Raw genomic sequence first — 61,211 nt, 5'->3', positions numbered from 1 at the left:
ATGTTTTATCATACATATGGCATTCAAACTCACCATACTATACTGATTTGTGAATAAGGATTTTAAAACGGGTAAAAAGAAATAAACAAAAGCAGCATGAGAGAAGCAACTAGTTATATACAAAGTAAAACCCCACAAAGCCATCGGCTGATTTTTCAGCAGAAAGTTTGCAGCCAGAAGGCAGCAGCATGATAAATTCAAAGTGCTGAAAGAAAAACAAAACAAAACAAAAAAAACCCTACAACCAAGAATACCTGGCAATTCTCCTCAGAATTGGAGGAGAGGTAAAGAGTTGCCCACACCAAGGAAGGCTGGGAGGGAGGAAAAAAATAAAGGAGTTCATCACCACTGAATTGGCCTTACAAGAAATGTTAAAGCACTTCTTAAATGGAAAAGAAAAGGCCATAATTACAAGAAAATTATGAAAGGAAAAAATTTCATGACTAAAATCAAATATATAGGAAAGGTAGCAATCATTTACGAAGCTAGTATGAAGGTTAAAAGACAAAAGTAGTAAAAATCAACTCTATCTAAAAAATTAGATAAGAGGACCCACTACCTAAAAAGATGTAAAATGTGACCATATATACATAAAACATGGACGGGGGAATAAAAGTGAAGTTCTTTTAGGATATGTTCAAACTTAAGTGACCATCAACTTAACACAGACTGCTATATATTTATATATATTTTTAAATATGAATACAGACCGCTATGTATTTAATATGTGTACATTTAAAATTTTTTTAATGTTTATTTTTGAGAGAGAGAGAGAGACAGAGCACGAGCAGGGAGGGGCAGAGAGACACATACACAATCTAAGCAGGGTCCAGGCTCTAAGCTGTCAGCACAGAGCCCAAGGCGGGGCTTGAACCCACGAACCATGAGATCATGACCTGAGCCGAAGTCGGACGCTTAACCAAGTGAGCCACACAGGCACCCCTATATGTATATTTTATATGTGAATTTTATGGCAACCACAAGCCAAAAACCTATAATAGATGCCCAAATATTATAGGAAAGATAGCCAAGCATAACCTAAAGAAACTCATCAATCACGAGGAAAGAGCAAAAAGAAGGAGGAACAGAGAAGAACTACAAAAACAACCAGAAAACAACTAACAAAGTCGTAAGACATGCATCCCTACCAATACTTAGGTAGGATGTAAATGGTCTAAATGCTCCAGTAAAAGACATGAGGTGTCTAAATGATAAAAAGGAAGGCCCCACCTATAGGCTACTTAGAAGAGACTCACTCAGACCATACAGACTGGACGTACAGAGGGAAAAAGATATTCCACGCAAATGGGGGAAAAAGTATGGGGTAGCAATACACATTTGGCAAAAAAAAGAGTTCAAAACAAAGAATGTAACAAGAAAGTAGGGGCATTAAGATAAAAGGATAATCCAACTAGAAGGATATAACAATATCCATGCACCTAACACTGGAGCACTTCAACAAACAAACAAAAATATTAACAGACAAAAAGGGTGACACTGACAATAATACAATAATAACTTAGGACTTTAACATCCCACTGACATCAATGCACAGGTCATCCAGGCAGAAAGTCAATAAGGAAAACAGTGTCCTTAAATGGCACATTAAACCAGGTTATACTGAACAGATATATAATACACGTCCCATCCAAAACAACCAGAATACATCTTCTATTCAAGTGCCATGGAAACTTCTCCAGGATATCTCATGTTGGCCACAAAACAAGTCTCAATAAATTTAAGCTTTAAATCCTATTAAACATCTTTTCTGACACACATTGGATGAAACTAGAAATCAATTACAAGAAAAAACTTGAAAACATGTGGAGCTATAACAACATGCTGCTGAACAACCAGAGGAAAAATGAAAAAACCAAACAGAAAACTTAAAAAGTACATGGAGACATAAATGAAAATGAAAACACAACCCAAATCTTTGGGACACAGCAAAAGGTTCTAAGAGGGAAATATATACCAATACAGGTCTGCCTGAAGAAAAAAAGAAAAATCTCAATCTAAACTTACACGTACAGAAACTAGAAAAAGAATAGAGCCCAAAGTTAGAAGGAAGAAATAATAAAGATCAGAGCAAAAATTAAATGAAAGAGACTAAAAAACAACAAACAAAACAAAAAAAAAAAACAAACAAAAAACAATAGAAACATTCAGCAGACCCAAGAGCTGGTTCTTTGGAAGATAAATAAAACTGATAGTCAGACTCATCAAGGAAAAAAAAAAGGATGACACAAACTCTGGAAAGAAGTAAACAACCACTCAACACCGCTAGAAACACAAAGAACTATGAAAGACCCACTATGAAAATTACCTAGCAACAACTGCACAACCGAGAAGAAATGGATACATTCCTAGAAACATATAATCTTCCAACAACAGAACGAGGGAAAAATAGAAAATCTGAACAGAATGATTACCAGTTATGAAATGGAATCAGTAAAACAAATCCCAACAAATGAAAGCATTCACAGGTGAATTCTACCAGAATTTAAAGAAGAGTTAATACCTATTCCTGTCAAACTATTCCAAAATTAGAAGAGGAAAGAAGCTTCAATACATTCTATAAGGCCAGCATTATCCTCATACCAAAACCAGACTACAAAAAAAAAACAAAAAAAAAAAAAAAAAAAGGAAATGACAGGCCAATATCCCTGATAAACATCAACTCAAAAATCCTTAAGAAATACAGCAATTCACCAATACGTTAAAAAGATCATTCGCCACAATCAGCGCAATTTATTTTGAGGATGCAAGGATGATTCAATGTCCACAAATCAACGTGATACACGTTAACAACTGAAAGATAAAAAATTATGTGACCGTCTCATTAGATGCAGAAAAGCATTTGACAAAATTCAATATCCATTCATGATAAAAACTCTCAAAAAGTAGATTTAGTGGGAACATACCTTAATATAATAAAGGCAAAAACGTGACAACCCCTAGGTAACTCTATGAAGAAAAAACAGAGCTTTCCCTCTAAGATCAGGAAACAAGACAACAATGTCCACTCTTGCCACTTTTATTCAAATAGCACTGGAAGTCCTAGCCACAGGCCATCAGACAAGGAGGAAGTAAAACAAAAGGTATCCAAGTTGGTAAGGAAGAAGTAAAACTATCACATGATTCATATGCAGAAAACCCTAAAGACTCCACCAAGAAACTATAGAATATGTGAATTGAGTAAATTTGCAGTATGCAGAATTAACATACAAAAATCTGCTGTGTTTTTATATAAAAACAACAAAGTAGCAGAAAGAGATACAATTCCCTTTATAGCTACACCAAAAAGAATAAATTACCTAGGAATACACTTAACCAAGGAGGTGAAAGACCTTTACTTTGAGACTATAAACACTGATGAGATAAACTAAAGACAACACAAATGGAAAGATATTCCATGTTCATGGATTGGGAGAGTATTATTTTTTTAAGTTTATTTATTTTGAGTGAGTGAGGCGGGGGTGGGGGGCGACACAGGGAGAAGCAGAAAGAGGGAATGAGAGAGAATCCCAAACAGGCTCCACAACGTCAGTGTGAACCCCAATGTGGGGCTCGAACTCACAAACTGTGAGATCATGATCTGAGCTGAATCAAGAGTCAGACACACAACCAAATGAGCCACCCAGGTGCCCTGGATTGGAAGACTATTATTAAAATGTCCACACTACCCAAAGCTCATTGCAATCCCTATCAAAACACTAATAGGCATTTTTCACAGAACTAGAACAAATAATTCAAAATTTTGTGCGGAACCACAGAAGACCTCGAATAGCCAAAGTAATCTTAAAAACAAGCTGGAGGTATCACAATCCCAATTTCAAGATCTACCACAATAGTCAAAACAGTATGGTGCTGGCACATAAATGAACATTTCAATGGAATACAGCGAGAGCCCAGAAATAAACCCACGGTTGTATGGTCAATTCAGGTAGACAAAGGAGGCAAAATAGCGGGTGGGAAAAGACCTCTCTTCAACAAACAGTGCTGGGAAACAGGACAAGCGACATGCAAAGTGTATCACCTTCTTCCACCAGACACACACAAGAAAATGGATTAAAGACTTAATGTGAGGCCTGAAACCAGAAAACTCATGGCAGAAAACTAAACGTAATCTCATGGACTTCAGCCTTAGCAACGTTCTGGATCGGTGTCCTCAGACAAGGGAAGCAAAAGCAAAAATAACCTGTTGAGACTACACCACCAGTAAAAAGCCGTGCACAGTGAGAGAAACCATCAAAAACAAAAAGGCAACATACTGAATGTAAGAAAATATTTGCAGATGAAATATCTGATAAGGGATCAATGTCCAAAAAATATAAAAACGTATACACACTAAAAAAAAAAAAATAAATCTAACTAGAAAATGGGCAGAGGACCTGAATAGACATTTCTCCAGAGAAGACATGCCGATGCCCCAGAGGCACAGGAAAGACTCTCAACCTCACTAACCATCAGGATATGCAGATCGAAACCACAATTAGGTATCACCTTCCCACAGTCAAAATGGCTGGTATCAAAAAGACAAGAAATAGGCGTTGGTGAGGATGTGGAGGAAGAGCAAGCCCTCGTGTAGTGTTGCTGGGAATGTAAGCTGATGCAGCAACTGCGGAAAATAGTACGGAGGTTCCTCAAAAACTTAAAATAGCAATAATACACGATCCAGTAAAATTCTAGCACTGGCTATTTACCCAAAGAAAAATGAAACCACGAATTCAAAAAGATATATGCACCCCCGTTTTTATTGCAGCATTTTTATAACAGCCCAAGTTATGAAAACAACTTAAGTGTTGATTAATAGATGAATGGCTAAAGATGTATACACACACACACACACACACACACACACACACCAGAGAGAGGAATATTACTCAGGCATAAAAAGAATGAGATCTCACCCATTGCTGACAACATGGGTGGACACAGAGGGCATGATGCTAAGAGAAAGAAGTCAGAGAAAGATAAAATACCATATGATTTCACTTCTATGTGGAACTTAACAAACAAAACAAATGAAGAAACAAACAAAAAAGCAGGAACACGGCCACAAATGCAGAGAACTGGCAGTTTCCAGAGGCAACTGGAGTGGGCGTGGGAAAACGGGGAAAGGGAGTGAGAAGCATAGGCTTCCTTCCGGTTGTCAAATGAAGGTGACAGGGATGAGAGGTCCAGCGTGGGGACTACAGGGTATTCTAATAGCGCTGTGTGGTGACAGATGGCAGCTGCACTCGTGGGGGGCACAGCATAACACGGAGCCATCAAATCGCCATGTTGCACACCTGAAACCGACGTAATACGGTGCCTCAGCTAGGCTTCAAGAATGTAAGGATACTGCATTCTTTCATCGGAAATATCATTACCACGACACCATAAAAGACGACTAAACCTTGCCGGTTAAGAACTGGCGTTCATGGTTTTTAAGAAAAAGGTAATACGTGCTCATTCACAGAACATTTTAGACACGCAGTAGAATCCCACAACTTAGAAACAGCATTGTTAAAATTTGAGTCTATTTTCATTTAAGATTTTCTCTCCATGTGGGCACATATTTTTTTAATGCTTATTTTTTGACAGAGAGAGCAGGGGAGGGGCAGAGAGAGGAGGGAGACAGAGGATCCAAAGCGGGCTCCCACCGAGAGCAGAGAGCCCGAGGCGGGGCTCGAACTCACAGACTGTGAGATCATGGCCTGAGCCGAAGCCAGCCGCTCACGCGCCCCGAGCCCTCCACCGTTTTGCACCCTCCTGGGCTGTGGAGCAAGAAAGGCACCGGTTCAGGCCGACGGCCCCCGCTGGTGCGCAGCTCCAGACCCCCTAGGCCTTGCTGCGTCCCTGGCAGCACTGATCTTAGACCTTCCTCACGACCCTAAGTGCCTCAGTTCCCGGCAGGTCACCCACGGTCGGCCAATCTCAGGCCTCTTCCTTCTCTGCTCCCGCCTCCGGGCCCCTCTGCCGCCCCCACCCTGCTGCTGCTGCAAGTTCAGGGTCCTCTTCTCGGGCTCTGCCCTGGCACTGCCTCCCTCCCCCGGAAGCGCGCGCAGCCTCTCCCATCGAGCAACGTGAAAATGGAACGATCGTCCCATGTTCCTGCTTCCGCGGTCCGCTCTCCTCTCTCCTTCCCCTACGTCCTGCCTGCCGTCCCTCCCCGTGGCCTGGAGGCTGCTCAGCAGGGTCGCCGCTGGCCTTGGGTCTGGCTTCCGGACAGTGGCGTGTTACAGCCGCCAGTGGCACTGCTGCCACCAGCTGACCATTCCTCGGATCAACCGTCCCGTCCCCCACCGCTCTCGCTCTGGCCTTTGGCCGGGCTTCAGACGGTTGCCGCTCCCCCGTTACGCGGGACGCCCCTGCGTGACCAAGGATTCGCGCCCTCGCTGGTCCCTTCCCCTCTTGCTCGCACTGCGATCTGGCCCTGAGCACTCGCCTCGCGTCCCCGTGGTCTGCCTCTCCTCTCTGCCTCGGGGACGCCTGCTCCCGGGACTCAGGCACCACGCGCCCACCTGCCCAGAGCGCACCTCCTGTAAGCCGACCGGAGTGGAAACCTGTCACAGGTCACCAATTCCTGTCGATGCTTCTCCTAAACCCACCTGAAAAGACCGATATTGGATACATTTTTTTTAATGAGACAATTACTTCATATTAACAAAAGGAACGCAAAGGAAATAGAAGAGGGTAAAAGGGTAAAGAATATTTGACCCAAGACTGGATTAAAGGGAGACAAGGGGTTCTGATCCAACGGCGACCCGGAAGGCCCCGACCTGCCCTCCCCTGCAGACACAGCCTACCCGCCGCCGCTGTTTGCAGGGCGACTCCCCCTGGAGAGCGGGAGGCTAGCAGGTTCCGCGAGCGAACGAAACAGACCGTGTACAGTACGGGGGTGGGACCCAAGACACCCTAATGGAGGGAACCTCTGCCTCCTATTCTGTGAGCTGCAGCGGGGGGGGGGGGGGACACCACTGAGGGTCTGAGGGCACACTCGCCTGCTGTGGGGCACAGAAAAGAGTGCGCATTTTAAATTTTTTTTTTCAACGTTTTTATTTATTTTTGGGACAGAGAGAGACAGAGCATGAACGGGGAGGGGCAGAGAGAGAGGGAGACACAGAATCGGAAACAGGCTCCCAGGCTCTGAGCCGTCAGCCCAGAGCCGACGCGGGGCTCGAACTCACGGACGCGAGAGATCGTGACCTGGCTGAAGTCGGACGCTTAACGACTGCGCTCACCCAGGCGCCCCGAGGCGCATTTTAAAAGCACGTGCCCATAACCCGCCAAAACACTGGGGGGTTACTGGACCCCTCTCCCGGTCAGAAAAGCTGGCAAGCAGCAATTGCGACCGCCCTGACAGCACAGACAAGAGCGGGTCTGGGGCCACATGTAGCCCACGCCCCTGGGAGCCCCCCGCCCCTAACCCACGCCCCGCATTCCCCGGGGCACAGAGAAGCACGTGTGGTTCAAAAGAGCAACTAAAAGGTACAAGACGCAGTACTGCAACTCCGCCAAATGGCAGGGGAGCCGCTGGGACTCTCTCGGGTCCCAGGGGCTGGCAAGTGACACGGTTTACACCCCCCCCTCTACCTTGATAGGGCAGACAGGAGGCGAGGGTTTGTGCACCGGCTGGGGCCGGTCTAGCAAGTCAGTAAACCCTGAGATCTAGCCACACCAGCCACGGCTGTTCAGCCGGGCAACCCCAGCACGGCTCACATAGGAACACCACCGGTCAGCAAGCGCTACGGCACCAGTGGTCTTGCGAAGTGACACAGGTTCAGAGAACCCCAGAACATTCCAGGCCTGCATCGCTTTGACTCCAGGTCGCCAAGGCAGCCCTTGGCTTGCACCCCACTTCAGCCTCAGCTGTCTGACCAGGGCGCCCTTGAGAGGAGAGCACAGGAACACCACCGCCCGTGTCCCACACCAGCTCTTCCCATCCCACTCTTGCAGCCCCCGCATGGAGTGCCCGAGGACACGTATCCCATGACAGCCACAGCTCCAGCCAGCCAAAGTCGCCAAGCACACCGTCCACACAGGGGACACTGATATACAAGTCTTCCTTCAAGCTTAGAAATAGCTATGCTGCCTAATTCAAGAAAAATACATAGTTAACAAAATGAGAGACAGAGGAACGTGCTCAATTGAGACCCGAGACAAACCTCAGGGAAAGGGGAAAAAAAAAAAAAGCTAACTGAAACGGGGCATCAGCAATCTACTTGGCAAAGGATTCAATTAAGTTGGTGTGAGGATGCTCACAGGATGGAGGGAAAAGTGCAGGAACTCAGTGCGAACGCAACAAGAAGATGGAAACTATTTAAAAAAAAATAGCCAGACTTAAAGAACAAAACAACTAAAGTGAAAAATACGCTACAGGGAATCAACATTTTAGAGGATACAGAAGAACGGATCAGTGGTCTGGAAGACACGGTGATGGAAAGCATCCAAGCTGAATAACAACAACAACAAAAAGAATGTCAAAAGGAGACTAGGTTCAGAGATCCCTTGAAAAACATCAAGCAAACAGACGTTTGCATTATAGGGGCCCCAGAAGAAGAGTGAGAAAGGGACAGGAAATTCTTTGCAGACATAAGAGCCTGAAAATTTCGCTAACCTGGGGAAAGAAACAGACATCAGTTCAGGAAACAGACTTCCAACAAGATGAACCAAGGGGGTCCAAACCCCCAACATATAAAAATAAAAACGTTAAGATCAAAGATAAAGAGAATTTTTAAAGCAGCAAGAGAGAAACAACTAGTACATACAAGGAAAAATCCCATGAGGTTTTATCAGCTGATTTTTTCAGCAGAAACTTTGACTAGATCATGCTTGTCCTTCTGGCTGTAAAGTGCTGAGAGAAAAAAAACTACGCCAAAATGCTCTACTCGGCAAGTTATTCATTAGACTTGAAGGAGAGAGAAAAGAGTTTCCCAGACAAACACATGTTAAAAGAATTGCATCAACCACTAAACCAGCTTACAGGAATGTAAAGACAGTTCTTTAAGTGGAAAAGAAAAGGCCATAATTAGAAACATTATAAGAAGAAAACATTTCATGAGTGAAATCAGACCAACATTAAGGAGTAGTGCAATCACTTATGAAGATTAAAGACAAAAGTAGTAAAAGCCACTATCTAAAAAAAAGTAAGGAAATCACTAAAAATATGGAAATATGAAAACATACTTAAAACAGGAGGGTGGGAGCAAACATAAAGTCTCAAGACTTAAGCGACTATCAGCTTGATATAGACTGCTATATATTTAGAATATTACACATAACCCTCAAGGCAACCACAAACCAAAAACATAATAACTTCAAGAAAAATAAAGGAAAAAAAAGCCCAGTATACCACTACAGGAAGTCATCAATCATAAGGAGAGCAAGAGAAAAACAAAACAGAGAACTACAGAAACAACCAAAAAAACAATGAACAAATGGCAAAAAAAAAAAAAAAAAAAAAGTACATACCTCTTAATAACGAGGTTAGGGACACCTAGGTGGCCCAGCTGATTGACTCTTTTTTTTTTTTTTTAATTTTTTTTAACTTTTATTTATTTTTGAGAGACAGAGTGCGAGCAGGGGAGGAACAGAGGGAGACACAGAATCCGAAGCAGGCTCCAGTCTCTAAGCTGTCAGCAGTCCTGACTCAGGACTCGAACTCACAAACCACAAGTTCATGACCTGAGCCAAAGTCAGACGCTCAACCGACCTGAGCCACCTCAGCGCCCCGAGTGTTTGACTTTTGATGTCGGCTCACGTTATGATCCTCGGGTCATGTGATTGAGCCAGTGAGCATGGAGCCTGCTTAAGATTCTCTCTCCCCTCTCTTCCCCCTCCCCTACTCATATGCAAGTTCTCTCTCTCTCTCTTCTCTCCCCCCTCTGTCACCTCTGCCCTACTCATATGCAAGTTCTCTCTCTCTCTCCCCCCCCTCTGCCCTACTCATATGCAAGTTCTCTCTCTCTCTCTCTCCCCCTCTGCCCTACTCATATGCAAGTTCTCTCTCTCTCTCCCCCCACCTGCTCCTCTCCCCTATTCGTATGCAAGTTCTGGCTCGCTCTCTCTCTCCTCCATCTCCTCTCTCTCTCCTCTCTCTCTCTCCCTCTCAAATAAAAAAAAAAAGTTTTAAAATTATGATTAGGGTTAGATTTAAAGGTCTTAAATCTCCAATAAAAGACATGAGGAATCTGAATGGAAAAAAAGGAAGACCCATCTATAGGCTGTCTAGAAAAGACTCACTTCAAACCTAAAGACACATAGAGACTGTAAGTGAAGAGATGAAAAAGATACTCCATGTATTCGGAATCAAAGATGACCAGGCGAGCAATACTTAGATCAGAGAAAATGACAGGCTTAAAAAAGCAAAACAAACTGTAACAAGAGGACAAAGAAGGGAATTACATAATGATAAAGGAGTCAATCCACAAGGGGGACTGAGGATTTAATAACTGTAATATCTATGCACACAACACTGGAGCACCTAACGTAAAACGAACATTAACAGACATAAAGGGAGAAATTGACAGTAATACAATGATTAGGGGACTTTAATACCACCCCTCTATCTGTGGCTAGATCATTCAGGCAGAAAACCAATGAGGAAACAGTGTCCTTGAAGGACATATTAGACCAGATGGACTAACAGATATAAAAATTCTACCCGAGAACAGAATACACATTCCTTTCAAGGGCACAAGGAGCATTTTCCAGGATGTACCACATGTTAGGCCACAAAACAAATTCTAATAATTTAGGAAGATTAAAACCATATCAAGCATGTTTTCTAACCACAACCAGTATAAAACCGGAAATCAATTACAAGAAAAAAACTGGAAAAGCACAAACACACGGAAGCTAAACAACAATGATACTAAAAAACCAGAGGGTCAGGAGCGCCTGGGGGCTCCATCAGTTACATGTCCAGCTTCAGCCCAGGTCATGATCTTGCAGTTTGTGGGTTCAAGCCCCATGTTGGGCTCTCTTCTGTCCGTGCAGAGCCCACTTCAGATCCTCTGTCCCCTCCCTTCTCTCAAAACAAACAAACAATTAAAAAAACCCACAGTGGGTCAAAGAAGAAACCTAAGAGGAAATTTTAAAAAAGGAAAACCATGGAAACAAATGAAAACACAAAACCCAAAATGTTTGGGAAACAGCAAAGCAGTCCTGAGAGGAAAATTTATAGCAATACAGGCTACCTTAAGAAATAAGAAAGTCTCAAAGAATCTCACCTTATACCTAAAGGACTAGAAAAAGAAGAGCAAAGCCTAAGTTTAGTGTAAGGAAGGCTATAATGAATATCAGAGCAGAGAGATTAAAAACAAACAAACAAAAACAATAGAAAAGAGAGAGGAAATAACAAGGACCACAGAAGTGCAAGGAAATATGAGAGACTCCTATGAAAAATGATATGCCAACAAACTGACAACCTAGAAGAAATGGATACATTCCTAGAAACATACAATTCTTACAAACTGAAGCAAGAAGAAAATCGAAGCAGGAATCTGAACAGAACAATAACTAGTCACAAAAATGAATTGGTAACTGAAAAACTCCCAACAAACTAAAGTCCAGGACCAGATAGATTCACAAGTGAATTTAAGAAGAGTTAATTTGATAGTCTCATCAGACGATTCCAAAAATTAGAAGAGGAAGGAAAGCTTCCATATATATTCTACGAGACAAGCATTACCCTAATACCAAAATCAGGCAAAGGCATGGAGGAGGAGGAGGAGGAGGAGGATGAGGAGGAGGATGAGGATGAGGACGAGGAGGAGGAGGAGGGGAGGACGGATGAGAAGGAGATGGATGGACGACGAGGAGGACGAGGAGATGGACGGACGATGAGGAGGACGAGGAGGCGGATGAGATGGGGGGAGGACAAGGAGGAGGACGGTGAGGAGGACGAGGAGGACAGGGAGGAGGACGGGGAGGATGGAGAGGATGAGGAGGATGAGGACAAGGAGGACAAGGAGTAGGAGGACGAGGAGGAGGACAAGAAGGAGGATGAGGAGGACGACGAGGGAGGAGGAGGATGACGAGCAGGAGAAGGACGACAACGGGGAGGAGGACGAGGAGGAGGAGGAGGATGCCGAGGAAGAGACGGATGACGACGAGGAGGAGGACGAGGTGGATAAGGGATGAGGAGGAGGAGGAGGATTGAAGAGGACGAGGAAGATGAGGACAAGGAGATAAGGAGGAGGACGAGGAGGACGACGAGGAGGAAGAGGAGGATGAGGAGGAAGACGAGGAGGAGGAGGACGAGGAGGAGGAGGACGAGGAGGAGGAGGACGAGGAGGAGGAGGACGAGGAGGAGGAGGACGAGGAGGAGGAGGACGAGGAGGAGGAGGGACAGGAGGAGGAGGAGGAGGAGGAGGCGGAGGAGGACGAGGAGGAGGAGGACGAGGAGGAGGAGGACGAGGAGGAGGAGGACGAGGGAGGAGGATGAGGATGAAGAAGAAAGGAAATGACAGACCATGAACACATGAATCAAAATCCTCAACCAAAACATTAGCAAAGTGTATCATAATGCATTAAAGGACTCATTCACCATAATCAAATGGGGTTTACTTGGGGGGATCATGGAGGTCAATATCCACAAATCAATGTGATACACCACATTATTAAATTGAAAGATAAACATATATGCTCATCTCAATACATGCAGAAAAAAGTATCTGACAAACATTCAATATCCATTCATGATCAAAACTCTCAACAAAGTAGGTTTAGAGGAACATACCTTAACATAATAAAAGGCCCTATGTAACAAACACAAAGCTAACATCATATTAATAAGGAAAATCTGAGGGCTTTTCCTTTAAGATCGGAACAGGACAAAGATGTCTGCTCTCACCAGCTTTTATTCAAATAATTCTGAAAATCCTAGCCACAGCAATCAGACAAGAAACAAAAGGCATCCAAATTGGTAAGGAAGAAGTAAAACTGTCACTATTTGTAGACACATACTATACAAAAAAAAAAAAAAAATTCTATGGGGCGCCTGGGTGGCTCAGATGGTTAAGCATCCAACTTCAGCTCAGGTCATGATCTCATGGTCCGTGAGTTCGAGCCCCACGTCCAGCTCTGTGCTGACCGCTCAGAGCCTGGAGCCTGTTTCAGATTCTGTGTCTCCCCTCTCTCTGACCCTCCCTTGTTCATGCTCTGCCTCTGTCTCAAAAATAAATAAACATTAAAAAAAATTTTCTTAATCCTAAAAGCTTTACCAAAAAAAATATTAGAGGTAAAAAATGAATTCAGTAAACTTGTAGGATGTAAAATTAATATGCAAAAATCTGTTGCATTCCTATAAGCTAATAACAAAGTAGCAGGAATAAAAATGAAGAAACAATTCCATTTACAATTTACAAGTCCTTTACAATTGCACCAAAAAGAATAAAAACACCTCAGTATCAACTTAACCAAGGAGGTGAAAGACCTGTACTCGGAAACTATAAACATTGACGAGAAAAACTGATGACAGCACAAACAAATGGAAAGATATTCCATGTTCATAGGCTGGAAGCATATTGTTGAAATGTCCACACTACCCAAAGCTATCTATGGATTCAGTGCAATCCCTGTAATATCCAATAACATTTTCCACAGAACTAGAACAAATAATTCTGAAATTTGTTTAGAACCATGGAAGACTTCAAAAAGCCAAGAAATCTTGAGAAAGAATAAGGCTGGAGATATCACCATTCCAGATTTCAAGATCTACTACAAAGCGGTAATAACCAAACCAGAATGGTACTGCACAAAAACAGACATAAGAAACATGGAACAGAGTAGAGAGTCCAGAAATAACCCACGCTTCTGTGCTAATTCATCTATGACAAAGGAGGTAAGGATATACAAGGAGGAAAAGACAAGTCTCTTCAATAGATGCTGCTGGGAAAACTGGACAGCTACATGCAAAAGAATGAAACCGGACCACTTTCTCTTACCATGCACAGAAATAACTCGAAACGGATTTAAAACCTAAATCTCGCGTGAAACCATAAAACATTGTAAAGAAAACATAGGCAATAATCTCTTTGACATCAGCCTTAGTGACATTTTTCTAGATACGTTAGGGTTAGGGTTAAGCAAAACAAAAACAAAACAAAAAACAAAAGGAAAAATAAACTAATTGGATTAACCAAAATATAAAGCTTTTTCACATCAAAGGAAACCATCAACAAAACAAAAAGGGCAACCTACAGAATGGAAGATTTTCAAATGACATATTTGTTAAGGGATTAATATCCAAATATATATATATATATATATATATATATATATATATATATAACCTTTTATAACTGAACACCCCAAACCCTAAATTAATCCAATTAAACATGGGCAAAGGACCTGAGTAGACTTTTCCCAAAGACAACATACAAATGACCCACAGACACATGAAAAGATGCTCAACACCATTAATTATCAGGGAAATGCAAATCTAAACTACAATGAGATACCACCTAACACTTGTCAAGATGGCTAGTATCAAAAAGACAAGAATATATTTTGGCAAGGCTGCGGAGAAAGGGAACCCTCCTGCACTGCTGGTGGAAACGTAAACGGCGCAGCCACTATGGAAAACACTATGGAGGTTCCCGCCCAGATTAAAGTAGCAATACTACAAGTCCAGTAATTCCACTACTATTACCCTTAGAAATGAAAACACTAATTTGAAAAGATATATGCATCTCTAGGTTTACTGCAGCATTATTATAAACCAAGATATGGAAGCTACCTAAGTGTTGGTGATAGATGCATGGATAAAGAAGATGTGGTATACACAATGGAATATTACTCAGCCATAATAAAGAATGAGATCTTGCCATGTGACAACGTGGATGGATCCAAAGAGTATAACGTTAAGTGAAATAACTCAGAGAAAGACAACTTCCATATGAGCCTCACTTATACGTGAATCTAAAAATTAAAGAAACAGACACAAGAAAAAGTAACAACAGACCTACACTACGGAGAACTGGTGGTTGCCAGATGGGAGAGCGTTGGGCAAAATGAGGGAAGGGGAGTTAGAGACACAGGCTTCCAGTTTGGAATGCATGTAGGGATGAAAGGTACAGCATAGCAAATATAGTTAATGGTATCGTTTTAGCATTGTAAAGCGATACGTGGGGTGAGCACAGCATATCTAGTGTTTGAATCACTGCTGTACTCCTGAAACAAATGTAACACTGGTTTCAACTACACTTCAATGAAAATAAAAATGAAGACAAGTTAGTCTTCTCTTCTCCAGAAGAAGAGAATTTCAAGGACAGGAAACTGCACAAGCAAAGACCTGAAGGGAGGGGCACAGGTGGGATATTCGGTGAGTGGGCATCAATAGCATCCCTCTTCTTTGCCTCCCTCCCCGTTCTGTCTGAACCAATGGTGAAATAAGACAAAAGACGCAGAAAAGGAAAAAGGATCATTTTTACTAAAGCAGGTAAAGGAGAATGTGGTTTAGTTCACTGTGGCTTCTGATGATTGAGCCCCATCATCAGCCAGATGACTGCCCCCCAGTAGCGCTTGATGGAGGTAGACCTCCTCTGGTGCAGAGAGCGCCCTCTGCAGGGCACAGCTGAGGTAGATCTCCTCCTTACTCTAGCGCAGAGGGCGCCCCCTGGTGGGCACAGCTGAACTAGACCTTCTCCTTGCTCTGACGCAGAGGTGCCCCCTGGTGGACGCAGCTGAGAACTGGGGCTCCCCAGGGGAAGGGGAGAGCTCAGTACAAGGGGACAGAGTGCCACAGCTGGAAGAAGGTTCCTACTGGCTTCAAGCCAGGGAGATAGAGTTCAATGGTTAGAGCTCAGGGACCCAGGGCAAGAGGGTGTGACGTGAGCCCACAGATGTAGGCAAGGTCAGGGGGTGTCAGAGAAGGTCAGCTCTTTTCCAGGTGGCTGGCAGAGAGATGGGCATGAGGCAGGTGCTTTAAAGTTTTCTCCTGCCGTTGGGACCTCAGCACTGGTACAGGTATCAGGTTGAACCATTTTCGGTTGTTGTTTTGGTAGAGTAAAAATTGGTTGCATATCCACCATTTCCAATGGTTCAACTTAGTACATATAGTCCTTCGGAGCTGTGGACAATGTCCTGCGGAGCTAGCTCGCCACCCCCACACTCCTGGCTTCACCCTGTGCTCCAGGGTATGTTTATGAAGCGCCTATGAGTGACTCTGGGTAGGCGTTTCCCTGTATTTTTGATTTGCTTATTGTGTCCAGCACAGGCCATTTCCCATACTCCAAGATCAATAATAGCAAGTAAATCATCGAAAAACGAGTGGAAACTGCAAGCTGGATGATTAGCTGATTTATGCCTTTAATGAACCTATGTCACTGTCCCCACGGTGGGCAGGCACCCAGGAGCTCACCACTGCCATCTCATTTCTCACAGAGCCAAAGACAAACCGGAACAGCACCTTTCAGGAGTTCGCCCGATGAGCAGGCATCTTCTGGGCAGATGAAACTGATGTGGCCTGATCGTAACAGGCTCCACCAGGACCTATGGCAGGGCCCAGGGGGAGGCGAGTGGAGACAGCTGGCACCAGAGGGGCTCCCTGTGCCACCAACACACAGCCTCGTGAAGGGGTCCCTTTCTGGCCTCTGCTGGCTGAGGAGGACATCTGGGGACGGCTGTGGTCTCCCAGCACGTGTGTTCAGCCCACGGGACACACCGGAGGAACGACTGGGTGTGGAACAATCAGAACTTCCCATTGTTTGTTTGCATCGTGTGGAAGCCGTAAGGGTTCACACTCATACACGGCTTTAAATAAGCGTCAGACACGGCCCCAAATGTTTAACGTACAGCGATTCACGTCGTCTGACGACGGCACTCGGAGGTGAGGACTGTCATACAAGCAAGAAGCAGCTGAGGCTCAGGGGGATCCAATGGTCTTAACCATTTCACGGAGGAGGCAATCTTCACCATGTGGTCCACGCATGATTACTATACTACACACGCACGCACGCACGCACCACAACCGGCTCCAGCTTGATTGTTTTCTTTGTTTTTTACTAGGAGGTAAAGGTTGTAATGCTTGGCTTAGAACCTTCCATGTGAATAGGAGGCCGGGGTCCCCCGTGAGTTCTGACCCACAGTGGGAATCTGGGCAAGTCCCATGGGCCCTGTGGACCTCAGTTTTTTTTTTTAATTTTTTAAATATTTATTTTATTTACTTTGTGTGTGTGTGTGTGTGTGTGGTGAGAGAGAGAGAGAGAGATAGGCAGAGAGAGAAAGAATCACAAGCAGGCTCTGCACCATCAGTACGGAGCCCGACTTTGGGCTCAATCTCACGAACCATGAGATCATGACCTGAGCTGAAATCAAGAGTTTAACCACCCAGGTACCCCTGGACTTCATTCAGTTTGTCACAGAAGGCTGTGGACACAGTGATCTTGGGTCATCTCTAGCTGTCACCATTCCCAGGACAGCACTGTGGCAGTGGATTAATTTACCCCGTGATGAATCACTGGTCAAACAAGAGCTTCAGTGAGGGGCAGTGTAGGTGGCTCAGTCAGTTAAGCATCTGACTCTGGTTTCGAACCATGATCTCATGGTTCATGGGTTCGAGCCCCACATTGGGCTCTGTGTTGATGGTGCAGAGCCTGCCTGAGATTCTCTCTCTCTGTCCCTTCCCTGCTCCTGCTCTCTCTCAAAATAAACAAAACTTAAAAAAAAAAAAAAAAAAAGAGCTTCAGTGAGGGTAAGTAGCAGTTTTTCCATCGAGCTTAGCGGCCTCACTGGAAGTGCTTTGGGATTAAATCCATAATTTGGGACCTTTCATATTAGAGGGATATGATTTCCAAAATTAAGCTTAAAAGAACAGGAAGAAGGTTTGGAGTGTTGGAGGGTGGGGGTCTCTCCTTAGTGACACAATCGTGGCCTCATTGCCCCAGTGAAATCCAGGGGAAGGGAGGCTCCTCCTCAGGAGAACAAGTGGAGTATGGGATGGGGGGTGGGTGTACTAAGGGAAGATTCAGGAGATCACAAAACAGATTACAGAGCATTGAAGAGGTCTCCTCTCTGTGGAAGAAAAGGTCTGTCAAGTACCATACAATCTATGGATTGAGAGCAGCTCTTATACAGAAGGGAGAAATAGAACTGAGGTAAGGCTTAGCACAAACCATTTCCAGGTAAGTTCTGGTGCTTCCATACCATCTTGTAGAGCATACTGGAGACAGAAAGGAATGCAGCCAGACCTTCAGAAAGTAGGGGACAGAATGAAAGCCTGCCATTTGCAACAACGTGGATGGATCTGGAGGGCATAATGCACGTGAAATAAATCGGAGAAAGACCAACACCATATGATTTCCCTCATATGTGGAATTTAAGGAAAAAAAGCAAAAAAAAAAAAAAAAAAAGAATAAAAAAGACTCTCAAATATAAAGAACAAACCGATGGTTACCAGAGCGGTGGCAGGTGGGGGGTGGGGTGTGAATAGGTGAAGAGCATTAAAAGTACATACACATAATAAGCACTGAGTAATGTATAGAAGTGTTGAATAGTATACATCTGAAACTAATGTTAATTATACTTGAATAAAAATTAAAAAAAAAATTTTAAGGTACAGGACAGGTTTTCAAAAAAAAAATATTTGGGACCCCACTTAGGAACAGCTTTTCCATTTGGTGGATTGTTTAAATCCTGAAAAAGGTTTAAAGTGGTGATAAGAGCAAAGTATTCACCTTTAGGGATTTGGGGTCCACTCTTGTTTACAACATTCTTTTCTAATTCCAAGATTTTATTTATTTATTCATTCATTCTTATTTAGCACATCTTTACAGACAGCGTGTGAGCAGGGGAAGGGCAGAGAGAGAGAGAGAGAGAGAGAGAGAATCCCAAGCAGCCCCCACACAGTCAGTGCACAGAGCCTGATGCGGGCTCGAACTCCTGAAACCATCAGATCATGACCTAAGCCGAAGTCAGATGCTTAACTGACTGAGCCCCCAGGCGCCCCTAATTCCAAGATTTCAAATGGGCACCTCTCATCTTGTAAGTTCCTTGAAGAGACCTTGACTTACCAGTATTTGTATCTCAGGGGCTTGCCGGGCACCTGGCACATTAATAACCTTCCAAATTACCTTTATGTATAAAAGGATGAGCCAACCTTGCAAACACCATAACCTTGTTGGCTTTTTAACTGACGTTCTTATTTAGCACATCTTTACAAAGGTCCTGGAAGTGGAATAAAGCTTCCTCTTGTCCCAGAAGCCATGGACACATTTTAAAATGTAACCGATAATGATTTTTCCCCCTGACTATAAAATAACGCACACAAAAGTTGGAAAAGATAGGAACGTTAATGAGGAGATGGCCCTGATCTCATTAACACATTAACATTGTTTTATTCCCTTCCAGGTTTTTCCTAAGCACTATCTTTAAATGCAACTGTAATTATGCTATATTCCATAGCCCTTTTTCATTGTGTTTTAAGCATCTTCCTTGTATCTCTGCATGTGGGTATTTAATAAGTATCAGAAACCCATCCTGGCAATACAGAACTTCTGGTCTTCTACTCCAAAGGAGTCTTTTCTTAGTTTTTATCACAAAAATGTCAAAAGCATCCATGCAGTTGCTCTAGCCAAACACCCAGGGATCGTCTGGAATTCTCTTTCCCTCACCACTCCACCCAGCCCATTCAACCGTTCTGCTTCATCTAGAAAACACATCCCAAACCATCCTGTCCCTCGCCTCTGCTCCTCCGAACTCATCTGAGCTTCCAAAGAGGCTCCGTCATACTCCCACCCTGTTGGGGAAAGTGATCAAAACACCTGGCCACTGGCTGACCCCTGAGCTGGCCGGGCCACGTGGAGGCTCCTCCCCTCCCCTTGGGAGTGTGGGTTCCACTTGCCTTTCCGCTCCCACAGGCTGCCCCAAGGACACAGCCTTGAAATGGTGATGATGGAAACACCTGCACAGTACATGTGACTGAGCCCAGTTAGGGCCTTTTATAAACAAGGTCTGCAGGGCGGTGTGGGATCTACTCATCTTGCTGTTGCCCAAGACAAGACTCATTTGTAAGTTTCCTTTGCTATTGTTCTTTTTAATAATGTTTATTTATTTTTGACAGAGAGAGACACACGAGTGCAAGCGGGGGAGGGTTAGAGAGAGAGAGACACACATACAGAATCCGAAGCAGGCTCCAGGCTCTGAACTGTCAGCACAGGACCAGACTCCGGGCTTGAACTCATGAACCGCGAGATCATGATCTGAGCCGAAGTCAGACGTTTAACCTACTGAGCCCCCCAGGCGCCCCCGTCCTTTGCTATTGTTAAGATCACCACCTACCAACATGGAGAGGCCTGCTTCTTTCCTCTGTCCCTCCCTGCCCTCTGCCGATGGGGGCTGATGTCAGGTTATACCTGGGAAGCTCCTGAGGGGGTTGTGAATCGACATCCCGCCCCCCCATCCATCTTCCCGCAGAACCATCATTTAAAAATGTAGAAGACAACGGGGCGCCTGGGTGGCGCAGTCGGTTGAGCGTCCGACTTCAGCCAGGTCACGATCTCGCGGTCTGTGAGTTCGAGCCCCGCGTCGGGCTCCGAGCTGATGGCTCAGAGCCTGGAGCCTGTTTCCGATTCTGTGTCTCCCTCTCTCTCTGCCCCTCCCCCGTTCATGCTCTGTCTCTCTCTGTCCCAAAAATAAAAAAAATAAATAAAATAAAAAAAAATAAAAATGTAGAAGACGCTGCCACCCACATGCATTTCTTTTGGACTGTATTTTTTTTTTAATTTGTAATGTTTCTTTATTTTTGAGAGAGAGACAGAGCACAAGCAGGGGAAGGGCAGAGACAGGGAGACGCAGAATTCGAAGCAGGCTCCAGGCTCCGAGCTGTCAGCACAGAGCCCCACGCGGGGCTCGAACTCATGCACCGCAAGATCATGACCTGAGCCGAAGCCGGACGCCCAACCGACTGAGCCACCCAGGCGCCCCTGTATATTTTTTTTAATCAGAAAATCAGGTGCATCAGGTGAGCAAGGGACCAGTAGGGGTGCCCACCTGATATGCCCTTCTGCTGTCAGCTCTGGCCCCCCTCAACCCCCTACTGTAGCCATTCTCCGTTCTCCTCCTCCTCCTCCAGACCTGAGTTCAGGGCTCACCCAGCACTACTTGTCCCTACAGCCGTTGAAAGCACAGACCGGGTCAACCTCACCTGAGCAGCTGCCCCCATCGGACCCCCACCGGCCCCATAGTTAAAGGCGAGGGCACCTCGCCGAGGGCTCTACGGTCATCCAGCCACACCCAGATCTAGACCCACGGGGTGTTGGCAGGAGACCAGTCCACAGCTCGTGACCACACACCGACTTCCCAGACAGCACGCTGTCACCCCCCCCCCCCCCCCCCAGCACAGGAGACAGTCTCACACTAGATCCAGCAGCTCTCCCACCGAAAGAAGTGCCTTCCCGGCCCAACTTGGGCCCACGGGACAATCCCGCTCCGACTCCTGGAAGCCCAGGGGGACTAACGGCACCCAGGCTCTAGCTAGTCCTCTCAGCCTCCTGGGTTTCCCATCCTGGACTCCACTCCCCAGAAAGATCTAGACTTTAGCGTGCTTGGCACAATAGGCGCCCAGAGCGGGTAAGCAACAAGCCAACACAACCCACCGACCGCACACACGTGTTCACACATAGAACAAAATGCAGGCACTTACTTGCTTCCTCCAGGCCAGTCTTTCCCCGACAGCTGCGAGTTGAGTCCCAGGAGACCCACACTGCTGGTTTCTCCGGGCTTCCCCTGAAGAGCAGCCTCAGCACGTAGCTCTCTCCCCTGATCCAGCCCGACGCCCAGCGCCCTGCTGTAGGGGACCCGGCCCCTCCAACTGAGCCCCACCAGCAGGAAATACTCCCTCTTTTGAACACCATGGGGGGATGCCCACGGGCTGGGTCCTGGTGCTGGGCTCCTCAGAAGGCAAACAGTGCAGATACAGCCTGTGGGGTGCACACACGTGGCTGGGGCGTGGGGGGCAGTAAGTGAGGGTCCCGACGGATGAGCAGGGAGAGGACAGGTGGGATTTCCTGAACATCACCGCCTCCAGAGCTGCCGCCAGTCTTCACTTGGAAGAAGCCAGATCTCCAGGGAATCTCGGGAGTCCTACAGGTGGCCTGCATTGAATTTTAAAGCGGAGGGGATTTTACACAAGGAAGTTTCTATTGGAAACTGCTGTTGATCAACTGGAGGCTCTGGCCGCACTGGAAGAGGCCCACAGTAGACACTGAGCGGCAGGTGCTGCCTTATATGGCCCTTGATTCTCCAGTTCAGCACCATTTCTTTCACGGCTGTCTTACACGCGGTCTGCGCCACTAACTTACATCCTCTGCCTGACCCCTGCAGGCGCGTCCGTGACCTGGTGAGCATGCGGCTACCAGAAACCGGAAGTCAAAATGGCGCCCGCCTCACCTTTCCCGGAAGTCCACGCCTACTGGGTGTGGCCTGCAGCTCAGGCACTGGGCGCGTTTTAATGAATGGAAGTGTGATCGTGGAAGATAATGGCAATCGTTATGAATTAACAACAACTGATTACATTAGCTTGTCGTCACTTTATTGTTTATTCAAGTTGCTTGCAATTTACACTAGAGATCATGAGGAATGGGAAACATGACAGGCACTTTGGGGAAGAGAGATGTAGGGTCAGACAGGATGCCACAGAGGAGAAGGTAACTGTGACACCAGCATGCCAAGGGGAAAAAAAGAGAAAGGAATCAAGTATGGAGGGAAACTAGGGAGCCCTGTAGGCAGCGCTTTCTACCGAGGGTCCCTGCCATGTGCTGCTTCACCGCTGTCTTTCAGTCACTGCTCAGCATGTCTGTCTTCCTTTGCTGTAGCTGTTTCCTCGATGGCCCTCAATTTTTTCAACTATGCCCCCCCCCTTTTTTTTTGGCATCGAGCTGAGAGCTTTCCTCAAAAAATCTGTGCCTTCGACTTTGCGTTTTGAATGAAAATGTACACGAATGCCTGTTTCGAGCCTGCAGAAATAAAGGAGCCCCCAACACACACAGTCTGCAGAGAACAACTTAGGCATCAATCACGGTCTATTTAAAAAGATGTGCATAATATTTTCTCTTAAATCATGCAACGCATTTATTATACTAGACTTTAACGTCTCATACACAGGGTACAGTTCCCATTGCAAAGCTTAAATGATCCTTCCAACATCCCTATGTGAGCAACAGACACACTTCATCTGAAAGCAGTCAACTCCTTGATGATGTCTCTGATTTTAACAAGCATAAGTTTATGAGCGCGATCACAGTAAATACTCTCAACTACCACAACTGTAAATTATGTACCACTTCCTTCCCACCTCAACTATCACTTTCCAAAGGTAGTATTTGCCTAACTAAAAGAAAAAAAAGATGTGGAGACCACAGGGGGCTCCTAACGAGGAGTATCCAGGGGCCTTCCATCACCCTGGAATGAAGCCAAACTCGTCATGAGTGCCCAAGGGTCTGATATGACCCTGTGACCTCCCCACCATAGCTTGTCCACCCGCGCCTTCATGCACAGCCTCTAGTTCAGGGTTTCTCAATTTCAGCACCAGTGACGTTTTGGTCCCAATATATCTTTGTTTGTGGAGGATGTTGTGGGACGTTTAGAGCCATCTCTGGCCCTCTCCGTGAGCTGCCAGCAGCACCCTCCCACACTGTGGCAACAAAAATGTCTCCAGACACTGCCAATCACCCAGGGTGGGAATCAGTCTTGTTGGGAACCACTAGTCACATCCCACTGAACAAGCCATACATCTCCCCATTTAGGCCCCTTATTAGGGCTCCCCCCCCACCTCACTCTTGCTTAGGCATTGTCACGTCTGCCTCCTTCTCTGTTCTGACCTCAGTTTAGATGTCATCTCTGCAGAAGGGTCTTCTTGACCAATCAGACTGAGGTGGGCCCTCCAAAGTCACCCTGTATTACATCACTGCATTTGAATTTCTCCATATCCTTTATTAACACACGAAATGATCCAGCTTATTTGTTCACCATTGTCTCATTGGGCTATAGTTTCATGAGAGTAGACACTCGTCCGTCTTCATGAGGAATCCTGAATATGACCACCACTACCAGACATATCGCAGGTATGTGACAATTATCAAATGGACACACAAATGACTTCCTTCTTCATTACTGGGAGCTTTTTTGAGGGTCAAGGAGTGATGGCAGAAGGGGGTTGCAAAATGCTTGGGATAATTCCAGGCCATGATTATTTGAGAAAGTCTGGGGAGACTTTGTTTTGTTTTGTTTTTTTATTTTTTAAATGTTTATTTATTTTTAAGAGAGAGATACAGAGAGAGAGAGAGACAGAGACAGAGAGAGCATGAGCAGGGGAGAGGCAGAGAGAGAGGGAGACCCAGAATCCAAAGCAGGCTCCAGGCTCTGAGTTGTCAGCACAGAGCTCGACGTGGGGCTCGAACCCACAGACCGCGAGATCATGACCTGAGCCAAAGTAGGACGCTCAACCTACTGAGCCACCCAGGCACCCCTAGGGAGACTTTGTTTTGACAGCATCCTATAGCCTCAGCTTTCTTAGTCTGGTGAACTAAGTGCTGGGGTCCCAAGGGAGTGACCCCCACCAATCCAATTTTCTTATCAAGCAGGTTTCACGTGGTCTTCCAGGCTCTGACAGTCCATATCTGTGACAACCCAAGCAGAAGTGAAGTGGGTAGAGAGAACAGTCACATCTTGGAGAGTTTATTGACTTAAAGGGAGCATTGAATGTTGAGTCCGGAATAGGAAGCTAATCCAGGAAAAAGGAAGGAGCCCTGCCGGGAGCTAAGGTGTGAGAGGGTGGAGGCCACATTGTTGGAGGCCGGGATGACCCTCCCTCTGAAGCAGCATGGTCCCCCATCCTCCTGACCCCCTCGGTCACACACACTCCTCCTTCACGTCTCACAGGATGCGTTTCTGGGGGGCCCCAGCCAGCCTCTTGATTCTCTTCTCTTTGCCAAAACACAAGCTAATTTCAGCCCTTTCCTACCTCTCTGAAGCTGCTGATTCAGTGAGTCACTTTCTATCCTCATTGTCTTCTTTGCTCTTGGCAGACTTCCTTACAGAAAAAAAAAATCCTTTGCAAGATTAACATTGACCACAAAGGATATGCTTTTCTACCTTTTTTTTTTTTTTACATCTCATTTTCAATCTCAATTGATTTAATCTGTTGCAACTACAACTCATTACGATTAAACATTAGACGCAGAAGCGTGGTGGGCGGGAGGCAATATTGCTAGAATGTATATCAAATATTGAAGTTTTCAACATAAAAATAAATCACTTTATTATTTCCTATAGACACACAGCTGCTCAAAACAGCACCCTCCCGGGTGGCAAAATTGAGTATCGATTAGTAGAGAACACATGCCCGCTGAAATTGACTGAGCTGAGCATCCAAGACTCTTTGTGGCTTTTTTCCCTAGAGGGAGAAACCCAAGCAAGAGTCTGTGGTTCTCTCCCCACAGCACCGGTGTGTGCCAGGCTGGGGTATCTGGAACTTGGACTCACAGGAATTTGTCATTTTTATGGCTCTGTGACGAGCCAATGCTGAGGAATGCTCTAGTTCCAGCTGCTTTTCCACCTGGATAGATCTCAGTGACAATGCTCAAGAAGTACATTGGAAAAGGAATTGGAAAATCACTGAGAACAAGATTCCAGACTATTTTATGAAGGCTCCATTAAACTGTCATATACCCACAGCTACCCTCCCCCCCACACACACTCCACAGCCCCACACACAGGATGCCCTGGCTACAACTCAGCGCTAAGAATTTTGAAATCTCGATAGAATATACTAGATTTTAAAAACTGCTGGGAGGCTTTTTTGCCTCAAGAAGCTAAACCTGGTATGTCACTGTTGAGGCTGACTCTGATACGAAATCTACTTCCAGTACATAAATGTAAAGAACCATTTTGTTCTAGGAAAACTAGGAAGTGAGCTGAATGCACACGTTTAGATGAAAAACAGAGCCTTCCCTCTGGGAGTATAAGGCCAACCCCCACCTGCCCCAGCAACACATGTGCCCCGTGTATGATTCCCCATGCTCACACACTCATCTGATGGGAACTATCTCCAGGGGTGTCTCTTCCTAGCAAGTAATTTGAGACACAGAAAAAAATCCCCTCATTGCTCAAGCCAATTAGATGGGATTTTGGTTGTTGAGATGTGAAGCATTGTTAAACCCACAGAAATTCACTCAGACTGACAGCTGGGGTGGGGGTTACCCCTGTCTTGGTTTCCTGGGGCTGCCATGACAAAGTGCCACAACCCAGGTGGCTTAAAACAGCAAACACTTATCCTCTCATAGCTCTGGAGTCTAGAAAGCTGAAATCAGGAGTCAGCACGGCCATGCTACCTCTGAAACACGTAGGGGAAGACCTTTCCTTGCCTCTTCCGGCTCCCGGTGGTTATTCGCGATCCTCGGTGTTCCTTGGTTTATGGCCACAGCGCTCTGGTCTCTGCCTTTGTTACATGGCCTTCTCCCTGTGTGTCCGTGTCTCTGTGTCCAAATTTCCCTCCTTTTAAGGACACTAGCTAGACTGGATTGAAGTCCATTCTAATCCAGTAACAATTTCATCCTAACTAATGACATCTGCAAAGTCCCTATTTCCAAGCAAGGTCACATTCTGAAGTACTGAGGGTTAGGACTTGAACGTATGAATTTGGTGAGGGGCACAATTCCACTCACAACAGGGTCTTTCCCAGGAACTCCTGTAACGACACCCTGCTCGCTCTCAGAAACAACCTGGGCAAACTCCGCGGGGAGTCGAGAGGTCGAGCCGTGGTGGTGTCCTCCTTGCGTACTTGGATCGGTGATTTCTGAGTTGATGAGTTACACGTTAGGGACCCATCTTTAATGAGACTGTACCATGAACTACCGAGACTAGAACCTGCTCTGATTCATGCCAGTGTCACCTGCAGTGATGCACGAGCTGCGGAGCCCGGGGGCGAGCTAGACTACCAGGAGACGCCCCGGGGCCAGGGGCTGTCGGCAGAGGTTGGAAACAAAGTGCCCAATGACAGCTGCCACCCCCTGAGACAACTAGGATGTGCACATGCCCACGCCTGCGATAGCATTTCAGCAGGCGACAGGAAAGGAGGACATGGCCAAAGCCTGGAAGTCCTCCGTGCCCTTCAAGCCAACACAGCTTCAGCATTCCTGCAGACAGCGGGGGGCGGGGGGGGGGGGGGCGGATGAGAACCCTGGGCTGGGTATGTCCACACTGGCAGGGAGTGAGGGGAAAGGTGTATTGAGGCCCGAGACCCCCTCCCAGAAGGGTGAGGAGAAGGGCATGATGGGGGATACGTAGGGTTGGCTCTGTCGCCAGCCCTCAGTGCGTCTACTGAGGCTCCACAAACCCAAGTACGGCGTTGGGACAAGAGGCAGGGGCTGGGACCAGCGTGGGCACCTGGAGTTGGACTCTGCACGGGGGGGGGGGGGGGGTGGGCTGGGTCATGAGCTGGGAAGGTCAGAAGTCAGGGCGGATTAGGGGGCACGACGAAGTGACAGGGGCTGAGAATAGCTGCTCTGGGGAATGAAGGGTGACTGCAACACATTCCCAACAGCACTTTGGAGACAGCTGAGACTGGAACAGCATTTCCGGGGGGGCTCTGTGCTACCAGAACCGTCGGTGTATTTCCCGGGCAGCGGCCCTCAGCGCTGGCTCCATGTGAGAGCTGCTCGCGGAGTATTAAAAAATAGCCATATGCCAGAATCCCACCTTCAGAGATGCTGATTTAATTGGCCTCGGGGTAGGACTCACATGAGTATTTTGTTGTTTATTATTTATGTATTGTTAAAGCTTATTTATTTATTTATTTATTTTGAGAGAGAGAGAAAGCGTGAGCGGGGGAGGAGCAGAGAGAGGGAAGAGAGAGAATCCCAAGCAGTGTCCACACTGTCAACGCAGAGCCCGATGCAGGGCTCGAACCCACGAAACCATGCGATCATGACCTAAGCTGAAGTCAGATGCTTCGCTGAGTGAGCCCCCCAGGCGCCCCACACATGAGTATCTTCTAAAGCACCCTGGGTGATTCTGTTGTGCAGTCGGGCGGACAATCACAGCTATCGAGGGACAAGAGAAGAAGATGGAGAGTTCTTTTATCAACTCCGGGTGAGGAACGGACTCCAGCACCACATTTCACAGTAAACTGAAAACCAGAGCACTAATTATTCGTAAAAGAACAAGCTCTGACAGATGCGTCCACCTCTGGGGCCTCCTTCGGAACAGAGAGGACCATCCTGGCAGGGCTGTCCTGGCACTGAGCCAGCTGGCCCGGAGGGCGAGGCCACATCCCTGGCAAATGGGCACTTCTTCTCCGAAATTCCACGTCTGTGAGGGTGGGTGGTGACGCTGACGAGGCCAAACCGGAAACAACACCAGCCCCGGAGGGGCACCCACAGAGGTCACCAGCAGGAAGACAGATGGGGCCCGGAGCAGGTCCCCGAAGGCACCTCTGGCAGAACACCACAGAGGCACCCGTGGGGGCCAAAGGTAAAGGGTGAGAGGGAATGGGAGCCTCTCCCGGAGCTCCGGCCCTGTGGGTGGGTGACCCCCACAAAGAGAATACCCCCATCCCACTGCTGCTCGGGAGGTAGGGGCATCCGGCCATCACTTCTAAATTGTAGGGCTGGTTCTTACACACAGGGAAAACTAATTAACCTTTTAGCCTCAGTGGGGTGGAAAAATACCAAGTCACCACGCAGGCTTTCCAAAGGTTAATTATTTCACATTTCAGTGCCTCCCGGAAGCACCGAAGATCCTCATCACACGGTTCTTCGCCCGCCCTGGATCCTCTCTCTCTCTGGTATTCACTTAAACGGAATTTCAGGGATCTACAATAGCCGAGCTGGCTTGAACTTGGGGACTGACACATAGGAAGGCACCAGAGGGCCTCGCGTCAGTTTCTCTCACCGAGTTGCAAGTTGAAGGCGTCTTACAGTAGAGGGGCCAATATTTATACAGCGCCCTGTGGTTTATGAATCACTTGTTTATCGTCTCGCCAAATCAGTAAATTCTGAAGACAGGTGTAAGTAGATGTGGACCTTGTACCGTCCGAGCACTGTTGGATACCTGAGGCCTCTCATCTCCAGACCACCTTACAGTGAGAGATTTTGGATGCGGGAGGAACTAACTTCTCTTGATGGAATTCAGGTCAGAGCTGCCATATTGAGAACTCGGAGTCTAAGGAACAGTCCGGTTTCACAGACTGGCTCATTTTGGCATCACCTGGGAAAAGTGCCGGCCTCGTGGGTGTGTGACCGGACGGTGCTATGGGGCCCCACGTTCAGGAGGACTCTGAGGTTAGAAGGATCACGCACTGGTTGAACGTTCTCCCTTCACCTTGAAAAGATTTTTTAAATATTTATTATTTACTTTTGAGAGAGAGAGAGAACAGGAGGGGCAGAGAGAGGGAAACGGAGAATCCCAAATAGGTTCCGCATTCTTAGCCCAGAGCCTGATGCGGGGCTCGAACCCACACGCTGTGAGATCGTGACCTGAGCTGAAATCAGAGGTGGACGCTTAACCAACTGAGCCACCCAGGCACCCCGACCTTGAATTTTTTTCGTAATTTTTAAACAAGGGCTCTTGCCTCTTTATTTTGCACAGGGCCCTGCAAATTCTGTAACCAGTCCTGCCCAGGAACGTCTTAAAAATGCAAAATCTCAGGCCCTTGCCTGCACCTTCTGAATCAGAATCTGCATTTTAACAGGATCCTCGGGTGATTCACACGCACGTGGAAATCTGAGCAGCGCTGCTTACACCACCTCGGAGTTATCTTCCTAGACGTTAGTACAAAAAGGTGTTATTAAGAAGAGATAAAATATTCTGTAAAACACATGCAGGACAATGAAAACTCTGGCAACCTACAGATTTTTTTAAGTAGCCTTAAACTTAGTATCTTGGAATATGCAATAGTCTCAGGTTGTTTCAGAAGACTCACACCAAACAGAGACCTTGGCACAGAATACTTGTACCCCCACAGGTAGGTTTTCCTGGGATTCTAATTCTCCTGGAGCCTTGGGAAAGCCATACACCCGTCCATTTTGGAAGTCGCTGAGATCATCCACTTGTGCCTTGGTTCTCAATCATTTTGCCATCCCAACACGCCTGAGGGGTATGGCTCTCCCACCAGGCACCAGGGGGCTCTAAGAAAGGGTGATGGTCCCAAGCGGCTGCCCAGGCATCTTGAGAGTTGGGGGGAAGAAAGACATGCTTCAACCCTTGGCACTCCAGCGCTCACCCAGCTGAGAATCACTGAAGGAACGTCTGTCATCAGTATTTTCTGGGTTTGAGATCTCTGAGTGCATGGTGGCATCTCTCAGCAGAAGAGCCCCCTGGAAATGAAGGACATGGGTCTCCCTCTCTCTCTGCCCCTCCCCCACTCATTCTCTCTCTCTCTCTCTCTCTCTCAAATAAATATTAAAAATTTTTTTAAATAAAGCAAAATAAAATAAAAAGACAATACCAACATTTGATGAGATTTTGGAACAATTAAAATTCTCAAGTACTGGTAATGGGAGCATTTCCCAATGAATTTTTAGAATCAGCGTGCCAGTTAAAAAAAAAAAAATACTGGCATCTTAATTGAGATTACTTTAAATCTATAAACCAGTTTTGAATAAATGACATTTTAACAATATTTAGGTTTCCTCTTCATGAACTTTGTATATCTGTCCATTTGCTTAGGTCTCCTTTGATTTATTTATTTTTTTCCAGTGATGTTTTATAGTTTTCAGTGTGGAGGGTTTGAACGTCCTTAGACTTCTTCCCAGGTATCCAATGTTTTCTTGACCCGGTTGTAAAAGCCGCCATTAAAAAATATATTTTTTCTAGTTACTTCTGCCAGTACAGAGAAAGACAATAGGTTTTGGGCATTTGGAATCCAGCAACTTAGTTAATGACATAGGTCTTGTGCCTGATCTCCCAGGGCACTAACTCAAATCTCACAATGACTACAATTTCTTTTAATTCATCTACTGCGTTTTAAAATTTTGAGATGCATGTTAGCTAAGCTCCATCAGTGTGCATGTACGTATGTGTGCGTGTGCACAACCGTGCTGTATGTGCACGTCCCACTTACTCTTATCAGGTGCTCTTTGGTCTCCTGCAGCCGTTGTGTGTCTCTGCACAAGTGTCCCCATGGTTCTGCTTTCCATCCTGTCCCCGCCGGGCGGCCTCATGTGGACCTACCATTCTCTGTGGGTGTCACTGGCGAGTCTCCTTAGTGACAGGAAATCTCACAGGTGGTGAAAGACAAAGGAGTCTCTGGCCCTGTGGACCTAAGTGACAAGGGCCCTCAGGGCCCTGGGAGCCCCAGGGGGACCTTCTCTGTCCTCTGTTCTCTATCTCAAGCACAGGGACACCTCAATCCACCAGTCTGCTCCTCTTGGCCTTCTGGGGTCAGGATGACTCTGGACTATTTTTACTCGGAACTCTGACAACACCTGTGGAGTTTTTTTTGTCCATACCAACGATGTCCCCAAATCTCTGGACATCAAGTGAGTGCCCTAATGTTGAATTCAAGTCTGACACCGACTACCTGAAGTCTGTGGCAGATTCTACACATTTAAGGGCTCAGTCCCAAGACTGCCCCACTTCAGACACCAGTCAAAAGTCCTAGACTACCCATACTTCTGGCCAACCGGCTATGAATCAGGGGTTCCTACAGCCCCCTCCTCAGGTTGGATGGTTTGCTAGAACTGCTCACGGATCTCAGGTTAACACTTCTGTTTACCAGGTTTATTATAATAAGGAACAGCCAGGTGGAGGAGACACACAGAGCAAAGTGCGGGGGCTGGGGTATGGGGCTTCCGTGGCCCCTCTGTGCATGACACTACCCCAGCACTTCGTGGTGTGTGTGTGTGTGTGTGTGTGCGTGTGCACACACGCGCCCCAATCCAGAAGTTCACCAAATCTCTCACATCAAGAGTTTTTACAGAGCTTAATCTCCAGCCCCTACTACTCTTCATGGTGGCTGCTAGGTGGGGCTGGGAGTTCCGACTCTCTAACCACTTGGTTTTCTAGTGACCAGCCCCATCCTGGGTCTTTCTAGAACCCAAAACATCCCTTGGCAATCTAGGAACTGCATTCCAAATCACCCTAGTAGCATAAACCAAGGTGTGATCAGAAAGAGCTCTTCAGGGATAACAAAAGACATCCCTACCACTCAGGAAATTCCAGGATTTTAGGAGTTCTGTGTCAGGAATGAAGACAAAGGCCAAATACATTTCCTATACCACAGAGCCTCTGCCCAAGCACGTGGTCACTTCTTTTCTCCTTCGGGAGAGACTATGGACCCCTCAATTTCTTCTCAACTGTGCCCTTCCGGTTCTTGCTCTGGGCTCTGTGTCCAATTCCCAGTAGATGACTCTGACTTTGTCATCTCATTCCCAATGTCCTCTCAATCCCAGCAAAACTCATTCACACCGAGTCACCCGCAGGTCCCAGCAACACCTGCTCAGGTAGGCAAGTGCCTTGGACTGAGTGTGGAGAGAAGGAGGCCATGTTCGGGTCTGAGGTTCCAGCCAGCGTGGCCTCTCTTGGTGAACTGGCCTGTGGCTTATCTGTTGGGCACACTGTTAGAAGCATGGCAGGACGAGGCACTGATATACGAGCTTTGTTATTCATCTTTTTCTCTCCCTCCATTTTATGGAAGTAAGCAGGCTCTGAGTGGCCTCTCCTCAGGGAAGGTTTGGTGATAAATCTATTTAATGTCAGTGCTCTGTTTCTTTGGGAACTGCTTGAGGGGATCGCTTACGGGCGTCGAAAAGGGAAAGGAAAAAGGTGAATAGGGTCAAGACTAGCAAGCCCTCAGGTCCCTGGTGAAGTGGCAATATTCAGAAAGGATACTTATGTAGGGTGCCATATTACCCAGCCAACTCTCTGGACACTGGAGTTGCCAGTGAGGCAAGGGGTTTGGGGCTTTCAGGCAAAGCATGGCCGGCTGGCTGCTGACTTGGAGACACCATGCAAGCTTGGGCACCACGCAGCAAATAAGACTTAAGACAAAGGGCTCTCCCAGGTCCTCGGGTTTGGCCAAAAACATCAGCAGCTCAGTCCCAGGCTGGAGGATATGTGGGTGTGGTGAAGAGGGAGCTAACGGTTTCCCACTAGCTTGGCGGGATGGAGACTGTTATGGGTTAAACTGTGTCCCTTCAAAAAAGATATTTTGAAGTCCTAACCTCTAGTACTTCAGAATGTGACCCTATTTGGAAATAGGGCCTTTACAAAGTTAAGTTAAAAAGTGAAGTGGAACACCTGGGGGTTCAGTTGGTTCAGCGTCTGACTTCTGATCAGGTCATGATCTCACGGTTCCTGGGTTCAAGCCCCAGGTCAGGCTTTTTGATGGCAGCGTGGAGGCTGCTTCAGATTCTCTGTCTCCCTCCCTCTCTCTGCACCCCCCCCCACTGCAATCTCTCTCCCTCTCTCTCTCTCTGGTCTCTCAAAAATAAAACATTAATTTTTTTTAAGTTACGTTACAGAGGCACCTGGGTGGCTAAGTTGGTTGAGTATCCAACTCTTGATTTCAACTCAGGTCATGATACAAGGTCGTGGGATCAAGCCCCCCATCAGGCTCTGCACTGAGCATGGAGCCTGCTTATCTCTCTCCCTCCCTCGTGCCTCTCCCCAGCTCATCGGTTCTCTTAGAAAAAAAATTAAGTTACAAGTTAAAGTGAGATCACTAGGGTGGGCCCTAAGCCAATATGACTGTATCCTTAAAAGACGGAAATGTGGAACAACAGAAACAGGGGCACAGGGAGAAACACCACAAACTCCAGAACTGTGAGACATTCCTATTGTATAAGCCACTCAGCTTGAGGGTACTTCATTACGTCAGGCCTAGGAAACTAACAGAGATTCAGAATTGGATTTAGGGGAATTAAAAAATAGCATTTCTTACACCCCAATGAGTTTGTGAACTGAGGTTCCCACTAGCTAGTGACAGGAGAGCTAATTTTCTGAAAGTCAATGTGGTTTTATGGGAAAAGTTCCTAAAACTGTATAGTATCCTTCAGCCGTCCATTCAAGATTATAAGGAGAGGAGGCTTTCTCTCTTCTAGGAAAGCCTTTCCCCCTCCTATAATCCTTACAAGATCACGCTGAGGTAAATTCCATGCTACTGACAAGGAGCATGGCAGCCAGACAGGGTTGAGGCCAAGAACACAACTTTTGATTCTTGGCCCCAGGGACATCCCATCATTCTTCCTGAAAGAGAACTTTCAGGAAGTTCTTTTCCTCTGTGGTCAAAATCCTTCAGGTTGGAATTTCTCTTTATTGTCAGATGAATGATCCAGTCTCCTGGCAAAAAACAGAGACGAAATAGTTTCCCACAGCTACACTGAACAAGAAAGCCACCGTTATGACGGCGGAATGAGAAAAGCCTTCCTTGGCCACTATCCATGTGAAGGTGACCGGGGCTGTTGGGAGGCAAGTTGCTCAAGAGGAGCCACTTGGATTCCAGGTTTGGTAAGGGAGCTAATGCAGGCTCGGTGGCATAAATAAAGACATGGTTTGCGTGGTCTGTACTTCACCAGAAATAACCATGCTTGGTGTTGAGAACCCGATTCTCTTGGGGCTCCCCCACGCTAGTGTTATGTTGAGAGCACAGGCAGGAGGAACTCGGTGCCAGGAGCCAAGGCATATGAGGAAGGTGCCGTTCTTGGTCTGGACAGGAGTCCAGGCAGGGAAGCAGATAACCCCACCAGGTGAAGGCAGGCTTAGGTCTTACTTTGGAGGTTCCGGGTTCTAGAATGCAGCCGGGGAGGGACATTTCATGCTGGTGCAAATGGAGCTGTCACATAAGGGGTCCCAGAGTGGCAAACAACTGTCCCAGAAAGTATTAACACCAAAGATGGACGGCCACGGATGGAGCCTGTTGGAGAATGAGAGAGAATCACTTCCTAAATTCTAGATTCTCGATGCCCCTCACTGCACGTATATTTCTAGTAAAATTATATTTCATTCATTTAATTTTTAACACAGGGCACTTTGAGGTTGCGGCAAGTTTAAGGAAATCTTTTTTTCATAACCAATAACAAAAACAGTAAGAACAGAAGCAACCAGGGAAATTGAGAACCATGAAGGTTCTTACAATTTGTCATGAGGCCACTAGGGGGCAGAGGAAGATAGCTATTTGGAGCCACTAAAAAAACACTGCAATCCAATCCTTTTTTCCCCACCACAAAATGCTTGAGCAGAAAAGAAAAAGTATAGTACAAACCAAAAATGGCTTTGCTATTATTAAGAACTGTCAGTATTCTGAGGTGGCTTCTACTTCGTATATAGAACGCTGACTCTACTTTTAAACTACAACTCAACCAGTCAAAATTCAACCATACCTACGATTCAGCGCCGTGCTTCTGAACCTCGCCATGAGGACACCCCAGCAGATGTATGTCATGGTCCATGCTCTCAAAGAGCCGCTCAGTCAAGCTGGGAAAAGGAGGAACACACAGTTGCCATTTAGGGTTGATACGGCTGTTTGCTTGGCTGCTGCCATTTGATTTTGAGGGATTCTAAGTCCAGCATATGTCCAAGTATATCAGCCTCAGGTACAGCCTTGTTTTAGTCTCAGAAAGTTTTGGAGTTGTTAGTACACGACAGATCTTTTCCATTGCAACCATTCCTGTCTCACAAAGCACAAAGGAAGCAGATCATAATGAGTGGGAAACCAGTCACCAGGCACAGTGGAATAGCACTGGGAGGTACCTATGTTAGTGTTTCACAGCTTGTGAGAGCCCCCTTAGTTAATTATCTTAGGCAGGGAAATTAATGATTTGATGCAGTGATGTTAGGGGTGAATTAAAGCATCTCCCCAAATTCCCATGAGGTCTATGGGATAGCTCCATGATCTATCATAGAGGGCCTATGATGTCTCCAAATCCCATGAGGTCAGGACAAAAGATAACATCCCATTCAAAGAAGGTGAGGCACTGAAGACTTATTTCTCCAAGTTCATTCATTCAGCAAACATTTATGAGCTCTGTGCTAGACCTGATGAGTGCCTGAGGGGCTTCTAGAGTAACTGAGGACACAGACACACAGTCTCCAAACAGAGTGCTATTTGAGATGCCATAGAGATATGTACAAGGAGCTATGTGAGCAGAGAGGAGAGGTTCCAAGGCTCAGCTGAGAGAAAGGGGCCCAAGGAGGCTATGTAGAGGTGGTGATGTTTTTAGCTGATTTGACTATCCCCAAGACAACTGGCAATAGCCAAAATAAAACGACCATGGAGGGACACTTCTGTGTTCCAAATTGCACAGGATTCCCACAGAGAACAAGACAGAACAAAACAACATTTTCCCTGTGGAAGGCAGCTTACAATAAAAATAAAAAATTACAAAGCACTAGAGGACACAGTCACCATGAGTAAAAGTGAATGTCCACACTAAAAATAGCTTTCAGATAATACAATGTTCAGATAGAGTGCATAAAGTGATGTTTAAAATTAAACCCGCAGACGAGAGACTAACTAATGAGGATAAGTATGACCAATGGGTTTGAAGAAGAGCCAAACAGAACTTCTAGAAATGAAAAATGGGATCGTTTCAATGAAGCACTTGGTGGATGGGGCTAAGCAGCAGCTTGGGACACAGCTAAAGAAAGAGTCTGTAAATTGGAAGAAGGAGCCAACAGGAGATAGAGAATACTAAAGAAAGCTTAAGAAACATGGAGGATAAAATAACAAGATCTATCTTACCCTTAATAGAAATTTCAGGCGAGGCTAGAAAGATTGAGAGAGCGGCAAAAGTCAGGGAGAAACTGGCTGAGATTCTTTTTTAAGGTTTTTCAGAATAGGGAATCCTGAGCAATATAAATAAAAATAAAGGCATGCCCAGACAGATGAGAATGAAACTGCAGAAGTTAGCAAGGGAATAAAGGATTTAATCTCTCTGGATTAAGAAACCAGAAATCAAATCACACAGAAACAGGCTTACCTGCAAAACAACAACAGTCCAATTGGAAACAGCCTTCTCAGTATCAGCTATGGAAGCCAGAAGACAACACACGTGCAGACAGAAAATGTAGACTTCAAAGTCTAGCCAAGCTGCTGTTCAAGAGCAAGGACAAAACAGAGACCTCTTACCCAATAAAAATGGAAGGTTCGCCCCTAGCAGATCCTCCCTGAATGAAACACTAAAGAATATACTTCGGAGCAAAAAAAAAATAAGTTGAATCTAAGCGAAATGGGAAGGATGCAGAAAGGCCGTCTGTTTTTCCCTCTCATTCTTCTCCCTGAATCCACTTCCTCTATTGCCTCTTAGGCCTCCTTCCTCCCAGGTGGGGAGACTGGAGAGGATGCCCCCAGATTACATCACCTCTGTCCACCTACACGTGCATTCTGAGTGCCTCCGGCTGGGGTTCTCTACCAGCTCACCACTCCTGGGACAGGAGGTGACAGCCAGAGGAACCCCACAGTGCATCAGAGGGCCCCCAAATTGTATACTACAGCTGAGGCTTATAGAAGGGGCTGCACTTTCTGATTTTGTGAGGGAATCTCCTAGATGTCCAGTATGTGTTCCTCCAACCCCTGCAACAGCATCCCATTGGTCGAGGTGGGCCTTTTTGGGGGGGGGGGTTCTCTGATCTGACTCTAAGACAGAGATTCCAGATGGAGTATTTTATCTGGAAGACAATCCCAGGAGATGCTGGCAGGGCAGAGGGACATAAGACAGAGAAGAGGCAGCCAAGAAAGCATGTGGTATCTAACCAGCTACCTCTGGGGGTGACTGAAGCTTAAATCTGCTCAGAAAACTCTGGAAATCAGTGAGAAACATACACCTCAGAGCAATCCCACCTGAGGGGCAAGGGAGCTGGGGCATTTATACACCAACTCCTATTCACCATTGTTGGGAGTCTGTTCCCGGGGGCATCAATTTCCAGCACTCTGGCCTGCTGCACAGGGTGGAAAAGGGGGCTCCAGGTCAAGAGAAAGTCCTCAGGACACAAAATGAGGTGTCAGCAGTTGGAATTCCAGCCTGTTAGCACTGAAGGGGAAAGACAGTGTGTGGGTGGGGTTCAGGCAGCACCTGCTATAGCACTTTAAGTCAATGCCTTTAGGAGAATGCATTTTTTTTTTTTTTTTTTTTTTACAGGCAAAAATAAAAAACCCCAACAAACTCAGGGCCATGACTCGCTGTAGTCCTCAGAGGTAAAAGGTGTTTGAGAACTTTCCGTTGCTCGCTGGCAGTTTCTAAATGAACGTCTGCCTCCAGCTCTGAGTTGTCTGGCAAACACTGGAGGGGCTGCAGGCAGTCTGGAGCTTTTCACTATCATTAAAGTGACAGAATCGCAAAACACCCAAGTGTGTGATTCGTCCACTGGCCTCGCTAACGGCCTGGCAGGCAGTCCGGCAGGTAGACACGTGCTCAGAAAACCATGCAGGTGCAGCTGGCATGCACACAGCAGGTGAGGAATGCCAAAGAAGCAGGAAATTCAAGATATTAAACTTCTGGCTGATTTAAAGTACAAAAAAAAAAAGAGGACACATTTCATAGTACTGGTATTTGCCCAGATCTGAGTACTATAAAAGAACTAGAGAGGTAATAGAATTAGAAACCCACCTTTTGGCACTCCTAAAATAAAGTGGAATAAAAAGCTCTCGGGAGTGACAGGAAGAATACCAGGGCAGATGGCCTCACACGCTGCAATTTAGCCCTGGCAGTAACCACAGTGGGAAGACCTGTCCCGTCCCACTGAATGACTTTAATGACCCTGCCCTTCCTCTTCTTTTGTTCATTTCTATGGTTACAATTTTATTTTAAATGCCTGGTATTTTATAAGGTCTCTAATAGCTTGGACATTCATTATTTGCAGGTCGGTTACCTCACCTATAAAATAAAGATGCTAACTTTGTGCCTCCTCATTTCGGCTTCTTAACTTTCTCTGCCATTCTTTGGATGCGAAGAAGAAGGACTGCTGTTGAGGGCCCCGCATCTGTCTTGGCGGCTGTTAATGAGACTGGCATAAAAAGCGGAGATAGTTCCATCCTTCCTAAAAGAGAAAAAATTATGTAGCAATATCTCTGTACCTGAGCTGAAACAGCCCACAGTACTTGAGTGTTTGTTAGACTTTAACATCAACTGCAGCTTTATCCACCCATTCCATCCATCAGTCCATCTTTTCATCCACCCACCCATTATTCCATCACACCAGCCAGCCAGTCAGCCATCTTTTCTTCCACCCTAACCAACCTTCCATTCATCTATCCAACCAACCCCAGCAGCCTCCCTTCCTTCTTTCTAGATTCCATTCCTCCCTCCCTCCCTTTTCTTTCCTTCCTTCCTTCCTTCCTTCCTTCCTTCCTTCCTTCCTTCCTTCCTTAATGCATCTCAATCACCCATCCATCTATCCATCCATCCATCCATTTATCACAACCATCTAATACCTACTGAGTATCTCTGGGATAACTAAGCACTGAAATATGGAGATAAAAAATAATCTTACCCTCAGTAAGTTTATCCTTTAATAACACTTTCAAACAAGCTATAAGTGGGGATAATCTATTTTTCTTCTTTTTATTTTAATGGAAATCCTTTTCTCTAGAAATATTCGTGAGTCTTCCCACATTCAGTGGTAAGCATGTTCACAGGAAAGTGGAAAGAGAATTCTTGAGGCTTTCACTGCAGTTCAGTATGGGGCCCTCAAGCAACTGTCTTTCCAGGAATGCTTTCTCTTGTTGGTTAGCCCCTCCTTTTGAGGACTTTTATTGGATATTGTAGATGACCCTGTTCACTTCTCTGGTGGAGTAGGAATTGAGTCCAAGCCTTCCAGATGTCTAGGAGGGCTCTGGGAATGTGCATGGCCGGCAGAATGAGCACTTCTGGGCCATGTGTTAATCAACGTGGCCCAGCTTCACTTTATTGGCTTGGCAACTGCCAGAAAACCTCCTAACTTCCCCAGTCTCTGTTTCTCCATATAGAGTTATCATGGCTCTGCTGGGTTTTGCACATATTGTGTGCAGTCTGTAAAAAGGGCTTTCAAAACCGCCAACTATTAGAACAAAAGTATTTCCTTTTAAAAGTGCTTATTTCTGAATTACATAAATAATAAGGGTTGACAGTAGAAAGATCAGGAGATCTGAGGAAAAAAACTAAAACAAACAATCATAAAACCATTGTAGCCTGACCACATTTCCCTGAGATGTGTTTGTTGACTGGGAAAGATATGGACGATAAGTATTCAAGATGAAAAACCAGGTGCTGTAACAGGATATATGCTACTGGTCCTGTTATTAAAGACTATATTTTGTATATATACATATAGCTGGAAGGTTATTTTTTTATTTTTTAATGTTTTTATTTATTTTTGAGACAGAGAGAGACAGAGCATGAGCAGGGGAGGGGTAGAGAGAGAGGGAACACAGAATCCCAAGCAGGCTCCAGGCTCTGAGCTGTCAGCCCAGAGCCCAACGCGGGGCTCAAACTCATGGAGTATGAGATCATGACCTGAGCTGAAGTTGGACGCTCGACCGACTGAGCCACCCAGGCGCCCCTCTAAGGTTATTTTTTTTTTTTTTAATTTTTTTTTTCAACGTTTCTTTATTTTTGGGACAGAGAGAGACAGAGCATGAACGGGGGAGGGGCAGAGAGAGAGGGAGACACAGAATCGGAAACAGGCTCCAGGCTCTGAGCCATCAGCCCAGAGCCCGACGCGGGGCTCGAACTCAGACCGCGAGATCGTGACCTGGCTGAAGTCGGACGCTTAACCGACTGCGCCACCCAGGCGCCCCTAAGGTTATTTTTAATTAACTTTACTTGTAATGCTAATACATAATATCAGAAAAGTCAGATGAATAAAAGACAAAACTGATCCCAACCTACTATCTAGCTATGGTCACTGATGATATGTTGGCATATTACCCTTACAGAGTTTACTTACTTTTATATTTCTATATTTTACAAATATTGTACCAGACCATATATGCAAATATGTTATTTGCTTTTCCATTCTATAACAATGGCCAACTTTCCATGTCAGTACATATACTTTGTGGTATTTGAATTAGCTTTGAGTATTCTGTCCTATGGATGTATCACTGTCTTACGGGTATGTCATCATCCCCTGATGTTGGGACATTTAACAGGTGCGTCTTCCAAAAGTTGGGAATGTTTCGCTTTAAACAGTATGTAATCAAGACCCTAACAGTGAAATCTCTGTGCCCATACATATTGCCAAATTGCATCTCAGAAAGGTTGGACTATTTATTCTCTCATTGTAGCATAGGAGAATCCTCACTACCCCCCGAGAATAAGAATATATTTATTTAAGTGTAAACTGGTAACACCTTCATGCTTTCAACAATCAATATACAGAAAGAGAAGTTTGGAAAGTCTAGAAGGAGCAGAAAGGAGAGTGGATACCTCCAAGCCTTATCCCCATCAGTCTAGGTGCTCCACGGGTAACCTTGTGAAGGCAAAACCAAGGAAATACAAACATAAATTCGTATCTTCCAACCCTTAGATAAAAACGTAGTAGATTAAATACACTGCCCTGAACCTTGCTTATTTTTATTAATGGAATACTGTAGAGTTCTTTCCATGTCAATACTGATAGCACATCTCCTCTTTTCTCACTGCATAGAGTTCATCCCAGGGAGGCAGTAAATGTGGTAAGAGCCACCTGTCGCTTCCATTGTTTTCTATCACAAACAATGTTGCAATGAACAATCTCAATGCATTGTATGTTCTCTGTGCACACGTGCAGCTACAGAAGTGGAATCTCATATTGCAACTGCTGACAGGCCACATCCCCCTTCATAATGGGTATGCCGAGTCCCATCCCCACTAGCAATGTTCCAAGGTGCCTGCCCTTGCACGGACTGGCCCACAGAGTGTGGTATTAAACATGAGGATTTTGGCCAATTCAGTGGGTGAAAATGGTATTTCGGGGTTGCTTTCTGTGAATGTGGCCCACTTTTGCTCATCCTCCTCTCCCTTTCCTTCCTTCCTACTTTCCTGCCTCCCTTCGTCCCTCCCTCCCTTCCATTTCTAGGAGTTCTTTATGTATTAGGAAGAAGAGTAGCCTTTTTTGTCATGAATTACAAAACTGTTCTTTCCATTTTTCATTTTCTAAAATTTAGCGTATGGTCGTTTTTTTCCTTTCTGTGCAAAAGTTTTAAAAATATAGAACATATTAGTCTCAGGGCACCTGGGTGGCTCAGTGGGTTAAGTGTCCAACTTCGGTTCAGGTCATGATCTCACGGGTTTGAGCCCTGCATCGGCTCTGTGCTGACAGCTCAGAGCCTGGAGCCTGTTTCAGATTCTGTGTCTCCCTCTCTCTCTGCCCCTCCCCTGCTCGCGCCCTGTCTCTCTCTCTCTCTCCGTCTCTCTCTCTCTCTCTCTCAAAAGTAAACAAACATTAAAAAAAATTTTTTTTAAATATAGAACATATTAGTCTCACTGTGTCCCTGGATTTTGAGTCTTGAAATGTTAAAGTGGGATGTTCTTCAGGAGAGAGTACATCGTAGGCCTCTAGGAGCTCATTTGCTGGCTGAGACCCACAACCTGCCCCAAATCACACACGGGGGCTGTATCTCCTTGGGTTATCAGAGGCTGGCCGCCTTTTTTTTTCTTTTTGTTAAGCCTCATTTCATGGGAACAGGAACGCTGTAAGTATCTCACAAATCCATTTAGAGAGAACAGAGGGAACAGAATCAGGAGTGGGCTTAGGTCAGGGGAAACATAACACCATCAGGCCTCTGCAGTCCTCCCCGCCCCCAGCTGGCTGGAGTGACTTGGACTGCAGTGCGCGGACCGCCCACAGGGGGCAGCACTGCTGAATGAAAGCAGACGCGACATGCTCAGATTGTGTGGAAGCGTGTGAGCACACTTCAAGGGATTTTAGACTGCCCTGATCCCAACCCATTGATTTATAAACCACGTCCTACAGAAATGCAGAGATCATTCCACATCGCCGAGTAAGTAAGGATGTGCGTGGGCAACATTTCCTGTGTATCTTTGCCTTTCTTCCCGGCTCTGATGCAGCGTTCTAGGAGAGTCCTGGGGGGTTTAAGAATCCTGCAAAAGGATTCTAAGTCCAAGAAGCTTGCACGCTGGCCATAGACCCTCAGCTCCCTCAGCCCGGTCGTGTGCTACCAACGAGAACACCCAACAATGAAAGCACTTGGGGTGCCAGCCACTGCTCCAAGCACCTCAGGCGGGTGACTTCACTTTATTTCCACAACCACCCCCTGCTATTACCGCTTCCCACAGGTGGGAAAAGGAGGGACAGAGAGTTTAAGAAACTTGCCCCAGAATCCCCCCTAGTGAGTGGCAGAGCTGAGATCTGAAGCTGGTGCAGCCTGGCTCCCGGGTACATGTCAGCACGCAGAGCGGCCTCCATTAATTACAACCCAAAACCAGAGAAAATGACTCCAAGGGAAGACGGGAAAGACAGTCACAAAGAAACACAGGTGCAAGAAACAGGCGAGGAAGGCCGCTGCCTTCCCATCCGGGGGTACTGCTGCTGCTGTAAATCCCCAGCCACTGTGAGCACCCCGCTTTGTGCTGGCGAGCAAGCGGGGCTGGGAAAAAGGGACCCCCGGATGCCAGGCTCAGCACTTGGCTCCCCTAGCTCAGCCACCTGGGGCAAATAACTTTCTTTTCTCCTTTTTTTTTTTTTTTCTTATAGTGGTAAAATATACCTAACACAACATTTACTATTTTTGTTTGTTTGTTTTAAAGTGCACAATTTAGGGGCACCTGGGTGGCTCAGTTGGTTAAGCGTCCGACTTCGGCTCAGGTCATGATCTCGCGGTCTGTGGGTTCCAGCCTCGCGTTGGGCTCTGTGCTGACAGCTCAGAGCCTGGAGCCTGTTTCAGATTCTGTGTCTCCCTCTTTCTCTGACCCTCCCCTGTTCATGCTCTCTCTCTCTCTGTCTCAAAAATAAATAAATGTTAAAAAAAAATTAAAAAAATAAAGTGCACAATTTAGCAGCGGTAAGAGCATTCACAATGTTGTGTAACCATAGCCATGGTCCATTTCCAGAACTTTTCATCACCCCAAATAGAAACTCTGTACCCAGTAAACAGTGACTCCCCACCCCCCACCCCCCTTGGGAACACCTGTTCCACTTTCTATGGCTACGAATCGGACTACCCTAGGCACCTCATGTAAGTGGAATCACGCGGTCATTTGCCCTTATGGGTCTCGCTTATGTTGTTGAGCATAATGTTTTCAGGGCTCCTCCACGCTGAGCACATATCAGGATTTCACTCCTTATTCAAGTTCAGGAACACTGTGTGCATATACCACGCTTCGCTTATTCAGCCATCTGTGGGTGGGTTGTTTCCACCTCTGGGCTGTTGGGAACAGAGCCACCACGAACGTCGTTCTACACGGATCAGCCTGAGACCCTGCTTTCGACGTTTCGGCATCTACACCTCACAGTGGAATTGCCGGGTCACATGGCAAGTCTATGTTTAACGTTTTGAGGCCGCCAAACTCATTTTATTTTTAAACAGGAGATTCCCCCCCCCCCATTTAGGATCCTGGACATAAATAGGCTTCCTAATTATTTCCCGGGGCCAACAAGCAGAGTTTTCCAGCCCCTTCTCCAGGAAGCAGCAGCCCTTCCAATGTCTCCTTAGCTCAGGGCTCAGCTCTACCTTCCGCCCCCAGGGGCCCAGTGAATGGAGTGCAAGCACCTGTTCGTGGGTCCTTTCCTCTTCTCACCTTGACTCTGCACCAGCCTCTGACCCAGCGGACCCCACTTCCTTCTGCACGTCTGTTTCCTTTATAGTTGCTCCCTGTCTACCGTGTAAGCTCTGTGGAGCAGGGACATTTTTTCCCTCTTACCTTCTGTTATATCCTCAAAGCCTAAGATGGAACCTGGCACATAGGAGGAACTCAGGAAATACTTGGCACCGAGACAAAGTGCCGTGTGCTTCCATAGCCTTTCTATTCATGGTCTCATTTAACCCTTATAACACTCTGCGAACCCCACTTATCCCTAGGGCCAAAAAACAGGACGGGAGAGTTTGAATAACTTCCCTAAGGTTACATGGCTAGTAAAATTTCCATTCTACCTGTAATCCAAGTGATAACCGCACAAGCGTGTGCCAGCGTCGCTGAAGGAAACCAGTTCTCTTCAAACGACCCACAAGCTCTTCTTGAGGCCCTAAGGATGCCGCCCCTGCCAGTGGGCACGCTCCTGCCCCTTCCTGAGTCTGGACTTGAAGACCTGCGGCACGACTGTCTTCCGACCCCTCAGCGAGGACCTTCTTATGCCCCACACAAAGCAGAAGCCAGGCAGTGACAGGTCATAGAACTTTCCTGACGGTGTGAGGATAATGAAAGCACCAACCGGAAAATAAATTGGCAACACCCTAGGCTCACACCGCACCCAGGGCTGTCATCGTCCTGCCCGTTCTCGCTACCGGCCTGGTCCCTGGTTCCCCACAGAGCCAGGCAGCTGGGGCCACCACTGTGGTCCGGGCGTCCCCCAAACTCCATGTTAGTTCGTTCTGGCCGCGATAAGAAAGCCCGCAGACTGGGTGGCTACAGAAATTGATTCTCTCACATTCCTGGAGGCTGAAAGTCTGAGATCAAGGTAGCATCAGGTTGGTTTCATCTGAGGACTTTCTCCGGGGCTCGAAGATGGCCACCTTCTCCCTGTGTCCTCACGTAGCCTTCCCTCTGCGTGTGTCTGTGCACAATCTCTTCACGAGGACAGCACTCAGATTGGATGAGAACCCGTCCAACTGACTCACTTTAACTTAATGATCTCTTTAAAGCCCCTATCTCCATATACGTCACATTCCGAGGTACTGAGGGTTAGGACTTCAACACAGGTACAGGGGCAGGGGGAGGGGGCAGACAATTCGCCCAACAGGACTCAGCCCAAGGAGTACACTTCTGCACTTTGTAGGAACGTAAGAATCTGCTCCAAGTTGTGCCGATCTCACTGACGTCCTCCAAAGAGGACTGCTAACAGATCTATTCTTCTCAGCTCCTCCAGTCAATGGGGAATTTGCCCAAGTCACAGGGTTACATATAAAGGAAATGGGGTGCCTGGGTGACTCAGTTAAGTACCCAGCTTTTAGCTCAGGTCATGATCTCACAGCTTGTGAGTTCGAGCCCGTGTCAGGCTCTGTGCTGACAGCTCAGAGCCTGGAGCCTGCTTCAGATTCTGTGTCTCCCTCTCTTTCTCTGCCCCTCCCCCACTCACTCTCTGTCGCTCTCTCTCTCTCAAAACTAAACATTTTGAAAACATTTTCAAAAAGGAAGTGTGTGTCCAGTGGGGATGATGGGTTGAAAGGGCCATAAAATCGAAGATTTTCTATTTCCACAGTATTTCCACAGAATACCAGTTATGAGGTGGTTGGAAAGGGGGGGAAGGTCGAGGTGCCACGCTGGAAATGGGAGTGCACCTCAGTTAGAATTCTGCTCATCCTAGAATCGAAGCCCCTGATTTTAATCCTACGAACGAGCCATTGCCCACCCTGAAGGAGCAGGATGCCTTGCTTCACACGTATCCGTGCGGACCACAAAGCACAGCTTTCTTCCTCTCCTGGAACCATAAATTGAGGTCTGTTCTCCACTCATCTGCTCGCCAGCTCTTGGCAGCCTTCTCTGGACCTCGGGGCTCTTTGAGTACTTCCAGTCTTTGTTCAAATAAGCAGCCTTCTGATGGCTGGCCCAGATGTGAAGCCCACATCTGGAAACTATCCTTGTCTCGGCCCAGGCGTTCAGGTCTGGGAGATGTGTGAGTGTCGGGCACGCCCACGCCCTGCCTGGAGATCCCCGCACAAGGTCCTGTGCAGGACAGAGGTTTTGGAGGCTGGCAGCTTGGACTGGAGACAGTGTGTTGGGTTAAATCCCAGTGAGAAGTCGTTGGAAAATGCTGGGACCTGCCAACACATGGGCGCCCCTATCCTATCATCCTCTTCAGTCTTCTTGGTAGGGCCCACAGTATCAGGCCCGCCACAAGTCTTCCAGCATGCAACCCACTGAACGTGCTACATCTTGCTGATGCCCCCCATTTTGGCCCAAGGATGGAAAATGTTGTCCAAGCGTGGGACTCAGTCTCCCAGTTTTGGCGATTCATACCTGAGATTTACGGGCCGGCATGAGGGTGAGTTCAGCGGGCTCCTATTCTTAAAGAAACTGCTGTGCTATGAAGCCAAAAAACTAGTATGACCCCATTTGGACCCACAGCAGGAAGGACACGCTCTGTTCACCATCCCGAAGGAAACAGTGAGCAGCAGAGAGTGGTTGTTGCAGGAAGGAGGTGGCATTTCTGGTAGAACCAAAGTTTGTCTGAGCAAGTGCTCGTATCAGGTACTTGGGTCAGTCCCCATTGACAGATTTAGGGTCTGACTGTTCCTATGAGCCCAGAAGGATCCTCACTGATACGCCTGCCTGACCTAACCTTTTTCTCCACCCCCCCTTGAATGCATTCTAAAATTTCTCAAGTAGAAAAAAAATTTAAAAACAGAAAAAACCAAAAAAACTATTCCTCAAATTCCAACAAAAGGAATAACCACTGTTAACATTTCGGTTTATAAATGCCAAGCCTTTTCTCATATGCATGGACAAATACTTCCTAAAATAATGAAAGGCAACATTCTATAACCTAATTTCTATTTGATATCTCATAATACTTCTGTATCAGACTACACAACTACATCTGTGCTCTTAACAGCTGTACTGCTGCTCAAGAGAGACCAAAAATCTGTGGAGGCATTTTTAGTTGTTACAACAAAGGGGGTGAGCGGTAGGGGGTGGATATGCAAAGGGCACTTAGAAGGAAGAGACCAGGAAATTGGATGTTCTATAATCCTTAGTCCTGCTCAAATTTTGAATGTCCTGATGGTACTCATGAAGGTGGGAAAAAAACCTATTCCTAATGATTTCAGCTCCAGACCTAACTCCTTGACATATAAACACAAGGTTTTTTGGCATGATTAAGTATACACTGAATTTTGTAACAATGCAACTAATGAGTTCTGTTTTGTTTACACTTTTTACTATAAATTGTCAACTCGACTGTTTCGGAATCTCATCAGGAATGGCAAAGCCGCCCATGACATTTGAGTCACCACGACAGCCACCTGGATCTCTGTTGTAGTCATTGCATTCATAGTGATTATACATATATGGGAATCCACTATTCCACCTTTTCTTTCCGAAAGTCAGATACAGAAAGTGTCTGTACATTTCGTGGAACTTTGTTTTACTTCCATTAAATCCTAACTTATTTAAATGCAGATTCAAGCATCTGGCATCTTCATTATATCTTCAAATGTAGTTGTGCCTAAAAATTTGCAATGAAACTATTATCTGTTGGCTCTGTACATCCCTTGTGAGCCCTGCTCTCCACCTCTAGGGCCAGAAACCTCCAAGTTACAGCTTCCAGATTCCTTCCCATCTGGCTTCTCTGAGGGTCTGCCAATGGGAGGCACTGGGGAATGGAAGAGATCAGGAAGACCCCTTTTCCCCCCCTGTCTTTTGGGTCGTGTGGTGTGCCGGGTGTGGTGTGCAGGGAGCAGACACCGTGGCCTTGCATTCGGAGGCTCTGGGGGACATCATTTTCCCCTTTGCTTCTCTAGCTCCAGGGGGTATGAGTTCCTGTAGTTACTAATCCTGGATAACCCTACCTTCCCCCATATGCTCATCCAGCCCTGCCCAACCTTTATAACCAGTTCCCTAGATTAACTTGCTTCTTTGAAATACTTAGAGTGGTTTGTTTTCTGACTGGACACAGAAAGGATAAAAGACACTTAGGATTTTACTCTATTTAACTTGTTTACATTAGGCCATCTATCCTTTTTCTTTAAAAAATTACGCACTTGCGGGGTGAAAGGGCACAAACTTCCAGCTATAAAATAAGTCATAATAAAGAAGGAAGGAAGGAGGGAAGGAAGGAAAGAGGGAAGGAAGGAAGGAGGGAGGGAAGGAAGGAAGAAGGAGAAGGAAGTAGAACGGAAGGAAGGAAGGAAGGAAGGAAGGAAGGAAGGAGGAGGAAAGGAAAGAAGAAAAGAAAGAAGGAAGGAAGAAGAAGAAAGAAAAGAAAGAAAGAAAGAAAGAAGAAAGAAAGAAGAAAGAAAGAGAAGAGAAGAGAGAGAGAGAGAGGAAGTCAGTCACGGGAGGTGTGCACCATGACTGTAGTTAATAATACTCTATTACATATTGGAAGGTGAAGGTTGCTGAGAAAGTAGATCTGTAAAGTTCTCATCACAAGGGAAAAAATTTGTTTTGAGAGTAGGCAAGGCAATGAATGTCAGTAGTCATCACGGTAACCATTTTGCAACGGACACAAGTACTGAATCATTTTGCGGTACACCTAAAACTATAATATGTCAATTACCCTTCAATTTAAAAAAACGCACTTGGATAAACATATTACCTATGAATTTAATTTGGGTTAACAAAGGGGGGTGTTGCGAAATATTGATTACTATAATAAAGCGGTGTTGAGAGTGTTGGCAAAGATACGGACACATTTGCTGGTGAGCTTTTGTGGGTGGAAGTGTAAATTGGTACAGCCTTTAGGAAAAACAGCATGAAGTCCCCCCCAAAATTAAAAACCGATCTACTCTATGCTTCAGCCATCCTACTTCCGGCTATTTCTCTAAGGAAATGAAGTCAGTATCCAAGAGATCGTGGCACTCTGGGTTCGCTGCAGCCTTACACCGAGTAGTCAAGAAACAGTAATGCTTATGTCCACCAGGAGATGAATGGATAAAGAAAACATGATCTCTCTACCCATAATGGAGTAGTATTCAGCCCTAAAAATTAGAATTCAGAGATGCTGAGGGAGGAATGGGGGGAGCCAGGGATGGGGGGGGAGTGGGGGAAGTGGGTCCCGGGGTCACCGCCTGTTGGGATATGAGATGAATGAGTTCCAGGGACTCTAATGTAGAGCTGGCGACTCTAACTAGTGACACCGTATGGTGTATTTTAAATTCGCTGAGACAGTGGTTTCCGGTGTTCTCACCCCACCCAAAGCCTGGTAACTTAGCTTCAGGTGGGAATCATTTCACAATGCGTAGCATATTAAGCCATCACACGGTACTTCTTAATACACACACCTTTTTTTTTTTTTTTTTTTGTCAATTATACCTCATGAAGCCGACAAAGGCTTATTTTTAAAAGTGGTGTCGGGCCTGACAGAGTTGAAACCCACTCAGGTACGTCATCAGGGGTAGTTTCCCGCAGGCCCACATTCCCCTCTCTGACACCGAGAACTGAGCCTTTTCAGGACGCCAGTGCCACTTGAGTGAATACCCGGGTACTCACAGCTCTCAGTGCACTGCAAACCCTCCGATGACTGCGTCTAACAGAACTCAGTTCTGCCGCCTCTCTCCGCCTTCCTGGACGCGCGTTTTCGCAAAAACCCACAAAGCCTGCGCTTGGGGAAGGCGAGGCGGCAGCCCGGGCTACGCGGGGGGGGGGGGGGGCAGGGCGCAGGCGGCCGCGCGCGCGCACGCGCGCGCACGGGGCGCGTCCACGGCGCTCGGCCCGCGCCGCCGCCGCCTGGAGCCCCCGCCCGCGCTCTGCGCAGACGCGGCGCACGCCCAGCGCCCGCACCCGTGAGGTCGGCCCCGCCCCCGAAAGCCGGTGGTCCCAGAAGAAGGGCAAAGGCCCGGGTGGGCCGAAGCTGAGGCGCGGAGCGGACGCGGAAACCGCACTCCAGCCCTTGCCCGACCTCTGCCCTGCGGCCAAGCCGGTCTGTGAGCAGAGGGTTTTGCTTTGACGCCTAGGGTTCTGAAGATACAGGCCCTCTACAGGGAGCTACCATTTTTGAAAGGGCTTCGTATGAGTCTCTACAGAGACCCATACATCTTCTAGCTTTCATCACAAGCCTAAGGAGATACGTATCTAGTCAACTCTTCAGCTTCTCACCATATTTCATGATTTCCACCCGAATGCGAAATCTCGTGAAATCCTTGGCTTCCGCTTCCCGTTCGCCCACCGGATCCAGCCACTCATCAGATCCAGTCCATTGGGCAGCCAGGGGTTTCTGCACGTTGTCACACTCTCCATCCTGACGTCACCTTGCCAATTCGTCCCAGGGATTACAGCACCTATTGGTTTTCTTCTTCGGGTCTTCATTTTCCGTTATTCATATTCCAGCTGGAGTAAGCTTTCTCAAAATCAAATGTGACCGTGTGGACGATGACGACCCTTCAGGGCTTTCCTAGTTTGAAGATAGAGTTCAAAGCCCTTAATAAATCTCAACTGGTCCCCATTCCTAATATTTACCGTTTCTTCATTGTTTCTGTATCCTTCTCCACATTCTGTCCATCCACAGACAAATGACTCCAGTTGATTGATAACAACATTAACCTCTGATTTGTGGGGGAAAGGCTAGGATTAAATAATAGGCAATAATAGCGTGCAAAGAGGGAGGAGCACGACTGGAGTTTAAGCTTTCTACATTTCTCAATAGTACCTCAGAGTTACTAAGTTTTTTTAAGTATGCATGCTAACACTACAGTAACCACCAAAGAAAGACCTATTGCACATCATCATTTCCAAATAAATAAATTCTTAAAAAGACCAAAACCAATAAAATAGTAGAACAAATAACACCGAGATCCAATATATCAGTAATCACTATACATGTAAAAGAACTAAACACTCCAATGAAAAGACAAAGACTGTCAGACTGGACAAAAAACAAAATCCAGATATAGGCTGTTTAAAAGGGCTACTTCTTGGGGCACCGGGGGTGGGGGGGGGTGGGGGGGGGGGAGGGGCTCAGTTGGTTAAGTTTCCGACTTCGGCTCAGGTCATGATCTCACTGTTGGTGAGTTGGAGCCCCGAGTCAGGCTCTGTGCTGACAACTCTCAAATCTAGAGCCTGCTTCAGATTCTGTTTCTCTCTGCCCTTCCCTGACTCATGCTTTGTCTCTCTCTCTCAAAAATAAATAAACATTAAAAAAACAAAAAAAATAGAGGTGCCTGGGTAGCACAGAGCTGGCTTTGGATCTGTCCCCTTCTCTCTCTCTGCCCTTCCTCTGCTCATTCTGTCTCTCTCTCAAAAATACATAAACTTTAAAAACAGAGATACTTCTTAAATGTTAAAGTAGACTAAAAAGTCAAAGGGCGAAAAAATCACAAACCAAGAAAATAACTGACCAAAAGAGAAATCAAGTAGTAATATTAACATCAGACTAAGTAAACTTTAATATGAAAAGCATTACTGGAGAAAAAGGTCATAACATAACGAATGATAAAAAGTCCAATTTAACATTTACAAATTTGAATGCAACTAATAACAAAACCTCAAATATGTATAAAACAAAAGTTGATAGCTCCATGAGAGACATTACCAAACTCACCATCTCACTTAGAAATTTTAACACCTATTTTGGTAAGTATTTCAAAGCGCTGACATATAGGCGATAATCTTAAATACAAATTAGAAATAAAAAATATAACTAAAAAAGCCCCATGGGTTTGGAAGCATGCATAAACGTTTAAAATCTGTTCATGTACTGAAAACGAAATTATAATTGAAATTAGAAAATACTCAGAACTACACAGCAACTTAAAATAATGTATCAAAATGTGTCCAATGAAGCTAAAGTGGTACTTAGAGAAGAGTTTATAGCCTTTGACGTTTATATTAGAAAACAAGATCTAAAACTTAATAAAGCAAAGAGCCAGCCAACTTAAGAATGAGGAAAAAAAAAAAAAAAGCATAAGCCCAAAGAAAGAAGAACGATAATACAGGGAAAAAACGGAAGTTAGTGAAACAGAAAATATATTTTAGAGAGGATCAACAAAACCAAAAGTTGTTTTCTGGGGGAAAAATACAGCAATATTAACCAAGGGGGGGAAAGCACAAATAGTAATAGAAATCTTAAAGGATTATAACTAATAGGAATTTCAAAGGTGCTGCAGACATTAACCAGATACCTGGAGGATATTACAAATGATAATGAGTGGTCATGTGGCCAATTAGTCACCTTGGTAAAGTCCATTCCTCTTTTTTTCAAGGAGATTTTCTGTGATTTTTTTTAAGATCAATTTTTAAGTAATCTCCACACCCAATGTGGAGCTTGAACTCACAACCCCAAGATGAAGAGTCACGTGCTCCACTGAATGAGCCAGCCAAGCACCCCAGTCCATTCCTTTCTAAATAAAATGTCTGAATTAGCTGATGTCAAATATTCTGTAAAGCCGTGCTTCTCACAAGTTAATAGGAATTTTGTTAAAATGCAGATTCTGATTCAATAGGTCTGAGAATCTGCATTTCTAGTAAACTCCCTAAGTGATGTAGATGTGCTGGTCCATATTTGAGTAGGGAGGCCTTAAGGCATTATCACCCTGTACCCTGGTCTTATGGTCTTTTTTGACAAATTCTATCCTGCATTCTGTGCTGCCGTTTTCAACACTCACTCCCAAACTCCCAAATCCTTCCCATGCCACCCAGATATAGTAAGGCTAAGATTCATCAGCTGAAACCTTAAATAACCTTAGAGAAGCAGGAAAAAAAAAAAAAAACCCCATAAAGCAAGCCCATACCCTCTAATTTTACTACGAGTTGCAACTAAAAGGACAGCATTCCTAAAGAGGACACCTGCAATTAAGCCCTCTTTTTCCTTTTGTTTTTTGTTTTGTTCTGTTTAGATGAACTAATTTACTCTGTATTATGGGAAATGGATGAATCAAAAGTGCTATGCAGCCATAATGCGTGCCAATAATTTTACTTGTAATGACTCAGGTCTGTATAATGCATTCGTTGGCAATAAACACTGTGAAAAATTCTTTTAATTATGTAAGTGGAATTTCTGTTTGTCTTCGTACAATGTTTCAGAGGCTTATCTTAATTATCCCAATATCATTCGCAGTTGAATAAAGTCAGTTTGATGTGCAGTGTGGGAGGAAAAAAAAAAGTCTCCTACATAATGCTTTCTAAAGCATGAACTTTAACTTGAGATTCCCTTTGTGTAAGTCAAGGAGAAATGGATGAAGTCATTTTGCTTGAGTACACACAATAAGAATTTTCTTTTACTTGCAGTTTCTAACAATAATAAGGGTTGTCATCTTTAATATTTAAGTTCAAGGCTGGAGGGGAAAAGATATTTGCACATGTACGTGCAACCTGGCAAATATTACTCATCTGTTCCCAAATATCTGGAACCAAGCAGAAAAAAAACAGGTCGCTCTGGCTATCCCCGAAAATGTATAAGCTTTTTAATAAAGCATGCCTTTGTCACTCGTGTGACCCTCACCCTGGGTGACCCTGTTCTTGCTGCTGGTACTTTCCACAATGTCCTCATTGCAGCCATAGGCCAGGGCTGAATGGGTGGGAGAAGATATTTGATAGAGGTCAGGACTATCTCTGGAGTGTTAACAAGTAACAGGCTTGCAGGAGGGTCCAGTATTCATGCCATCTTCGGCCCTGTTCTAATTAGCTGCGCCTCAAAACAAAACTCGCTCTAGACCCAAGTAGGCCATTTACAAATTTCAAGCACCCAAGGTAAATAAGTTATACATGATTCTAAGACACCAAAACTAGATAATCTGAGTGAAAGACCCAGGGCCTAGTCCACAAAGCCCCTAGCCACTGAGAGTACAATTTTGTGGTGACCTCCTCCTTGGTCATGGAACCCTAGCAGAGACATTTGTGATGAAGGCCTGGTTGGATACAAGGTAAGTGGGGAACTGCCTTCCATGTAAACAGACAAAACATTTCTCAAGGCTGTGTTTTCAAAAACCTAGTACAGTTTTTAGGCTTCTCAATAAGCTTTCCCAAGGAAGTTATCTAATGTCTAGTAACAGAGACTTTTTACATATCAGGTTTAAGAATTGTAACCCAAGGGTGCTTGGGTGGCTCAGTTAAGCATCCAACTCTTGATTTCAGCTCAGGTCGTGATCTCATGGTTCATGAGTTTGAGCCCCGTGTTGGGCTCTGCACTGACAGTGAGGAGACCGCTTGGGATTCTCTCTCCTTCTATTTCTGCCCCTCCCCCGCTCTCTCAAAATAAATAAACACTTAAAAAAAAAAGAATTGTAACCTAGAAAATGGTCATGCAAAGGTCTTCCCTAGTGAGATTCTCCTGACTATCCATGAGGTAGGATTGCTCCCACCCTTGTACAGGTGAGCACCTTGACACCCAGACCCGGGATTGGGTCAGCCCTTCCATTCATCCCGAGTTTTTCAGATTCCAGAACTCATGAACTGTCTGCTGCACTATGTTGCCCATCTTGCAGTATGTAACACAGCAACTCAGAGATGGATCTGTCCCTTACAAGTGCCAGGAAACTGGATGAAAGTCACAAAATCACACTTTCTCATCACACCTAGGGAATAAATCTGTTCTTCCCCAGAGGTACGGTCTTTATGTGTTAAATAATCTAGTCACTGAAGCCTTTTATTTTAATTTTTAATTTTTTATTTTTTAAAATTTACATCCTGATTAGTTAGCATATAGTGCAACAATGATTTCAGGAGTAGATTCCTTAGTGCCCCTTCCCCATTTAGCCCATCCCCCCTCCTGCAACCCCTCCAGTAACCCTCAGTTTGTTCTCCATATTTATGAGTCTCTTCTGTTTTGTCCCCCTCCCTGTTTTTATATTCTTTTTGTTTCCCTTCCCTTATGTTCATCTGTTTTGTCTCTTAAAGTCATCCTATGTGTGAAGTCATATGATTTTTCTCTTTCTGACTAATTTCACTTAGCATAATACCCTCCAGTTCCATCCACGTAGTTGCAAATGGCAAGATTTCATTCTTTTTTTTTTTTTTTTTTTTTTAATTTTTTTTTTTTCAACGTTTATTTATTTTTGGGACAGAGAGAGACAGAGCATGAACGGGCGAGGGGCAGAGAGAGAGGGAGACACAGAATCGGAAACAGGCTCCAGGCTCTGAGCCATCAGCCCAGAGCCTGACGCGGGGCTCGAACTCCCGGACCGCGAGATCGTGACCTGGCTGAAGTCGGACGCATAACCGACTGCGCCACCCAGGCGCCCCGATTTCATTCTTTTTGATTGCTGAGTAATACTCCATTGTTTGTATGGATATATATATATATATATATATATATATGATATATATATATGATATATATATATATGAGATATATATATATACACACCACATCATCTTTATCCATTCATTCCATTCCATCGATGGACGTTTGGGCTCTTTTCATACTTTGGCTATTGTTGATAGCTGCTATAAACATGGGGGTGCATGCGCCCCTTCGAAACAGCACACCTGTATCCCGTGGATAAATGCCTAGTAGTGCAACTGCTGGGTCATAGGGTAGTTCTATTTTTAGTTTTTTGAGGAGCCTCCATACTGTTTTCCAGAGTGGCTGCACCAGCTTGCATTCCCACACTGAAGCCTTTTAAACATAATCATTTGTTACTCTTTTCAAGGTACCTGAGAGGGGAACCCATCTCTCTCCTTCACAGCCAAATCCTGTGACCAGACAGTTACTGGCACATAGTTTGTGCTAAGCAAATATCTGTGATTGATTCATTGTTTTACAACCACCTGTTGAAAGAAATCATTATTGTGTGAATAAGCAAGAGTTTGTGGAAGAACAGAAAGGTCCCCTCTGAGGTCATCCAAAAGATCTGAATTATGACATAAGCCTAGTCTAGGACCGCCCATTGTGGGAGAAAAGGGATAGCCTAGTTAATATGGTTGGTAAGTTTTTGGGTAAGAGATTGTTTACTAGTGTACTAAATTAGAAAACAAAACTATGAAACTATGTATCAGAGCCAATTGTTCAGTATTTTTTACCTCTTTCTAGAAGCCTTCCCTGAATAACCATACATGTTATTGGTCAGTCCCTCACTTTCCTTGCCTATTTAACTATTTATTCTCACCCTATCTATCTCTCAGTTATTTATTCACAAAACATTTACGGGGCACCTGGATGGCTCAGTCAATTAAGCAGCCGACTTTGGCTCAGGTCATGATCTCATGGTTTTGGGTTCAAGTCCCAAGTCAGGCTCTGTGCTGACAGCACAGAACCTGCTTGGAATTCTCTTTCCCTCTCTCTCTCTGCCCCTCCCCCACTTGCGCTCTCACTCTCTCTCTCTCAAAAAAAATTAAGAAAAAAACAACAAAAAAAACACCCCATTTATTGAACAATTTCTAGAGACCAGGCATTTTAGTTATGAAGGGGTATTTAACAAAAGCCCTGGGCCCAAAGACTACATAATAGGCACACAGACAAGTAAACCAGGTCATGCAACAGACTTCTGGTTAAGGTGGTAGAATGACTACATGTGAAGTCTTCCCCTTTTCGTGTGAAAAAACATATTGTAGTGCATGCATTTAATGTAACACAGGCATTGTAATTCACGGCTGTTTTATTTGTTTCCTAGGGATGACACAACAAAGTACCACAAACTAGTGGGCTTAAACAACAGAAATTTACTCTCTCACAGTCCTTGTGGCTAGAAGTTCAGGATCAAGGTGTCTGCAGGGTTAGTTACTTGTGAGGAACTATCACCAAATCCTAGTGCTTCCAATCAGCCTTTTAGGGCTTTGAATACTGAACAACCAAGGATCCTCAAACACACGAGAGAACCTCTAATGTGAAGAAGGCTGAAGTAAACAACTGCAAAAATGAAACCAGAGGAAATGGAGCTAATCAGGGAAGAGGGAACATGGACAAATAGCCCCAAATAATATTTTTAGAAGAAAACACTACAGCTTTGAAGCAAGGGTAAAGCACTATACAATGGTAACAATTAGTGGTTAAGAATAAGCTCTTGGAGGGGTGCTTGAGTGGCTCAGTCAGTTAAGTGTCTGACTTCGGCTCAGATCACGATCTCACAGTTTGTGAGTTCAAGCCCTGCGTCAGGCTCTGTGCTGACAGTACAGAGCCTGCTTTGGATCCTCTCTCTCTCAAAAATAAATAAAAATTAAAAAAAAAATCTTTAAAGAATAAGCCCTTGGAGATTTAAAACACAGACCACAGCCAAAATGAAAATGTTTAACACAGGTCTTGGTAGGTAATGTTGAATTAATACAAATGCTAAACAGATGGAAAATATGAAGAAAAGATAAGAAGCATAGAAGGTTATTCCAGAAGGTCTAACAACAGACTAAGAGGAGTTTCAGAATGAGAGAACAGAGAAAATGGACAGGAAAATAATTATTGAGCATTTTCTAGAACTGGGACACAGATTGAAAGAGCTGATCGAGCAACCAGCACAACAAAGGGAAAAGATCCACACCAAAGGCACGTTGCTATTGACAACAGAGATAAAGGAATGTTCCCAAAAATTCTCCAAGGAGAAAAAAAAATAGCTTGGCATCAGGCTTCTCAACATTGGGTGCAGAAGATGGGGATGAGGGGTGGGGGTGCGTCATGCCTTCTAAATCCTGAGAGAAATGGATTCGATCTAGAAGTTAGTTCTCCACTAACCTCACTCAGATGTGAGACAAAACAGATTTCCAGACATGCGACAGGACTCAGCATCTCCCCCGCATTTCTTCTGTCTTAGGAAGTGAGTGGGCTTTATGCTCTGGAAAGATGAAGGAGTAAACCAAGAAAGACAAAAAAGGGGATCCAGGAAGGAGTGGATATAACCCCGGAGACGGGTGAGGAGGAATTTCTAACAGACAGAAGAGCAGCATGGCCAACCTGGAACAGGCGGATAGAGAATGTGGGGAGAGAAGACTGAGAAAGGGGGCTCCCCAGGATACCCGAGGCGGTCGGTCACTAGGGCAAGATAAAAGACAGACGGGTGACCGAATTGATGGAGTGTTTGAACCAAAATGAGTAATACCCACATGGTCACAATCCTGTGACTTAATTTAACACAGTGATCCATCATAACAGATACCAGATATCATCTAAGATGCATACATCAAGAACAAGCCGTGTATGCATATTACACAGTATTGTGAAGGCAGTTGCCAGAAGCAACAACAGCTCCAAGAGTTCAAAGTGGCTGCCTCCAGGTGTCAGAACTCGAGCGTGCGAGAAGGGGCGAGAAGGGGTTAAGGATTGCTGTGATTTATTACCAGCCTTTGGGAAGTTTTAATTTTTAACTCTACGTATGTATGAACTTTGATCACAAATTTTAAACTAAAGGAGAACAAGCACAGGGTGGTAAGTGCTACGAGGCAGAGTGGAGAGGAACTGCAGAGCCTTGAGGGGTGCGTCGGCGGGAAAACTTTCCTAGAAGTTGGGCACAATTATGTGATCCCAGAATTGAATGCCTGTTTCATTCACTCATTTATCCACTGTTCTCCAGGCACTGTTCTAAGCTCTGCGTCTGTATCAGTGAATAAGAGACCTAGATGTGGCGCACTTGGGTGCCTCTGTCGGTTGAGGGTCTGACTTTGGTTCAGGTCATGACCTCATGTTTTGTGAGTTCAAGCCCCACGTGGGGCTCGCTGCTGTCAGCACAAAGCCTGCTTTGGATCCTCTGTCCCCCTCTGTCTGCCCCTCCCTGGCTTGCACTCTCTCTCTCAAAATAAGTGAACATTAAAAGAGAGAGGTGGGGGGCACCTGGGTGGCTCAATCGGTTAAGCATCCAACTTCGACTTCACCTCAGGTCCTGATCTCACAGTTCATGAGTTCGAGCCCCACATTGGGCTCTGTGCTGACAGCTCAGAGCCTGGAGCCTGCTTTGGATTCTGTCTCTCTCTCTCTCTCTCTCTCTCTCTGCCCCTGCCCTACTTGCACTCTGTCTCTCTCTAAAATAAACAAACATTAAAAACATTAAAAAAAAAAGGGAGACCTAGATGCTGCATGCTGTTTTCCCCAGCTGCCCATGAACATGCTCATGGGTTCTCTATATCCACACATAGCACTTTGAATAATGCTGTGCTGACATGACCAGTAAATAAATCCTGGTCACATGAGTGAGTGAATGAAGGAATGAATGATCTAACCCGTACAATCCACAGCCATGTGAACAGGCAATGACCTGTGAGGATAAAGAACATTTTCTGAATGTCAAGTGTAAAGAAATTTCTCCTCTAATCAAACGGCAACAAGTTTAGAGGAAATTTAGAAATCCAACATCCCACACAGAGAGTTCCCAGATCTCTCCTTAGTTCAGTAACTTTAGTTGTCACTTCATCTCTCAATACTGCACAAGACTTATGCATAAAATGGGAATAAGAGTAATACCTCATAGCACCTCTAGTTGTTATAGGAACCAATTGAGATGGTGCTTTGAAAACTATGGAGCCCTATAAACATTTGAATTCTTTTATCCTTGGGATTTGATTTTGCCTGTCACTTTTAGAATGACGGCAGCTTAGGACCTTGGATTTCATGGAATCTATTCTCTCATTTGATAAAAGAGGAAACTAAGGTTCAGAGGGGGGTGGGTTACCCAAGACCATACAACCGGGTTGTGCAATGTTTAAGGTGGAAGTCACGGCTGCTTCTTCAGTGTTCCTTTATGTTCAATCCGCTTTGTAGATTTCAATTCAGAGTCTTTCGGAAGTTCCGTACTTGAAAAGTCAAATGTGGTTGGGGCGCCTGGGCGGCTCAGTCGGTTAAGCGTCTGACTCTTGGTTTCGGCTCAGGTCACGATCTCACAGTTCGAGGGATCCAAGCCCCGTGTTGGGCTCTGCGCTAACGGCTTGGAGCCTGCTTGGGATCCTCTCTCCCCCTCTCTCTGCCCCTCCCCTGTTTGCTCTCTAGCTCTCAAAACAAGTAAATTTCTTAAAAATTTGAAAAGTAAAATCTGGTCATTTAAAAGTGAAAAAGAACTAGTAAAGGATGAAAAAATTCAAAATGCTGCATATCAGAAAGTCCAAAGGCCCAAATGAGCAAGTTCAGCTCTTGAGTCTGACGGAATCTTCTTATTCCAAGTGATGTGGGCTATTGATATACCAGTAGGATTTGTAAGGAGGGTCCTCACCAGGTGAAGCCCAGTGACACCACCTGGTGACATCACCAGGGACTTTAACCTGTGAGACTGTCCACAAAGACTTTATACTAGTTGAACAGAGAAAAGGGGAGGCAATCAGTGAGTGATTCTGTGGCCCCCCCAGGAAGATGGTTTGTCATAATGAAAGCTGAACGAGGAAACAAGCCACTGCCATGGCCATCGGTGCTACATTCCCAAGGAGAGCAGCCATTTTGCTTTTGCAGGCAATTATCTACAGCTGTGTTAACTAAGATTTCAATTTTGTTGGTTTCGTGGTTTATTTTTGATTTGTACATTTGTTTCTATGAATCAATGTCTAGGAGCTGTGGAGTTACAATGGCGTTTTATACTGGAACGGAACATTACTATAGAAACAACTTAACCCAACAATAGGGATCCACGTGCTATTTCCCTTTAAGAGGGG

General features: G+C 45.5%; 2 long non-coding RNA genes across 5 annotated transcripts; both read right to left on the bottom strand.

The window, feature by feature from the left end:
* Nucleotides 1-29,470: 29,470 nt before the first annotated feature.
* Nucleotides 29,471-33,289, bottom strand: LOC115498614. 2 transcript variants are annotated; one of them, XR_003963883.1, is made up of 3 exons: nt 31,052-33,289; nt 30,212-30,305; nt 29,471-29,750 (listed from the first exon to the last, which is right to left on the bottom strand). It is a non-coding gene; the product is annotated as an uncharacterized LOC115498614 (long non-coding RNA). The 2 variants fall into 2 exon arrangements; XR_003963882.1 differs by lacking the exon at nt 29,471-29,750 and having other exon boundaries at nt 29,823-30,305.
* Nucleotides 33,290-33,570: 281 nt separating this feature from the next.
* On the bottom strand, nt 33,571-50,347 carry LOC115498646. Of its 3 annotated transcripts, XR_003963895.1 has the most exons (6): nt 50,214-50,347; nt 38,802-38,964; nt 36,909-37,021; nt 35,310-35,403; nt 34,700-34,843; nt 33,571-34,269 (listed from the first exon to the last, which is right to left on the bottom strand). It is a non-coding gene; the product is annotated as an uncharacterized LOC115498646 (long non-coding RNA). The 3 variants fall into 3 exon arrangements; XR_003963894.1 differs by having other exon boundaries at nt 33,571-34,843; XR_003963896.1 differs by having other exon boundaries at nt 33,571-34,843; nt 36,909-37,018.
* Nucleotides 50,348-61,211: the final 10,864 nt, after the last annotated feature.

Source organism: Lynx canadensis, chromosome D3, assembly GCF_007474595.2.
Source record: "Lynx canadensis isolate LIC74 chromosome D3, mLynCan4.pri.v2, whole genome shotgun sequence".
NCBI lineage: Eukaryota > Metazoa > Chordata > Mammalia > Carnivora > Felidae > Lynx > Lynx canadensis.
The sequence above is the reverse complement of the archived record's forward strand: the minus strand, read 5'-3'. Positions and strand labels throughout refer to the sequence as shown.